The sequence below is a fragment of the Equus quagga genome, chromosome 18 (genome assembly GCF_021613505.1).
Source record: "Equus quagga isolate Etosha38 chromosome 18, UCLA_HA_Equagga_1.0, whole genome shotgun sequence".
Classification (NCBI taxonomy): domain Eukaryota; kingdom Metazoa; phylum Chordata; class Mammalia; order Perissodactyla; family Equidae; genus Equus; species Equus quagga.
Window position 1 is genome coordinate 42,107,436 of NC_060284.1, and position 72,089 is coordinate 42,179,524.

Below are 72,089 nucleotides of genomic sequence, written 5' to 3' on the forward strand. Positions count from 1 at the left end.
ATATTAACATAATAAATCCTGGAATAAATTCCTGGATAAAACCTCATGATGACGTTAAATGTATATTGGGAATGCATTAGAAATCAATATAATTCACCACATTAACCAAGTAAAGGAGAAAAACACGATCATCTAAACAGATGCAGAAAAAGCATTTGCTAAAGTTTCTTTCACTCATTCCTAAAAAAAACCCAAACACCTCTTAATGAAATAGTAATGGAAGGAAACTTTCTTAACCTGCTTTGGTGGTTAATTTTATATGTCAACTTGACTAGGCCACAGACCTAGATATTTGGTCAAACACTATTCTAGATGTTTCTGTGAAGGTATTTTTTGGATGGCACTAACATTTAAATCCATAGATTTTGAGTAAAGCAGATTGCCCTACATAATGTGGGTAGTCTTCATCCAATTAGTTGAAGGTCTTAAGAAGACGAGGGACCTCCACCAAAGAAAAGGGAATTCTGTCCACACACTGCTTTCACACTTAAACTGCAAACTTCCCTGGGTCTTCAGCCTTCCAGCTGACTCTGCAGACTTTCCAGCCTCCACAATCCCATGAGCCAATTTCCTAAAATCTCTCTCTCTACATATATATGTATGTGTATATATGTATATGTATATGTATATATATAGATAAATATGTATATCTATCTATACACATCTGGAGAACCTTGACTAATACACCTACGAAAGAGTATTTGCAAAAAAACAAAAAACAAAAAACACACAGCAAACATCATTCTTCATGGGGAAATGTTGAAAAACTTCCCTTTGATGTTGAGAAAAAAATAACTATTATTACACTAGAGCAAGAGAATAAGGCAAATGAAATAAATGAGATAAAAGGATGAGAAAGAAACAAAATTACCATTATTTACATATGATATGTGACTGTATATGTAGGAAGTCCAAAGCATCTACAGATGAACTATTAGATGTAGTAAGTAAATTTAGCAAGGTTGTTGGATATACAGTCAATATACAAAAATCAATTGCATTTTGATATACCAACAACAATCGGGTAGAAAATGAAATTGTAAGATATAAAATATTTTAAAAATCAAGTAAATAAAAAAATCTAATAATAGAAGTATAAGAACTACATAGAGAAAACCACAACTTTATTGAAAGAAGTTAATGTAGACTTAAGTATATGGATACCCCATTTCATGGATTGAAAAGATTGATAAAAATGTCAATTCCCTCCAAATTGACTTATAGTTTTAATGTTATAACACTCAAAAACACAATAGGGTGACATCAGCATCATGGCAGCCTGAGACACTCCTTTTGTCTCTCCCCTTCAATCTACAATTAGTAAAACATCCATAATGCAAGTAAGTGCCTCTGTCCAACACACCAGGATGCTGGAGAGATCCAGACATCTGTCTATCTGAAGGGGGTTGCATTAAAACATAGAAGAGGCAGGACCAGAGGAAGAGCAGAGGCAGTGCCCACGATCTCAGTCCCCCAGCCACAATAGCTGAGCCTGCAGCCCCAAGGAACCCAGGAGTGCAGCAGCAGTGGCACACACGACTTTGGCCTCCTAGTTGCAGCAGTGCCCACAGCCACAGGGAAGCGGGCAGAGGCAGTGGTGGGGCCTGTGACCCCGGTCCATCCAGATGCAGCAGCGCCCAGGACTCCAGCTAGCCCTGCTCACAAACCTGACAAACAGACACTGCACAGGTGACCATGACCCTGGCTGTCTCCCAACTTCTCCTGCCCTCTGCTGTGACAGGAGCACCCCCAACCCAGGCAACCCTGGATGAGGCAAACGCACCTGCTATCCCCATGCTTCCAGTGGTGATGCCAGCAACTGCAGTGACACCAGCAGCAGCAAAGGCACCAGCAATCCTAAAGGCACAAGCAGCAGTGAGGAGGGCACCAAGTGACACCTCTGGCAGGTGTGGTGGAGGGTGGAAAGTGAGGATTCGCAAACACAGCCAGAGGCAGCTCAGGTAAGAGAAAACAAAAAGATTGTTCTATGGCGACACCTACTGAAAAACAAAAGAAAGACCTCTAATTACCAACCTGTTGAATTGTTAGAATGAAAGTAAACAAAGCTTTACTTAAATAAGAAATGTGTTCACTACTTCAAATGCACCAAGAGAGGAACAACTCAGAAAGCACCATGAAAAACCAAGGTAACATGGTATCACAAAAGAAAACGACAATTCTCCAGAAACCAAACTTAACGTTATGGAAGATTGTAATCTAACTGATAGAGAATTCAAAATAGCTATCGCGAAGAAACTCAACGAAAAATTCAGAAAGGCAGTTCAGTGAGCTCAGGAGTAAAGTTAATGAACAGAAGGAAAACTTTACCAAAGAGGTTTAAATTATAAAAAAGAACCAAATGGAAATTCCGGAGCTGAAGAACTCAATAAATGAGATGAAAAATACAATAGAAAGCATTGGAAATAGAGCAGACCATATGGAAGAGAGAACTAGTGATCTCAGAGTTAGAAATCAAGAAATGAATCAGGTGGAAGAGTAGAGAGAACTAAGGTTTTAAAAAAGTGAAAAAGCCCTACAAGAACTATCTAACTCCATTAGAAAAAGTAACATAAGGGTAATGGGTATCCCAGAAGGAAAAGAGAAGGAGAAGGGAGCAGAGAGTTTATTTAAAGAAATAATAGCTAAGAACTTCACATACCTGGGAAAGGAACTGCATATATAAGTCTACAAAGCTAATAGAACACTTAATTATCTCAGTGCAAAAAGACCTTCTCCAAGACACTTATATTAAAACTATCGAAAGTCAATGATATGGGGCCAGCCCCATGGCTGATCAGTTAAGTTCACACGCTCCACTTCAGCGACCCAGGATTTAGCCGGTTTGGATCCTGGTTGTGGACATGGCACCACTCATCAAGCCATGCTGAGGTGGTGTCCTACATGCCACAACTAGAAGAACCCACAGCTAAAATGTACAATATGTACTGGGGGCTTTGGGGAGAAAGAAAAAAAAAAGAAGATTGGCAACAGATGTTAGCTCAGGTGCCAATCTTTAAAAAAAAAGTCAATGATAAAGAAAGAATTTTAAGGGCAGCCAGGGAAAGAAAGACAATAACCTACAAAGGAACTCCCATACGCTATCAGCCAATTTCTCAGCAGAAACTCTACAGGCCAAAAGAGAGTAGAATGACGTACTCAAAATATTGAAAGATTAAAACTGCCAGCCAAGAATACTCTATCTAGCAAAGTCATCCTTCAGATATGAAGGTGAAACAAAGGCTTTCCTAGACAAAGACAATTTGAAGGAGTTCATTACCACTAGACCTGCTTTACAAGAAATGTGGAAAGGAGTTCATCTACCTGAATCAAAAAGATGGAAGTACACAAAATTTTGAATAAGGTGATAAATAATAGATAGAATCAGAAAATTGCAGCTCTATATCAGAATAAGTTGTTAAACAATTAACTATAGCATAAAGATTAAAGGGAAGGGGCTGGCTTGGGGGTGCAGTGGTTAAGTTCATGTGTTCTGCTTTGGCGGCCCGGGATTCACTGGTTTGGATCCCACGTGGTGACCCATGCACCACTTGGCAGGCCATGCTGTGGTAGGCGTCCCACATATAAAGTAGAGGAAGATAGGCACAGATGTTAGTTCAGAGTTTTCCTCAGGAAAAGAGGAGGACTGGGAGCAGATGTTAGCTCAGGGCTAAACTTCCTCAAAAAAAAAAAATTAAAGGAGAAAAATCATTAAAAATAACTATACTTCAATTTGGTAATGAACTCACAACATAAAAAGAGATAATTTGTGACAAGAATAATATAAAAAGGTAAGAGTAAAAGAATGAAACTTGTATAGGCAAATGAAGATAGATATTATCAGCAGAAAAAGAACTATTCTATGAGATGTTTTATACAAACCTCATGATAACCACAAAACAAAAATCTAGAACAGAGACATAAAACATAAAAAAAGGAAACTGAGGAAAACATCATAGAAAACCACCAAATTAAAATGGCAGACAGAAACACAAGGAAAAAGAAACAATGAAAACATAGAGCAACCAGAAAACAAAAGATAAAATGGCAGTACTAAGTTCTCATATAAATAATAATCACCTGAGGGGCCGGCCCTGTGGCCAAGTGGCTAGGTTCACATGGGCTTTGGAGGCCTAGGGTCTTGCCAGTTAGGATCCTGGGTGCAGACATGGCACTGCTCATCAGGTCATGTTGAGGCAGCATCCCATATAGCACAACCAGAGGCACTCACAACTAGAATATGCAACTATGTACCAGGGGGCTTTGGGGAGAAGAAGAAGAAGAAAAGAAAGATTGGAAACAGATGTTAGTGCAGGTGCCATTCTTTAAGAAATAATAATAATAATCACATTAAATGTAAATGGATTGAATTCACCAATCAAAAGACACAGAATGGCTGGATGGATTAAAAAACAAGACTCAAATATATGCTCCCCTCAGGAGACTCATCTCAGCTCTAAGGGCAAACATAGGCTCAAAGTGAAGAGATGGAAGATGATACTCCAAGCAAATGACAGTCAAAATAAAGTGGGCATAGGTATCGTCATATAAGACAAAACAGACTTGAAGTCAAAAAAGAAACAAGAGACAAAGATGGACATTATATAATGATAAAGGGGACAATTCATCAAGAAGACATACATTTACTAAGATATATGCACTTAACATAGGAGCACCAAAATACATAAAGTAATTATTAATAGACCTAAAGGGATAAACTGACCACAACACAATAATAGTAGGGGACTTCAACATCCCACTTACATCAATGGATAGATTATCCAAACAGAAAGTCAACAAGGAAACATTGGCCTTAAATGAAATACCAGACCAGATATACTTAATAGATATATACAGAACATTCCATCCAAAAGCAGCAGAATACACATTCTTATCAAGTACACATGGAACATTCTCAAGGATAGATCATATACTGGGACACAAAACAAGTCTCAATAAATTTAAGAAGATTGAAGTCAAATCAAGTATCATTTCTGACCACAATGGTATAAAACTAGAAGTCAACTACAAGAAGAAAGCTGGCAAAATCACGAATATGTGGAGACTAAACAACATGCTACTGAACAACTATTGGGTCAATGAAGAAATCAAAGGGGAAATGAGAAAAAATACCTGAAGACAAATGAAAATGAAAATATGACATACAAAATCTACTGGATGTAGAAAAGTGGTCCTAAGAGGGAGGTTTATAGCAATACAGGCCTACCTTAAGAAACAAGAAAAATCTCAAATAAACAAGCTAACCTTACACATAAATGAACAGAAGAAGAACAAAGCCCAAAGTCAGTAGAAGGAAGGAAATAATAAAAAACAGAGCAGAAATAAAGGAAATAGAGATTAAAAAGATAATAGAAAAGATCAATGAAACTAAGAGATGGTTTTAGAAAAGATAAACAAAATTGACAAACTTTTAGTTAGACTTATTAAGAAAAAAAGAGAGACAGCTTAAGTAAATAAAATCAGAAACAAAAGAGGAGAAGTTACAAGGTACACCACAGAAATACAAAGGATTATAAGAGGCTACTATGAACAGCTATATGCCAAAAATTGGACAACCTAAAAGAAATAAATAAATTCTTAGAATCATACAACCTTCCAAAACTGAATCACAAAGAAATGGAAAATCTGAATAAATAAATCACTAGTAAGGGGATTGAAATAGTAATTAGAAACCTCCCCAAAACAAGTCTAGGACCAGACAGCTTCTCAGGTGAATTCTATCAAACATTCAAAGAAGACTTAATACCTATCCTTCTCAAGCTCCTCCAAAAAATTGAAGACACTGGAATGCTTCCTAACTCATTATATGAGGCCAACATTACCCTGATACAAAAACCAGACAAGGACAGCACAAAAAAAGAAACTTACAGGCCAATATCTCTGATGAACACAATGCAAAAATTCTCAACAAAATATTAGCAAACCAAATACAATAATACATTAAAAGGATCATATACCATGATAAAGTGGGATTCATTCCAGGGATGTAAGGATGGTTCATCATTCACAAATCAATCAACATGATACACCACATTAACAAAATCAAGGATAAAAATCATATGATCCTCTCAATAGATGCAGAAAAAGCATTTGACAATATTCAACATCCTTTTATGATGAAAACTCTCAATAAGATGGGTGTAGAAGAAAAGTACCTCAACATAATCAAGACCATATATGAAAAACCCACTGCTACTGTCATATTCAATGGTGAAAACCTGAAAGCTATCCCTCTAAGATCAGGAACAAGACAAGGATGCCCTTTCTTGCCATTGAATCTTATTCAATATAGTATTGGGAGTCCTAGCCATAGCAATTAGGCAGGAAAAAGAAATAAAAGGTATCCATATAGGAAAGGAAGAAGTAAAACTACCACTATTTGTGGATGCATAATTTTAGATACAGAAAGCCATAAAGACTTATCTAAAAGCCATTAGAAATAATAAACAAATACAGTAAAGTTGCAGGTTACAAAAATCAATATACAAAAATTAATTGTTTCTATATACTTAACAATGAAATAGTGGAATGAGAAATTAAGAAAACAAGCCCATTGACAATTGCAACAAAAAGAATAAAATACTAGAAATGAACTTAACCAAGGAGGTGAAAAACCTGTACACTGAAAACTATAAGACATTGAAAGAAATTTAAGAAGATACAAAGAAATGGAAAGATAGTCTGCACTCATGGATTAGAAGAATTAGCATTATAAAAATGTCCATATTACCTGAAACAACCTACAGATTCAGTGCAATCCCTATCAAAATCCCAATGACATTTCTCACAGAAATAGAACAAAAAATACTAAAACTTGTATGGAACCATAAAAGACCCCAAATAAAAGCAATCCTGAGAAAAAAAGAACAAACCAGGAGGAATCACACTTTCTGACTTTAAATTATACTACAAAGTTATAGTAATGAAAACAGCATGGCATTGGCAGAAAAACAGATACACAGATCAATGGAACAGAATTGAAAGCCCAGAAATAAAACCACACATCTATGGACAGTTAATATTCAACAAAGAAGCCAAGAACATACAATGGAGATAGGAAAGTCTCTTCAATAAATGGTGCTGGGAAAACTGCACAGTCACAGGCAAAAGAATGAAACTAGACCATTATCTTACACCAGACACAAAAATTAACTCAAAATGGATTAAAGACTTGAATGTAAGACCTGAAACCATAAAACTCCTAGAAGAAAACATAGGCAGTACACTCTTTGACTTAGGTCTTAGAAATATCTTTTTGGATATGCCTCCTCAGGCAAGGGAAACAAAAGCAAAAATAAACAAATGAGAATACATCAAACTAAAAAGCTTCTGCACAGCGAAGGAAATCACCAACAAAATGAAAAGATAATCTACCAAATGAGAGAAGATATTTGCAAAACATATATCTGATAAAGGGTTAACATTCAAAATATAAAGAAATCATACAACTCAACAACAAAAAACCAAACCACCCACTTAGAAAATGGGAAGAGGATCTCAATAGATATTTTTCCAAAGAAGAAATACAGATGGCCAACACACATATGAAAAGATGTTCAACATCACTAATCATTAGGGAAATGCAAATCAAAACCACAATGAGACATCACCTCATTGTCATTAGAATAGCTATTATCAAAAAGACAGGAAATAGTTGGAGAGAATGTACATTTGTACCTTGTACACTGTTATTGGAAATGTACATTGGTGCAGGCACTATAAAAAACAGTATACAGATTCCTCAAAAATTTGAGAATAGAACTACTGTATGATCCAGCTATTCCACTTCTGAGTATTTATTCAAAGAATACAAAAAAACTAATTGGAAAAGTTATATATATATCTTATGTTTATTGCAGCATTATTTACAATAGCCAAGATATGAGAACAACCTAAGAGCCCATCAATGGGTGAATGGATAAAGATGTGTGTGTATATATATATATATATATACAATGGAATACTACTCAGCTATTAAAAAAAAGATGAAATCTTGCCATTTTTGACAACACGGATGGAACTTGAGGGTACTATGCTAAGTGAAATAATCCAGAAGGAGAAAGACAAATGCTGTATGATTTCACTCATATGTGGAATACCAGAAAAAAATAAATGAACCAAAAACCAAAACCGAAACAAACAGATACATACAGAGAGTTGATTGGTAATTATCAGAGGAGAAGAGGGGAGGGTAAAATGGGTAAAAGGGCTCAACTGTATGGTGATGGATGGAAACTAGATTTTGCTGCTGAGCATTTGGTAGTGTATACAAAAGTGGAATTACAATGTTGTATACATGAAACTTATATAATATTATAAACCAATGGTAGCTTAACTTAAAAAAAAGCACAATATTGTGTGAGTATGTGTAAGTCAACAGATGACAATGATTCTAAAATTCACATGGAAATTCAAAGAATTGAAAATAGACACGATACTCTTGGAGAAGTATATGGTAGAAGATGATTTATGAAATATAAAAACATTATAAGGCTAAGGTAATCAAGACAACACAATATTGGCATAAGGATAAACAGTTAGACCAATGGAATAGAAGACAAAATACAGAAACACACTCATGCATATATGGAAACTTGATATATGACAGATGTGACACTATAGTGCACTGGAGAAATGATGGATTTCTTACAATATGGTGCTGTGACATTTGAGTATCAATATATAAATAAATAAATGTACCCCTACAAAGATCAATTCCAGGTGAAATAAACATGTACTATGAGCGGAAAAACCATAAAGTTTTTAGAAGATTATATAGGAAAATTTCTTCATGATCTTGGGGTAGATAAGGACTTCTCAAAAACATGACTCAATAAGCACAAAAGGAAAAGACTGATTAATTTGATAACATTCTACTTATCAGAAAATATCCCCAAATATTGAACAGACAAAGTGCAAAGGATAAAGCATCTGCATCACATATAATCAACAAAAAGCTCATATTCAGAATATATAAATAATTCCTACAAATGAATAAAAAATACAATCTATAGAAAACCTATAGAATCCATCTATAGAAAAAGGGAAAAAGACTTGACATTGCACTTCAGATAAGAGGAAATTCAAATGGCCAGTAAATATATGTTAAATTACTCATACTCATTAGGAATCAAGGAAATAGGATATCACCATATACATATCACTTTGGATAAATAAATAAACAAAAAAACAAACTGACTAGTTCCCATGTTGGACAGGATGTGGAATATTGGGAAATGTTACCCACTGCTGTTGAGCATATAAATTAATACAAACCCTCTGTACAACAGTGTAACATTTTCTATGATGCAGTAATTCCTCTATTAGATAAGTATCCTACAGAAGTGCATACTTACATGCACAAGGATACAAGCACAAAATATGTTTTATAGAAGTTTTGTCTATAACAGCCAAACACTGGGAAAAGCTATAATGTCTATCAACAACAGAATAGACAAATTGTGTCATATTGATACAATGAAATACCACATGGCAATGAAAATGAACGAACTTATGAATGAATCTTTCAAACATAATATTGAGTGAAAAAATAGCACACTGACAAATACATACTGTATGCTTCCATTAAGCACTTTTAGAGTTATATTTCACACCAAAAATACTGTTATTTTTAATATATCAAAACTATCAATTATCTAGAATTAAATCTCCAAAAGTTGTGCAACACCTTTTTTTAGAGAATATTTTAAAATTCAATTGAAAGACATTACAGAAGAACTAAATAAATGCAGAAATGTACCATGCTTAGAGATTGTATCTATCAACATTGTACACATCAGTTACCTCCAAATTTATCTGTCGATTCCATTCAACCTCAATACCTGCCCAGTAGATTTCATTAAGAAATTTGACAACATAATTCTAAAGCTTATATTAAAATGCAAATGATCAAGAATGTCAAGATACTTTTGATGAAGAAGAGCAAGATAGAGTACTTGCTGAGAGTTATATTAAAGCTGTTGTAATTAACACACAAGCATTCACTGAGACATAGATATACCAATGGAACCAGAAAATAAACCCACACATACATGAGACACTTGTTATATGATAAAATTGGTGTTACATATCGGTCAAGAACAGATTTTCAATTAAGAATGCTAGGGCAATTGGTTAACCATATGCAAAGAAATGAAATTGGCGTCCTTATTCACATTATATACAAAAACAAATATGAGATGAATTAAAGACCAATCTTTGAAAAACAAAATTCCGAAACTCTTAGAAGAAATTATTGGAGAACTTCTTTATAAATTCAGGGTAGTGTATCTGTCAGAGTTCAAAGTAGAACCACTAGAATGTGTGTGTGTGTGTGTGTGTGTGTGTAAAAGGATTTGTTCCAGGAGCCTGACTTCCTTGCCTCCTCATGAGGAGCTATTGTCTTCCCATCTGATCCTGGAACTTGAAGTCCACAAGGCAGGAAGGCAGGAAGGAAAGATGAATGTAGTATGAGGGAGAGCAAGAACAAGCTGGAACACACAGGCTGAAGGCCATGAGGACTGATTGAAATCTGTGTCAGTTCTTGTTGTCTCTGACTTGATGGTACATGTGTCCTTCAGAAGCCAGGGCTCTTTTTCACAGAGCTAACTAAATACAGTCACCTGGTCAAGGAGTAAGAGAAGCTGAAGAGAGATCCAGGGGAAGATGAAGTAATTTCGGACCTGGCCACTGACTCATGCCAACAAGATGAGCTAGTAGATCAGAGACAATCTGTGTGGGCTACAAAAATGCTGCTGCTTCACTTCTGCTCTCCTATTCTCCCACAAGAATCTCTCTTGCAGGCCACTCTAACTAGAAACACTATACACAAAAGGGAATTCTCGGAAATGTAGTTCAGCTAGTCAAGTTGACATAGCACAAGGCCACCAGAGGTAGGAATATTTTTCTTAAAGAAGATACAATGAGCAGTTTTAATAAGACATGTTTAAGTAATTTTACTCAAGAAGAAAAAATAGGAAGTATATTTTCTGGGCTCTTGAATATTTGAGACTATCTTTTTCTTGATATTATACATCATTCAAAACTTAGATATGTAGAAAATCATTGATTTACATTTTTCCCTCCTCAGAACCCTGTAAAAGTTGTGCTGTTTTTTTCCTTTAGTATTGCTGAAACAAAGATAGAAATGCATAGGGCTGGCCTGGTAGCCAAGTGGTTAAGTTCGCAAGCTCTGCTTTGGTGGCCCGGGGTTTTGCTAGTTCGGATTCTGGGTGCGGACATGGCACTGCTTGTCAGGCCACACATCCCACATACCACAACTACAAGGGCCCACAATTAAAAGTATACAACTATGTATTGGAGGGATTTTGGGAGAAAAAGCAGAAAAAAAAAAAAAAGATTGGCAACAGTTGTTAACTCAGGTGCCAATCTGTAAAAAAAGAAAAAGAAATTCTTGGAAGTTTTTGGCTACCTTTTAGGTAACTAATTTTCTTGTCTGAATAGTTTATAGTATTCATTATTTGTCCTTATAACCTAAACTTTTTGTCAAAATGTGATAGATATGGTTCTTATGACAGACATTATCAGTAGCCTACCCAGTACTCACTCTCTTCTTTACCAATGGAAGCTAAATTTTGTTTAAATAGTACTATTCTCAGCCAAAAAAAAAAAATCCCAGTCTTCATTGCAGTTAGAGGTGGCTATGTAACACAGTTTGGCCAGTGATCCAATAACAAATGGAGAAATGTTGTTTTCCTAATATATCTCTTTCTTACTGCTTCTTTCTTCAAACTGGAATGAAACATTGTAGGTGAGACAACCTCCCAAACTATTCATTCTCCATTCATGGTCATTGGCAGAACATCAGTAAACAAAACCTCTCCTCTAGCTTAAAGTTAGGTGCAGCTTAAACTCTATTGTATGTCAACATATAATTACAGAATTAAATAATAGACAGAATATTAATATGGGAAAAAATAATATCAGAAAATAGAATTCCACAAGGCTGGTGGGTGCAAAATTAAACAGGGTGGTAGAGAAGGCTTCACTGATAAGGAGACATTTGAGTAAAGACAAAAAATGTGAGGGACTAGGCCATGCAGTTAGCTAGCAGGGGAACAACGAATGGTAGTGGGGAAAACAAACATGAAGGCCTGAGCCAGGAATGTGCCTGCTACACTCAAGGAATAGAAAAAGCTGCTTTGGCTGAAGTGCAGTGGGGACAGGGGTGCTAGTAGCAGATGAAGTTAGAGAGTAAACAGGGGGACAATTAGTAGAGGGCTTTAGGCCATTGTGTAGAATTTGGCATCTACTTTGAGTGAGATAGTAAGCCACTAGAGGTTTTTGAACAGGGGAGAGAATGTTGTGCTTTACATTTTTAAAAGCTTTTCTTCTGTTTTACACTTTCTGTTTTGACCTAATTTTAGACTTACAGAAAAATCTCAAAAATAGTACAAAGAGTTCTCTTATATCCCTTATCCCACTTCCCCTAATGTTAACACAACATCAAGAACAGAAAACTAACACTGGTGCAATATTATTAACTAAGCTACAGATCTTATTCAAATTTCATGTATTCTTTTTTCACTTATGTCCTTTTTCCATTCCGGAATCCTATCCTAGGTCCCACACTGGCACATAGTTGTTTTGGGTTTTTTCCCTCTCCTTACTCTCTTCCACTCTACAACAGTTCTTCACTCTCTTCCTTATCTTTCACGACCCTGACACTTGGCAAGAATACTAATCAGTAATTTTGTAGAATGCCCTCCAGGTTGGGTTTCTCTGATATTTCTCATGCTTGGAAAGTGTATTAGTGGGCACAAGCTGCCATAACAAAATAGCACACACTGAGTGACTTAAAGAACAGAAATCTATTCCTCATAGTACTTGAGGCTAAAAGTCCAATTTCAAGCTTCCAACCAATTTAGTTTCTGGTAAGACTCTTTCCCTGGCTTGCAGATGCCTGCACTCTCACTATGTCTTCAGATGGCCTTTTTCAGTTCAAGTATGCTGCCTCAGTGCATTCACACTGTGGGAGTGAAACCGACCCTGATATCAGTTTCCCTACTTCAAACACAGCATATATGGGGTTAAAACCAAACACTCATTCCCTGCTTACTCCCTGGCTTCCTGGCTCCAGAATCCACTATCATCCATGGAGACAGACACAGCCAAGGATAAGCACCTGGATTCATTATCTCCTCCTTGCGAAGAGATACAGGCTGGTGGGAAAGCTGCTGACCAGCAAGATCATGGGCTCCCTCCTCTCTGCAAGTAGTCTCAAGGCCAAAGACAGGTGGGTGGGAAAGCTCCAACCAGCAAGGCCATATGCTCCTCCTGCCCTACCTAAAATCCCAAATAAAAACCCTTTCTTTTAGCTTTTTGGGGAGTTTGGGATTTGAGCATTAGCTGCCCTTTCTCCTTGCTCAGCACTGTGCAATAATAAACTCCTACTTTCGTCCACTACATCTGGTGTCAGAGATTGGCTTTCTGTGCAATGGGTGAGTGTACTCACTTCAGGTTCAGTATCAAGAGGGGGATGGGTGGGTAGTGAGAGAGGGGAGGTGCTCTGATGTCTCATCTCATAAGGACACTAACCCTATTGGGTTAAGATCCCATCCTTATGACCTCATTTAACCTTAATTACTTCCTTAGAGGTCCCATCTCCAAATACAGCCACACTGGGGGTTAGGGCTTCAACGTATGAATTTTTAGGAGGTAGCACTTTCAGCCTTTAACAGAAAGGTTTTGTAGTTTTGGAAAAACTACTATACACACAAAAGTCTTACGCATCATATCAAGGGATTCATGATATCAATATGTCATTACTGGTGATATTTACCTTGATCATTTGGATAGGTTGGTGTCTGTTAGTTTTTGCCATTATAAAGTTCCTAGTTTTCCCTTTATAGTTAATAAGCCTCTTTGGAGAGAGACTTTGAAACTGCAAATCTTGTTTATCCCAACTTTTGCCCACTCATTTTACCATCCACTGGTGAATCTTGTCTGCAACAGCTATTATTGGGACATTTGCAGTGATGATTCTCTATTTCCCCTTTCCATCTATATTCATCAATTAGAATTCAACTCTAAAGAAGAGCTGTCACTTCTCCTCCACTTATGTATTTGATTTTTATATTGTTATAGATTCACTGGGTATATTTTATTCTAGGGATTAAAGTAAAACACCATCATTATTTATTGTTGTTCAAATTATTCCAGTTTGGGCCATTAGGAGCTCCTTCAGATTGACTCTTCTGTTTTGATGTCTCCATCTTTTAGGGGAGCATTTCCTTACCTTATGACATTACAAGATGTTCTAGGCTCATCTTCTATTTTCTATGCCCCAGCCCACCCTGGAATCAACTGCTCCAAGGAGCCCTGGTTCCTTGTGCTGAAGAATGGTATTAGAAACCAAGTTCTAGTGCTAGGTGTGCTCATTGTTCTGGAGAGTCACTACTTCTAGGCCCTCTCAGGGGGAAATACATGCATGTATACTCACCCACACATACACCCATATGTATATTTCTTAACATATCTATCTGTATATTAAAAACCATGAGTTTATACTGTTGCTTCTTATTCTAATCCAATGCCACAGGGTTTGTGTTAGCCTTCTTCCTTTCCTTATAATATCTTCCTCCAAAAGCGAGAAACCTGGCTCTCACCATCTATAATTGATGTACTTTTTGGTTCAACTGTAAGTATATATGTAAAGGTCGTTTCAAGATTGCTAATTCATACCCCTGTGAGAAACATTTTTACTAACTAGATTACAGCACTTAAGTCTTCAGATTTTCAGTGCTCAGTGAAGATACTGCTTTCTAAGTTACTTAGGTTAGTTATTTTCTTTCCCATTCCCTTAAGTGTGGTCATGTTATTCTTTTGTCATACATTTACTTTCATTTGTTAGCATTTGCATTCCAATTTGGGTTTCCCCCATTTCCTGGTTGATTTTAATCATTTGTTTATTTTGGGTTATATGAAGGGTATGCAAGACATTACTGTGATCCTAAGAGCCAGTTATACAAAAAGATATAATCAGAGAAATGTTACTCCACTTCATCCCTGTGAACTCATTCCCATTCCCCTCTTCTTTTTATCCTTTTCCCTTAAGTAGTCAGTCTCATTAGTTTTTGGTATATCCTTCATTTTTTTTTTCTACAAATGAACAGATGTCTATGTATTTTCTTGTATCTCTTCTTCCTTATATGAAGAATAGCATGCTACAGATATTCTTTTGTACTTTGTTTTTCATTTCATAGAATGTGATGTAAACAGCTCCATGTAAGTTCATAGAGCTCTTCCTCATTCTTTTCTTACAGCTACATCTTATTCCACTGTGTGGACATACCATGGTTTTTTCAACAACTCTCCTATGAATGGGCATGTAGGTTGTTTCCAATACTTTGCAATTAAAAACAATAATTAATAAAACTTCTCCATACATAATTTCACATTGTTGGAGTCATGTCTTCAAGGATAGATTCTTAGAAATAGAATTGCTGGCCCCATTGGTTGAAAGGCAAATACATCTGTAATTTTGTTGGCCATTGCTAAATTTCCCTCCAGAAGAACTGTACTAATTTGCATTCCCATCAGCAATGTGTGAACATGCCTGTTTCCTCACAGTGTTGCCAACAGAATGTGTTGTCATATTCTTAAATCTTTTCTAGTCTGACATTATAAGAAATGCTATCTGAGTAGTTTTAATTTGCATTTATCTACTTTTGAGTGAATTAGAGCATTTTTTCATGATTGAAGGTCACTTTTATATCTTTAATGGTGAATTGTTCACACATTTTCTCATTTTTCTATTGGGTTTTTGGTCTTCCTCTTTACTTATACTTTTAACAAAATCACTCAGTTATTGTACTAAGTACAGGTTGTAGGAGGACATTAGTGGAAGCAGGGAGACAGTTGGTTATTTCAATAATCGACATGAGAGATAATACAAGCTAGTCACAATACAGGTAGTGAGCAATGGTTGGATTCCAGGTATAATTTGAACATAAACCAAAAAAATTTCCTAACAGACTCATTGTAGGGTATGAAAAAAAGAGAAACCAAGGCGGACTCCAAGTGTTTCCTCTTGAATAAGTGGAAGCCTGAATTTGTCATTAACTGAAAGAGAAGATCTTAGTTGAGGCAAATTTTGTGTGGATGATAATCAGAAGCTGGGTTCGGCCTGTGTTGATTTTGAGATGCCCATTAGGCTTCTAAGTGGAAATGTCAAGAAGGCAGTTAGACATACGTTGAAATTCAGAGGGGAGTTCCTGAATATGGATGGTATTTTGATCCATAAGAACTAGATGAGATCATCACACAAGCAGAGATGCAAAATAAAAGACCTACAAGGACTGAGCTGTAACTCCAACATTCAGAGATCACGGAGAAGGTGGGGAGTCAGCCAAAGAGACTGAGAAAGAGAAGTCAATAAGGTAGTAGGAAAGAGAATATGGTGTCTTGGAAACAGAGCAAAGAACAGATTTTAATGACAGACTGATAAAAAGTGTCAAATGCTACGACAGGTAAAGTAAGATAAAGACTAAGAATTGACCATTAGATTTAGCAGTATGATGGTTGTTGGAGACCTGGAAAGCAACAGCCTTAACGGAGTGGTAAAGATAAAACCCTAATTTGAGTGAATTTCAGAACGAGTAGGCAGGAGTTTGAGATCATTAGAATAAATTTTGGAATCTTTGCCGTAGAAGATTCAAGCCACATTCCAGAATCAAGGAATACAATATCAGAAGAAATGTGGATGTGCGATGATTTCATGAGCAGCAAAGCCTATTTTAATAAAGTAGAAAAATCAAAAGGAGCAAGTAGGCTGAAACAGAGGTAAGAAAATGAAATGAAATGGAAGATGAAGGTAATGTATCTATTAGGATGACCTTAGTTGAATTTATTTTATTTAACAAACATTTATATATTGTTATGTGTCAGGCACTATTCAAGGATTTATAAACAGAATTCAATATTCTCTTCTTCCAATCCTCAAAATTCATTTGAGATGGTCTTTACCTTTAAATGCACTCAGATACGAGCCCACAATTTTATCTTCTTCTCTGTTTATACTATCTCCCTAAGTCATGTTATCCAGACCTATAACTTCAAATAATATCTCTTAACTGATAGCCTTTAAGTATCTTCTAGCCCCAACATTTACTATTTTAGCTTGATGGGAATATTAAGTTTTAGTTTTTAGTATTTCAGCTACTGTCTTTTCTATTTTTCTACAATGTACATGTACTGCTTCTTCAATAAGAAAATGTTTAAATTTTTTTCAAAGGAGATAATGATTCATGAAATTATGTTCCCACTGATAGATAAATTAAGAAGACTGACAATTGATCACTGGATCTAGCAACATGGAAGTCACTGGTGTCCTTGAAACAATCCATTTTGGTGGAGTACGGAGAGCAAAACCTGACTGGAATAGTTTGGCAGTTTCTCAAAATGTTAAAGAAAAAGTTAGGACATGACCCACCAATTACGCTCCTGGGTATATATACCCAAGCTAACTGAAAACATATGTCCACACAAAAAGTGGCACCCAAACATTCATAGCAACATAGCAACATGACATCCTAGCACCCTAAAGTATAAATAACCCAAATGTCCATGAACAGATGAATGGATAAACAAAGTGTGGTATATCCATACAGTGGATTATTATACAGCAATTAAAAAAGAATTAAGTACTAATACACACTACAGCATGAATCAACCTGGAAAACATTAAGGGAAAGAAATGAGTTATAAAAGAATATATACTGAATGATTCATCCTATGCTCAAGAATGTCTACAAGAGGCAAATCCATAAAGACAGAAAGGGTATCAGTGATTTGTCTCCACCTGGGAGATGGAGGGTCTGGGGAGTGACTGCTAACGGGTATGAGGCTTTTTGGGGTTGATGAAAATGTTCTAAAATTAGATCATGTTGATGGTTGCACAACTCTGTGAATATAATAAAACCACCGAATTATATATTTTCAAAGGGTGAATTTTATATGTGAATTACCTCAATAAAGCTGCTACAAAAAAAATAAGGCAGGAAAATCTAGTTGGTCAGTTTCGATTTGTTCTACTCTCTCTGACATGCTGATTTTCTGACTAACTGTCTTCTATTTTGTTGCCAATGTACAGGTTTTACTTGATCTTACTTCCAGGAATTTAATACTTTTCTTTATAGTTTTCCTCCTTCTCCTGAATCCCTGCCCCCACACCATTCCCACACTCTCCAAATTAAAGATAACCAGATAGAAAAATATCTGTCTCTATTAAGAAAAACTACACTTTACAATTTTAAAAAGCATTAAATATGGCCATTGTTCAGATCTACTTTTCACACAATGTAAGTCACATATGTACATATTCAAAAAGAAAAAGATGCATTTGCCTAGGAATAATAACACATCACTTTAAGCAAACAATACATTATGTAGCCTGAACTCTAAAACCCATTTTGGATTATATGAAACTACTTTGTAAAAGTTACAAAACAAGTGTCCCTCACTCTTGAGAAAAGTTTGAATTTTTAAGTAATGCTGCTATAATACATTTTTCTTTGAAATTAAAATTTACAAGTAGAAGGTATCATCATTTTTATGGGTAAACTCTGAGTACACACACAAGTTCATTGGCAAAGATAAATTTAGAGCTGATTTCCTTTCTTGGATTGTAAAATTTCAATAGTACATAATAATTATCTATTGTTGAAATAACACCTGAGCAATTTAGCTAAAGCTACAAACAATAACAAAAACTCAGCACAAATATTCAAACTTGGGAAATTCTAGTTAAAATAACAGAAAAATAGAACATTTTTCCTTCCAAATAAAGGTATCTACACAAAGATTCAGATACCCCATGTAGATTATTCACAAGAGTCATATGTGAATCAACCCTTTCTGTATTCCTTAAATAAAATTTTATAATCAATTGAGGAAAAAACAAATTTCATATTCAAAGACACCTTCAAAATGTATCTATAACCAACAATGCAAAAGTATATGAAAAAAAACCAGCTATTTCATTGAAATCTTTAAGTAGAGGAACGTTTTATTATTTTTGGTGCATCTTCTTACGCATTTCTTCAAGAGCTGCTTCTTTCTCTCTCAGCACCTGCTTAAGTCTTCTTATTTTTTCATCTCGAATGGTTTCCTCTAACTCTGGTGGTGTCATGGGGAAAATATCTTCAGTATAATTTTTATTAAAGGAAGGACTTTGTTCAAAAGCTGCATTTGAACTCAATGTGCCTTTTTCCTGTTTCTCACCAGTACAGTGTTCTACCTCAGTTCTCTTTTCTTCTCTGGTTTTGTTGCAGCTTGTGAGAATGTTATGACGTGATACATCTGAAGTTGGTAAAACACTGCTAACGCCTTGGGAACTGGTGAGATTAATTCCTCCATTTACAGCTGTGTTATAAGCACTCTCAGTTTTTCTCTTCTTTGTGTGATCCATCTTCTTAATGATTTTTGCTTTTCTTTTCTTATCAAAACTCTGTTGCAATGTTGAGTAAGATTCCAAAAGAGAAAATATTATTGCCATATATATAGTGTGCTCTCAAATTTAATAAAGTTTGCAAATACAAATATTTAGCAATTAAATTCAACTCAACACAATAGACTGAGAACAACTACAGCAAGAAATTAATGTTTACCACTCTATGGTACCAAAATGAATAGCAATAGCTTCATGATATTCACTGAGAATAAAATGCTTAATTCACATTTTCCTGCTCAACTCAGGAAGCTGTATTGGTCTACTACCAAAATATAAGAGCCATTTGTGAAGAGCCTGAGAAATAGAATTTATTTATTTATTCATTTATTTTCCTTTGCATGGTAGGCACATATGGAAGATTTTCATTGGGAAAGGTTGACTGGTCTCTGATCTGAAGTTCAGGACATTAAACAATATAATCATGATATATTCATAAGTAGAATGACAGTAGGCAAAGTTATAGGGATGTTTCTTTTCGTCATTATTGACCATGTATATTTCTCAAAATATTTGTATTAAGAGTAATACTGCAATGAACACTGGCCTGCTTATATTTTCCTTACACTTGCATTATTTATTTTAGATAGAGTTTTCAAAGTAGGATAACTAGTTGAAAAGCTATGACCATTTTCTTCTAATTTTATGATGAAACAAACAGGTGAATAAAAACACTTAAGACAACATCTTTAACTGGGGGATGCATTTTTACCTATTCATATATGGTTCTTTTTAAAACTGTTTTGGTATAATACATATATATGCAAATTTGGTAGTAACTACCATTCATATTAACGCACAAGACTAAAAACCAAATCAACAAAATTAATACATTCATGTATTTTTGGAGTACCTACAAAGGACATATTAAAATCTATTACCTGTTTCCTCTCTTCCTCCTTCACTATAAACTCTGTCGTTTTGTAAGTATCACTTTTCACCAAACTGCTAAAGGAATCAAAACCTTCTCCAGAGCCCAAATGGTCAGGAATCCGAGTAAGGCACACTCTCAGATCTTTAGTGAGACCAAATATCTTTTTAAGTTCAGCATCATTCTTCAGATATGATGCTTTATTGCTTCTCCCTTGAGAATTTTTCTTGTCATTTCTTTCTTGAGTAATTTTTTCTACTTTTGATGCCATCTCATACTGGATCTGGAAGTAAGAAAAGAAAACACACAAACAATACTGCCAATTACTTAAGCTATTTATCAAACTAGCAACTAAGTGATTACCTCATCTTACTTAAAACATCATGCTTTAAAGTCCTAAATGGTTGGTTCGCATCGCCCTTGCCTTACCACCCGCACTTGAAAAACTGAACTTAACTAAGTACAAACTTAAAATGTTCCCTTACAGTTTGTCATTTATTTTACTTCCTTGCACTAGAAAGGTAACAGGTAGTCAATTGTCAAACAACTGAAATGAGAATACAGACTAATGACAAGTTAAAAATAATCTATATGGCATTATTTGGAAATTGTAGTCTTCGGAAAAGTCTTCCGCCTTTAATCAATCTTAAACTTAATCAGAATTTACCTCCTTCCCTCTTTGGAGTTCAATAATTCTGTACTGAAGGGGAGAAATGCTGACACTATTAAATAGACCTCTAAGTAAGGAAAAGGTGGGTACAAATATTTAGTGAGCACAGATACATATCTTAAGTAGAAGAGAAAGGTAACTATGTGGCTATGTTGGGTAATTGGATGAGGAATCAGAAAGAAGGGCTAAAAAAGGAAAAGGAAACTTATCTACTTCAAAAAAAGAACCCAAATATGTTGGTAAATCCTAATTCCATAAATGACTGAAAGGTACTGATTAGCTCTGTCTTACCCCTTCCACTATCTACTAAAAAAGTTGTCAGATATCTCCCTACCACCACACAAAAAAAACACAAAAATCCCCAGCCTCCCCTATATGCTTAATATTGATCTTTCCATATACTAAAAGTAGGCTACTAAATATATATGTATGTATACATATGTATATGTACAAATGTATGTACATATGTGTATACACACACACGCACAGTTTTACTGTTTTACTAAGCTTTGGATTCACATTATCCTTCTAAAACTCTTCTAAATCTTGATGCTCTGTGAGTTTTTGTTTGTTTGATTTTATTTTAAAGACTTGGCATGCCAAATGATTCAAGAGAAAGATACTGCTTGGAGTCTCTCAATTATATTCCTGCTCAAACATTTTCTTCAGATGAAAACTCTAGACATTCTTGTGTGTAGGGTAGGTGTGTAATGGAGTGGAAGATGGGAGAGGAGGGTAGAAAGAGGTATTACAAATAACTAACTTTGAAAATTAAAAAAAAAAATCTATATAGATAGATAAAAAGAACACCCTGACATGGGAAAATTACCTTTGGTTCTTGGTCTCTGAAAACACACTGTTGTGAAGTAACAGTTGTTGCATCAACAGAGGAACTTATTTTCTCTATGCTCTGGATGATATTTCCTTCTCTGGGGGCATTCTGTCCTGTACTAAATCCATCTGGAAAATCTGGCTTTGTGAATAAAGTCTTACTCTGCTTTAAGTAGTTAATGGATTGGTTCATATTATGTGGGTTTGGGGTAGAAAGAGATGGTTTCTCCACTTTCTTATTCTTCTCTGCCCTTAGATTGGCCATGGAAGCAAGCTGGTTATTTGAAAATGATTTTGTCTCCATCTGGGAAGATTTACTTTTAGCCAAAACAATATTTACAACCTCTCTGGATATTTCTGTGACTGGACTTGAACTCACTATCTGTGATGTATCTTTTCTTGGTGGAATATCGGGAGAAACAGAATTCTGCTGGTCAATTTGTGATGGCAAAACATCTGTCCCCTTTTTAGCCAATAGATAGACTTTCCCATTAAACATAACCAAAGCATTATCTTTAATAGGCATACTTTTGGATTGTGTCCCACTAGGACTGATGGTACTCAATGGTGGCATATTTATAGTATTATCTCCCAAATTTTTCCTATCTACAAAAGTTTTTAAAATCTTTGAAGCCACATTATTTGAAGACTTAACAGGAACAAGAGATGGAGTGCAAGGCTGTAGATTTTCTTGAAAAATCCATTTCACTGGAGCAGCTTGAGAATGCTGACCACCTTTTAACTGTGTCTCTTTAGCAGCATTCATTGGAATTTGTGTAGTATTTAAGATCACTGGCTTTGCTATTTCTGTAACAGGTTTTGGGTAAATGTTTTGAAAGTTCTTGGTCACTACATTTTTCACTGTATTTACAGGAGATACATAAATAACGGTTGGTATTTGGGAGGCCTCAACTGTTCCTGAGGTACTTGTGGTTGCAGTTGCAAGTATCTTTTGCTGAACTGAAGGAGGCAATGATGACGCTGGTACAGATTTCACTTCAGCATGGGCTGGAATCTGTAAATGGTGCCCAGAAGGCAAAACTGGAGACTTCACAGTCATTGGAAGACTCTGGGTATTTACTAAAATATAAGATGAATCATTTTGTGTTGAGGAGGGAGAAACAGCAAATGTTTGCATGGTGAGTCCGTCAATTTTCACACCATGACTCTGAACTTTAGAAACTGATGAGGTAAAATTTTCAGTTCCCACAGAAGTAACTCTAACTTTTTCTGCTGTATCTACTGTTCTTGTAAGAAAATAGTTTGAAGAACTGGCTGGCTGAAAAATGGGCAATTGAACTGATGTACTTGTGGAAGAGCTGGAAATCTGAGTCTGAAAAGCAACTTGAAATGGGTTTCCTGTATTCCCTTTCAAAGCATCAGACATGACTGAAGATTGAACTAGTGGCAAAAGATTTCCAGAGGAATTAGGAATTGGAAGTAATTGCAGAAGATTTTTTCCATCCGAGCCAATCGTCTGAACTACTTGGTACATGCAGCCTGAAACACTTAAAAGAACATTGAGTAAATAAATACAACATACTATATGGTATATACACTTTATTTAAAAACAAATATTTGCAAACATTAAAGATATATAAAATATAATAAAAGTATATAATTTGTCACTTTGAGTTTCAAAGTGAAATATTGCAAAACAAAGATTTTGAAGAAAGTGAAGATAATCAAAGATATGGTCAGCTTTGATTTAGATCTTCTCACATGATTAGGCAATGAGCATGAGATATTAACACATATTCCTAAAACTAAAAGTAGACTTTTCCAAGGTTTTACCTTGTACAAAATTATGCCTACTAGAATACGCCGCTCCTTTTACACTATTAGCATCCTCCCTTCTCCCTTTCCTTGAATTCTTTCCTCTTGACTTCCTCCTTTACTAGTACTGACCAGGATTCTCGTTTTACCTCCATTTATGCTTATTCTATTTCCCTCACTCTTTTCTCCCTTCTACCGGATCTGTTCTGTGCTCTTCCCACTGACAATGACTCACAAGTTCTACTATCAGCCATTTCTCCTTTGCTTAAGGCATCTCTTCTGGTGATACCTTGGTGTGCCACATTTTTGGAGACTAAATTGAGTTACTCATGTAGGAACCATTTTCTTCTTTGATTTATTGATTGTTTTAGCACATTTGAAGTTTGGTGCTAAATGGCCCTTGATATGGCAATTATTCATATTAGTTCCAATTGCTTGCCAATCCATATATATATATAATAGCAATGCCATTTTACCTGAATGGCTTTCAATGAATGCAGAACACATTGGAAGTGAATATTTTTTTTTTTATCTAGCCAATTTGGATCCTGATTCTTATGAGTTGTTTCTTAGTACAGATGGTCTGATTTTAAAAAAATATAATATATACAAACCTCTATTTGTATAATCAATTATTTGTAGATTTCTTGAATGTAGACACCTCGAGTTATTTAGACCTAAAACCATCTTTCATTTCCTGGAAAATATCAAGCCCTCATGGGACTCAGGACCATCACACGTGCTACCTCTCTACCTAGGTACTCATTTCCTACTCACATAACTCAAGTCTCAGCATAAATGATACTTCCCAAGAGATACATTCTCTGACCACCTTAACTACCCTTACCCTCCTTCACTATTAGTCTGTAATATTGCATCTGTTAATTGCCTTGGCAGTACATATCACAAGTTATCATCATACGTTAATCTGTTTGTTCACTAGTCTATAGACTGTCTCTCACGCTAAACTCTAGCAATATGAATATAGAGTCCATGTCCTATAGACCCAGTATGGCCTTATATGAGATCTTACTTTACTTTTATCTTAAAAATGAAGAAAAAAATTTAAGAGCAAAAAACAATAATAATTAGAATTCTCAACAGTTTAAAGGTGTGTTACAGCCTACAGGTGCTTTTAAAACCCCAGGTATTAATAAAAATCAAAGCCAAAAATTCAATTTTTGCTCTCAGGGCTTAAAGAGAAAAACCCACCATCATCACCTCTCTACCCCCTAAGAAGCACATATAAACTGGATCAGAACTTATTCAACTTTAATTTTATTAAACAAAAATTTACTGAGTGTCTGTTACGGTTCAGGCACCAGGCTCAGTTATGGGGAAAGGGCCAATAAACTACAGCCTGTGGGCCAAATCTGGCCCCCTCCTTGTTTTTGTGCAGCCCACAAGCTAAGACTGGTTTTATTATTTTTAAATGATTTTTTAAAAATCACAATAATAATATTTTGTGATACGTGAAAATTATATGAGGTTTAAATTCCGCTGTCCATAAAGTTTTATTAGTACACAGTCGCACTCATTTTTTATGTATTGTATATGTGTGTTTTCGTGCTACAAAAGCAGAGTTGAGTAGTTATGGCAGAGATCATATAGCCTGGAAAGCCTAAAATATTTACTATCAGGCCCTTTACAGAAAATGTTTGCTCACCTCCAAGCCAGTTCAACACACAATCCCTAAAAGAACTTAAACCACTGGATACATGGACATATTAATGTGCAATTATCATTAAGTGACATAAATGATGTATTTGTATGAATACAACAATGCTTACTCTTTTTCTTAAAACATTCTCTTTCCAAGGGTTCCTAGATGGGACATTCTCCTACCTCTGTAGTAACTCCTCAGTCTTACTTGAATCAACCTTCAAATATTGGAATTCACCAAAGCTTAAACTGAATTTTCTTTCTACTAGCTTTCCCTAGAGGATTTTTTGTACATGCATGACTTCAATTAAGTTACCATTTATAAATCAACAATTCGAATATTTATATCTTAGCTCTTTTGAGATTCAGGCTTATATATCCAACTTCCCTCATGACATTTCCATTCAGAAAGGCCTTTTCCACTGTTTTTTCCTTTGGTAAATGGCATCCCATCTATCTTGGATGCCTAAGTCAGAACAATTCCTGCTTTCTTACAATCTATATTCAATCTATCACAAAATCCTATTGATGTAATCTCCTAAATTTCCCTTGATCTGTTCATTTCTTTCCAAATCAACTGTCTCCTCTCTAGTCCAAGCAAATATCATCTCTGGCTTGGACTTTTAGAGTAGCTTCATAACGAGTCTTCTTTTCTTCAGTCATATCCTCTCCCCTTCAAATCATGCAGCATACTAAAGCAGGCCCTTCCCTGCTTGAAACATTTCAATGGCTCCCCATTTTCTTCGAGCAGGAGAAATAAAACCAAGAGATTCTGATGCAATGGAAGGCAAAGGAAGAGAGAGTTTCAAGGAAATTGGGCAATTCCAGCAAAAGTTTCTGAGAAGCGAAGTAGGATACAGATTAAAAATGTACACTGGAATGAATGGCATGAGGGTCAATGATGGCTTTAAAAGAGCAGTTTGGTGGGGAAAGATGTTGCTGAGGAGTGAATATGAAAAAAGGATAAGAAGATAGCAAGTACAGACAACTCTTTTATGAACCTTGACTATAAAGGGGAAGAGGAACACTGACAAGTAGCTGGAGGCTAAATGAGGTCAAAGAAGAGATCTTGCTTTTTTCCTTTTTTTTTTAAGGTTAGATGAACCACAGCGTAGGTAAATACTCATGTGAGTCATTAAGAGGAAGAGATTGGTAGTAAAGGAGAAATAGGGATAATTAAGTGTAAGGGTTGATAAGGAGATAGGAAATGGGATCCAGAAGACAGGAGGAGGGATTGAACCTTAAAGAGAGCTGGAGAAATATCTCCTTTCATTGGAGCTGGCAGGGGTTAGGTGCGTTTGCAGGTAAGTTTATAGGTCTGGTGTTAGAGGGTTGAGGTAATTCTGATCTAATGGCTTTTATTTTCTCTATGAAAAAGGATGTGACATCACCTGCTAAGAGCAAAAATAGGGGGAAATTTAAGGATAATCAAAAAGAACTGAAACAGTCTTTGTGAGAGAATAAGCTGACCTCAGAAAATATTACAATCATCAAGCAGTGTTGATGGCCCAAAAGATAGGGAGTGATTATGAATTTATAGTGATATCAATCTGCACTCTTGTGAGATATTCTTTATTTCACCAGTTATAGGCAAAGAGAAAGCAAATCACGGAGTTCATCCAGAGTTGGGGTGGCTTCAGAAGAAGGGTACAACATAAATCAAAAAGGAGCAAAAGAGGTTAAGATATTGATAAAAATTATTAAAATGATGAAACAGAATCTAAACTAGATGGGAAGGAAATGAGAATATAAAAAGCTAAAGTATAAGGAGAAAATAAAGGGTTATTGGACTGGAGGGCCAGATAAAGAACAGTTGGAGTGGGAGTGCTTAAACAAGTTAAGTTAGAAATATAGGAACTAGTGATTAGAAAGCAGGATGCCTAAACCAAGAATTCTGTAGAGGCAGCTACTTCATCTGATAACAACAATTACAGAAGTAGACGGCTGGTGACAGACTGGAGAATAAGAGCACTGGAGAAAAAGATCTTTGGACTGAAAGACCAGCTGACAAAGAGGTTATCCATATAGGTGTTAAAGTCCTGTAGAATTAGAGAGAAGATGGTGATCCAGGCGCCAAGTTCAGTGAGAGGAACTTGGTAGATAGCATTAATGAACCACAATTAAGACCATCTATCAACTTCCTGTCAGCGATATGCCAGAAAGTTGTCTCAAAGCCCACTCTCTCCTGCAGTCTGTTTTCTTTCCCATTATTCTACCCCATCTCATTCTCAAAGATTATCAAATACGTACCCACAGTTAAATGTCTTTACTCTATCCTCATTCCCTAGGTGCTCTCTGCTGAAACTGAAAATGCTAGCTAATTATCCATCTCGAACTTTTTCCTATCATGATTTCCACCATGCACAATTTGTTTCTTTTGTCTATCTTAACGTCCCCTTTCTTATTCATTTTCTGCATTTTAAACATCCAACTATAACTATTCCCCAAAGCACGGTTCTCCGTCCTGTTTCTCCATCAAGACTTCTTCCTTAAAGACTGAAGCAATTTTCATGGCTTCAACTATTTCCTTCAACTATCTCCTTTGCAGTAATGACTCTCAAAGTCATATCCTTTACTTCTATCTCCTAATATTGACCTCAGTTCCACAATTGTGATGTCTTACCAAACATTTTCATTTTAATACCATCACTTTAAAGTTAAAATTACTCTCTACTGAAAACTAGTTTATCCTACGATCCAGTCATGTGTCAGGACTATTATTTTCCAAGTCACCTAGGTTTTAAACCACCTAGTCACCTCTGACTTATTTTTACCATCCTTCTTATTCACCTTTGACTCACTCACAGCACCTTGTATAGATGCTTACAAAGGGTAAACATTCAATAAATGTAAACAATGAATCACCGAGTATATACGGTTTTTTTCTTTTTACAGCTCTTACTCATTTTCTCTTTCTTCTATTGTCTAGATCAGACCTTCGTCACTTTGTGTCTAGTCCTCATTATCTCATCCTTATATTTTTGCTCGGATTTTTAAACTACTTCTTCTGACTGTAGCCATTATTATTATTATCTCTGGCAGATAAAATCATTGTTTTCATCCTATCACCTACTTACTCAAAGTTTCAATAATTCATCATTGCCAGTTCAGCTTGACATGAAAATTATCTACAATCAGCCCCAACCAATCTCTACTACAGTACCACCTATAACTTTTCAGCATAAAATCTTCAGTCTTACCAGTGAACTCTTCGCTATTCTAGAATATCCCATGTACATTATTTACTCTAAGTATTCTTCAAGTTTTTTTTTCTTCTCCAACAATTTAAAACATAGTTATAAATTGAGGATCAATTCCATCTTCTCCATGAAATATCTGCTAGTCATTCAAGGTCACATCAATTTCTTCCAACTTGAAATCTCTAAAGCACTCCCACTGGTGCCACCAATGCTAGGAGCTATATAATGCCTTCTATATTGGCCTTGATCTATTAGCTAATTTTAAAAAGTGAGCATGGTTTTGCTCAATGAGATCGAAACTCCTTACGGTCAGAGACTACATCATTTATTTTATAATTGTTCTTCCAATACCAAGCACAGTAGGCCATCAAAAAATTACAGAAAAAATAATGCAGCTCTTTTGAATCTCCACTTCAAGTGAACTGTCTCAATACCTTTTATTGTTTAGTCTCATTTGGTTTATTTATGTACTTCATTTGTCAGTAACATCTGGCTAACAGATGAGAAACTTCAACAGACCAGAACATATGCTTTCATAATTATTTGTGTAGGGACAAGCATGCTTTAATTGGCAAAATATTTAAACAAATCACATAGGCTTCTGATATTTCATTCACATACTTCATTATACAACCTGTACATTTCTTTCTGTTTTTTTGTTTTTTGTGGGGTTTTTTGGTAAGGAAGATTGTCGCTGAGCTAATATCTCTGTCAATCTTCCTCTATTTTGTATGTGGGACACCACCACAGCATGGCTTGATGAGTGGTGTGTAGGTCCGTGCCTGGGATCTGAACCCATGAACCCTGGGCCACCAAAGTGGAGCATGTGAACTTAATCACTATGTCACTGGGCCAGCCCCGACCTCTACATTTCTGCTTTACAAAAAAATTTATGAATATCACACAAATTATTTTCAAATCTAATCATTGATTCTTCTCTTCTCCATTTCCCCTCCAAAAAGAGAAGGAAAATACAACTTCTTCTATGTCAGTATATCAGTAGAAAGTCACATAATCTACCAGAGATCATAAGTTCCTTAAGGATAGGTTATCCTATCCATATCTTTATCCTCTACACATAATAGGGCAACTGGTACACTGTAGACAATACTGTTGACTGAACTGAATCTTATAAGCTATAATAAAAAAAACCAAAACCATGATTTCCTAGTAACAAATGGAATCAGTTCTAAAAATTAAACTGAAAAGCAGAACACTAAGGAGAGAGGTGATAAATTAGGGTGAGATTCATATTTCTTCAACAAATATATATTGTTTTCAGATCTAGATGTTACCTTCCATTTAAGAGATTAACTAAAACCTGATAAACATTCTGTTTTCTTAAAGATCATACTCTGCCAGCTAATGTTAGAACTAAAACTAGAACCAGATTCTGTATCCTGTGCTCTGGTTTGGTCACTTAAAAAGAATCCTCATTAACATGCTAATTACTTTAAACTAGCTGGTGTTTGAAATGAAACACTACATTGGAAAAATAATACAGTTTAAGACTTTAAAAGAGAAAAGAGAACTATATTAGAAAAATTATCAGCTTCTAATCCTGGTCTTCTAATTATTAGTTGATTGACTAAGGTAAATTTACTTATCCCCTTTGAATTTCTGTTTCCTCATTTGTTAAATGGGGATAATATGGCTTCCTCTGAGTAGTAAATGAAATAACTGGTTGGGATTATGATAAGCTCCCAATATATACTAATTATCATCTTTCATTAAAATATACAATTGGTGTCCAAGAATAAGTAAATGAATCAGGTACTCTTGTAAGAACTTCAATAAAAAGGTATGAAAACTTCAATAAAAGGTATATTAAACACACTTTTAATTTTGTATAACTTCTGACATTTTTGACTATTCTAATATTGATATAAAGCATTCACAGGAATAGAATGAAAAATTTTGCAGGCTAATGAACATTTTGTAGATATTTTTGCAAAATATATTTTTTCAACTTCCAGAAGACCTTTTTCCATCTTACTATCTATTATTTAACATTATGTACATACATAATATGCATAAGTACATAATGTAATAATATATACTATAATATATACCATATAACATTATATTCATAACAGATACATTATTATAAATAGTTGTCATTAGCTCTAATCCTAATAAACAGCCTAGCAAGGTAGGTACTGCCATTCCTATTTTATAGTCGAGACAAAGGAGGTTTAGTAATATTAAATAACTTATTCAGAATTACATGCTCTCTTAGGCAATGCCGTCCACTTTCTTGTATTTACTTTAGCATTACTCCAACATAACAAGGTCCAAAAAATTAAATTGCATAAACTGAGAGATTAATGAGAAACAGATTTCATTTAGCCTGTATGGTATGTATGCCTGTCTCTCTTTTTCTCTTACACACACAGACAAATCACAAAAATAAAGATAACAACACTTACACTATACAAAACTAAAGGCACACTGAAGTGACAACAAAACATAATTTTTCTAACCAAACCAAGCCCCCTGCAAAAACACTCATATAAGAACAAACGGTTAAGAGTGGATAGAAGCCAACTGCCAATCACATGACATCCTACTTCCTACTATTGTGGGCTGTATTGTCACAGGTTTTTATTATAACAGCTCTAAGCTGATGACTCACAAGTCTCTATTTTCAGCTCTGACCCTTCCTGAGTTTCAAATCTCTCTCTGATTGCTTTCTTGGTGTGTTCTTCATCTCAATTAATTTACCAATATCTATGCAGAAAACTGGCATCATAATTGCTCCCCTTTTCTTTGGGCCAATTCACTGACAAGGTCTGCCTATTTTTCCTTTCCTTAATTCTCTGAATCCAAACTTTACTCAATATTAGCTAGTTTAGGTCCTTAGAATCTCTGAAGGGACAACTGAAATAGAATCCTTATATACCTGATCCCTCACCCCCAAATCCACACTATCATCACCTACTTAAAATGTGCACCTGACCATGACAGTCCTTTTCTTAAAATCCTCTCGTCTGCAATAGATGAAGTCAAACTTCTTCAGCAGGGCAAACCAAACTCTTAAGAGCTATCTATTTATCCTGCTTGTTTGTAGCAGAGATCAAACAATAAGTACCAATTGCTGGTAAAAAGCCATACTGGTGTTTTACGTACCAATTCCCTCTGCCTAGCCATAGCCTGCATTAATCTTTAATTGGATAGGTAATACTTACATTTCCCAATTCAGCTGCTCTAGAAACCTTTCCTATAATTCCCATTCTCTATGCTCTCACAGCACCCTGTGCATAATACCATTAAAAAAATGTGCTACACCATCTCCTCCCTAGACTCTAAGGTTTTTCATGGGCATGACCCATATTCTATTCTTTAGTCAGTCTCTCCATTTAGCACAGTCTATCACATGGTTTAGGCAACAGTGAATATTTCTTAACCAAATGATTGAACTATACTGATAATAACTGGTGAACTAGGATATGAACCTAGGTCTCTGTAACTCCAAAGCTTATCTTCTTTCTACTGCAATATACTGACTCCTGCTTTGCTCTTCACTAACAAAGCCCAAATCTAAATAAACTTAATGCCTACTATCACAAGTATTTTCCAGATTTTTCCTTTGTACTATAAGATTAAATTTGGGTTTTGCATTTTATACCCTGATGAATTAGACACTGAACAATAAACATTCTGTATCGCATTACTGAAAAATTTTACAAAAGCAGTAACTCACGAAAAATTCAAGTATCTACAGAAAACAAGAAAATCATATAGTCATTTTAGGTTTATGAAGAAATAAATGATTTAGTACCACCAAAACTATGTCAGAATAATAAATAAGACAACTAAGCTTCCAATAAACTAAAGAGCTGATATCAATCAAATGAATTACAAAATTAGATGTGGATGTCATGCAGATTGTTACTTAGAAAACAAAATAGAATCAAATATGCAATCGATAACCCAAATCATTCAAATAGCTTCACAAAGGCATCTGGTAAATGTCCCAGATATATGATGTAAGGCCTCAGTGATCTGAATAAATACATACATTTGAAGATGATGAAAACAATGCATAAACCAATGAATTAATGAACTCCAAACGACTTATTAGCGTAACCAAAACAATTTAATTTGTAATGTTTTAAAAAATGCCAAATATAGATGTCTGAAAGGATTAGAAACTGGATAAAAGAGTTAAAGCACACAGTAAATAAAAATGTAAAGTTCTTACTCTATCTTATTTCTGATGTTGAAAAAGAATGCAATCCTAAAACAAATTGTGTTAGGTCAGAGTAAGTCAAATGTCATCAAACATTCAGGTACTAAAACAACATAGCAGAAATGAACAATTATTAAAAAGTATTTCTACTTTTGCATATCTATACTGGGCACCATCTTTGCTTCTCATCCCAAAGTCCATCACAAATAAACCAAGAAACCACACAGATAGACAGCAGCCGGCTCGTTTTATGATTTGAAACACAACGGTTCTTTCTTGGCAGTTCTTCAACATTGCTTTAGCTCACCGCGTTGAGTGACCATTTCTTTTTAGAACATTGTGCATGCTTTTAAAAAAGTCGGTTACAATTAGGTTTTGTATCTACTTGTAATAAAAATAAACCTACTTCCTGAGCTAAAGTTGGTATACAAGTAAAGTTGTATCGTTATAATAATAGTTAACACTTAAATAGTGTTTTTCTATTTTTCCTACACTAAGTATTTGATGTATATTCCTTCTTTTAATCCTTAAAATACATCTAGATGCTCTTATTTACAGGACTGGAAACCGAGGCACTTGGCCTCAAAACAGTTACTGGCAAAGCTAGGATTAAAACTAGGCAACCTGATTTTCTTCAAACATAAATCCTCTTCCATGACTTTTACGTCTTAATTTCCATGCTTTTCTTCTTCACATTTTCCTTGTGCGGGGACCCAGTGACTGTTTTCTCACCACTTACTAGCCATCCACTAACCATGGAGAACACAACTCAAAATATTCTACCGCGGCTAACAGTTTTGTTCCCATTTCATCTTGACTAATATAAGCCTAGGAAAAAACGACTGAGTTACTGATAAGCTATTTTCTAAATTAACAAATAAGTACGCATTTCTAAGAAATGTTGGTCTTTCACCACTTCAAAGATCGTTCCTCTACAGCCAATTAGAGACGGGATTCTCATTACACTCGCTTCAAATAAGCTGTCCCAGAGGATTGATTTTTACATGAGAATTCCTCTATCTTTACTTTTCTTTCTCTTCATAAGGACTATCATTTGAAACTTTAAAAAATTCGATTCCCTTATCCTAGAATAATTTTTCAGCTTCTTAATTCATATACTCCTATTAATTGCACAAAAATAGATCCATCCTTTCTCACTAACTCTGGAATTAGAGCTATCTTCACTGAAGGTCCAGCGCCACCTGGGCTGCACTTCCTAATCCGCGCTGACTGCTGCGTGTTTTTCTGCGAGTGCGCGAGAATCTTCCAGAAGCCTTTGGTCACACAGGAGCGTCGGCCATGTTGCTTTTCCTCTCCCGTGGAGATCTACTCTGTCCGCCTAGGAAACTTGAGACGCTGGAGTCCCGCGGAGCCAGCGCAGAGGCTCTGAGGCGGTTTTACGTTTCCAAGAGGGACGCGCTCTAAGGGCTCTAAGTGCCAAAGGGACGAGCACTTCCCCCGGAGCGGCTCCGCCCGCAGGCTCAAACTCATCTGAATTGCAGAACGTCAGGAAACGACGGCCGACTCCACTTCCTGCTAAGAGACGGGCGAGGGGCGGGTGTGTCGAAGGAGAGTCGAAACCGGTACTTACCAATGCGAGGCGCTGCCTGACTTTTCCTCTGCGGGTTTCAGGAAGACCCTCTGTAGGTTATTGGACATTTTAGAGGGGTGGGAGGGGCCACCACATCCAGGAAAGTGGGCAGTGTGGGGCCGAGATCCTCCAAGGGGCGAGACCACAGCGAGAGGATGTTGGGCTGCAGCTGCCCCGGAGCAACTCTTGAGGGGTTCGATCCTGAAAGGAGGGCGACGGCGAGCTCTCGAGAGGGCGTATCCCCAGGCTTCGGAGGGAGGTGGCGCAGCCACCAGAAACCGGAAGAACCGAAGCGGCTGACGACGCCCGCTCAGCCGTAGGCTGAGAGAATCGGTCCAACGCTCCGCCCCTCAGAGCCTACGACATCGCTCCAGAGCCGCCAGAGTCGGCGCGAGAGGCGTGGCCTTCATGGCGCCGCCCCCAGCAGTGCCGGGTCAGCGGTGAACACCGCGCCACACAGGCTCGGCCGACCCCGCCCACCGAAGCCGCCGGCGGCTTCCGGGATCGTCACATCCGGTTGCCAAGGTGACTGGTTCGCTAAAGCCCCGCCCTTATGGTACAGTCCAATCGCAAGGGATGTTTGCTGTCTTTTCTTCCGGATCAAGTAACGAATCGCAAAAGAAAATTTTCCGGATACCTACGCAAAATAAAATGTTTCCGGGGTCAATCGAAAATTTTCTGCCTTTGTGTTCGCCGCTGGTGTACGTTTTCCTCTCCCTGCGGTCTTTTGGAGTCGTCATGAAGTCGTGGTTCGAGAAAATTTTAGACGTCTGCCTGTTGACAGCGCCGTATTATTACTTCCTGAGGATTTTATCGTTGTTTTCCTCTTTATTGAAACTTTGTCTCTAACCTAACCCCTGTCTCCACCCTACTCTCATGCCTTGGTCGAAAGTATCATTGTCATGTAGTTAGTTCATTCATTCTCTATAAGTTTCAGTCCCCACGTAAATTTTTTTTTTTTTTTTGGCATCTTTATTTGGATCTCCAGAGAAAAGCTTTTCAGAAGTCTCTTTGTCCTGCTGTTAAGTCACTTATCCGAGAAACAGGTTCAGTCTCTGGTTAAGGGGTAGACATTCTAGTTCAGCTGGGGCTAGGAGGAACCTGTGGAATGAGTGGTTTAGAAGACCCAGTTTTGTCAGGTATAGACAGTACCTGTGTAAACTGGCTCACAGTGTTCGAATTTAGGAGACTTATGTAAGGGAACCTATTTAAAGGTTTACGTTGGTCTTTTCAAAATGCGGGTTACTCATTCCCTCAATTCCTCAATGAGCTAGTACTGGTTAAAGAACTTAATGTCCTAATACATTAACGAATAGAGATACTTTTTAACTACTGTTCACTCTTTGTTGAAGGTTAATTTCAATGATATAGAATCCTGTATGTGTAACTGGCATTTATCTTTCAGTCAGATATCTGCCATACTAAAGAGGGGGTGGAGTGGTGAGCCCTTAATGCTGTCTTGGTTTTGGCATCCTCCTATCTGAAAGCAAAATTGCTTGAACAAGTTGCCCACTGTTGGGTGTTCCATTTTCTCACCATTCGTTTCTTACCTTCTGCAGTCTAGCTTCTCATATCCATCAGCACTTGCTATAAATTAAAGTTGTCACAGGTTGATTTCCCTGGGAAGCAAGACTCTTGCAATGGATTTTGGTATGAGGAAGTTTATTAGGGATCAGTATGTATCTGTGGAAGGGAAGGAAAGGAAGCAAAATTGGGCAGACGGAGAAGTTAGGTTTTAATGCCCAGTCTCAGCACATCCTATCCCACATCTCTAAAACTGATAAGAACGTTCAAAGTTTTCCCCAGTGGGGATCCAAGCTTTGCCAAGGAAGGGTGTATGACCTTAGGCACAGGGTATCTCTTTAGCTAAGGCAACTATTCAAGGAGGCTGATAGCTAATGCATGACTGCTGGCAGCAGTCCCAACAACTGGTGGAATAAGACCTTCATTCCTCAAGGGAGATCGGCATCACAGCATCCACTGTCCACATTAAATCACTCATTCAGCTGTTGCAATTGATGCTGTTTATCTCACATTCATTCAGTTCCTTACTCAGCAGCACTAGTACTAGTCCTTTGCTCTTGATGCCATTGGCGATATACTTTTTTGGTTTTCCTACTACCTTTTTGTCTACTCCTTCTCAGTCTCTTTTGAAAGTTTATTCCTCTCTTCTCAGCAATTAAATAAAAAGTTTCTTAAATCTTGGTCATTGATCCTCTTATTTTCTCAAACTGTCCTGTCTCTTTAATTGATTTCAGCCATGCCCATGGCTTCAATTACCACCTCTACCCATCATACAAATCAAACATTTATGTAATACTATGTGCCAAGTCCTATTCTAAGTGCTTTACAAATATTAACTCATTTACTCTTAACGACCAGTAAAAGTTATTACATATGATGAAGAAACTGATGCACAGAGAATAACATAACAGCATGGATAAGGAGATGACAGTGATACCAAAAAGAAATTAGAGCATATTAAAATATAGATCTTGTTAGCTAAAAGAGTGACAAATTTAAGAAACAACTGACAGAAATGAGTAGATTAGTAAGTCAATAAATGTAGAGGGTGATTTTACACACACATCTCTGAGAAATTAATAGTTGAAGTAGACAAAAAATAGGCATATACATCAAATTTCTAAACAATATAATAAACGAGATCAAGCTATTAGATATATAGATAACTCTCCACTCATTAAGTACTTAAGATTACTTTTGAGCATGCATAGAATATGTATCAAAGTAAACCATATGAGAGACTATAAGGAAAACACTGATGACTCCAAAGAACTGATACTAAACAGACTGTGTTTTCTAAGTATAAATTGATTAAATGAGCTATTCAGATAATAAATAATACCTTTAAGACATTTAGAAACTAAATAACCTATTACTAAATTACTCTTGGATTAAAGAGGAAATAATAGAAACTAAGAGACTTAAATACATTTGTTATAAAGTAAGAATGTTAAAAAGAAATGAGTTAAGCATTCAATTTGAGAAGTATTGAAAAAAGCAACAGAAAATCAAAAGAAACAAGAATAAGAATAAATAAGTGAAGCATGCAACAACAAAAATGATGCAGTAAATGAAAAAAGGCATAAACTGGTTCTTTGATAAGATCAATAATAAAGATAGACCTCTAGCAAGATTGATTAAGAAGAAAAGAGAGAAGATACAAGTGAGCAAAATACAGACTGAAAAGGGGGAAAATAACTATTAATACAGCAGAGATTTTTCTTTGCAAGTATTATGAGCAATTATGATTCAGCACTTGCTGGATTCTGCTACAGTGATGAACTACCATGAGCTGCTGGTTCTTTAAATTATAAAAGGGAAACACAAATTTTGAAAACTGAGGCAGCCAAAGACTGTCTTAAAATGATGAATATGTGTGGCAATGGAAGAAGGTAGCTGCAGTTTGGAGAGGAGCAGCTAGAGGACATAGTGAAAGAAGAGGTTGGAGAAATGGAGTTTTAAGTTATTCCTGTTGTCTCTTTCCCACGTTGCCTTGGTACAATCAATGTGCGGCCACTCAGAAGAAATTTAAAGAAATAGTCCAGATCCCTGGTGAAAGTGCTCATGATGGTAATATCAGGCCAGCAAAAGAGCACTGCTAAAGTGAGGAGTTGAAGAAAATAGGTTAGGTTTATGAGGCTTAGACTCATTTCTCCATCTCTCTCTTTCTCAAAATCTTAAGGCTTATAGATTACAGTCTAGGGGCACGGCCTCCTCCAAAATTCCACCTTCTTGAAGTCCAATGAAACCCTGACTGTAGGAATTGGTTTTTGAGGGGGTGGCAAGTGGAAATGATCAACTGGTTTGGGGATACCTACAGTTCTGTGTCCCAGAGCTCAACCTACACTACCCCTCCTTAATTTTAATGGAAAATTACATAGATAAGGGTCAGGCCTTTGGCCCTTGCCAAAAACACATTACCAGTAATGCAGGTAATGTATTATAGGTAAAGCATCCAAAACCAAGGAGAATATGACATCACAAACCAGAGTAATTTAAAACTTACAGAGTACAACCATCTCAGAAGAAAACAAATGGAATGACTGAAACACAATACAATCTGAAGAAGAGCTACTAAAACCAAAATTTTAAATATGCATTATCAATCAAGTTAAGATTATAAGGAAAATTCAAGTAATAGGAAACCCTATCAAGGAAAATTACAAAAAAGAACAAAACGAACATATTAGGTCTGAAATACATGAGTTAAAATAAAAAACAGGCTAGATGAGATAAATAGTACAATGCATACAGCTAAACAAAAACTGAAGGAACTGAGAGAACAGATTGAAGAAAATGTTGGAAGACAGTAATAAAGGAAATATAAAAGAAAGCAAATATAAAAAGAAAAATTAATATTTGTGTAAGATAGAAGTAGAAGTGCCAATATCTGGATAATAGGAGTTACCGAAGGCGAAAAATAAAAACAAATTTTTTTTAAATAAAATCTATTTTTTCCAGGATTAAAGAAAGTAGAAAGATGTCAGACAAAAAGAGCCATAAAGCAATGAGTAGGGGAGCTAAGAAAAAAAATGCCTAAAAGTAGTGAAAATTAAGAATATCTAAAAGAAAGTTTTCAAAGCTTCCAGAGAGAAAGAATCTAGTAGTTATATAGTGCTGCATAACAAATTACCACAAGTATAGTAGCTAAAAAAAAAAAAGCCACACTTTTCTTATCTCACAGTTTTTGTGGGTCAAAGTCCAGGCACAGCTTAGCTGAGTCACCTGCTTTAAGGTCTCTTACAAGGCTGTAATTAAGATGTTGGCCAGGGCTGGGGTCTTGTCTGAATGCCCAACTGAGCAAGGATTCAAATTCAAGCTCTTGGGTTGTTGGCAGAATTCAGTTCTTTGCAGCTGCTGGACTGAGGGCCTCACTTTCTTGCTGGTTACTTTGCCAGAAGTTGCTCTCAGTTCCTTGCTGTGTGGGCTGTCAAAGATAAACACAGCTGGACATTAGTTAAAGTGGCAAAACCAGATTTTCTTCAGTAACTACTGACAGTAAGAGAAAGAGCTGAGGTCCACCCTCATTTGTGAAGAAGTGATTGAGTGTTTTAAAGGGAGAATGAGGGAGAGGTGAGTGGGAGCTCAGGTAGAGTTAGAGAAGTGAAAAATTCAAAGTGGTCAGTATAAATGCTGTTAGGCCAGTTGTGTCTGCTAGCTAGCAATTATCAAAGTTAGGATTCTATTCTCCCATCGAGACTGGAAGACAAGTGCTCTATCCTCCCTGATGATTACATTTCAAAGCAATGACTTTCATGTCCTTGAGAAAGACACATCTTAGCTGTAAGAGATACATATACATCTCCAAGGAACAGAGGAATGATTCATAATTGTAAGCCCCTTTGAGTAAATGCTCTAAGAAAGGGAGGTCAGGGGCCTATCATTAGGTATTGGTTAAAATAAACAGTGAATTCTGGCAGTATTGAGCTTTCTTAGGCAGGCATTTCAATGGGGGCCTAAGGTCATCCTTGGGCCACAGCCTTATGCTGCTAGAACTCGTGCTAGAGTTTGATGGTTTCTTACTGCAGAGGTTTGGATGGAGTCTTTGTGTGCTGACAGTTCTGCAGTTCTCAGGGCCTCCCCAATTTGGCAGCTTGCTTTATCAAAGTCAACAAGGAAGAGAGTCTACTACCAAAATGGAGGTCATAATCTTATGTAGCCTAAACACAGAAGTGATATCCCATCACCTTTGATGACTTCTGTTGGTTAGAAGAAAGTCACTAAGCCAGCCTACACTCAAAAGGAGATGATTACACTAAAGCATGAATACTAGGAGATGGGGACCATTGGAGGCCATCTTAGAGTCTGCCTCCCACAATGAGCAAGCATTAAAAAAATGATATTGGTATCAAATATTTCAACAGAACAGAACAGAAAAAATATAATGGAATTTTGAACTTTTAAAGGATGATTGAAAAAAGGTAAAATTATGACTCTCATGCAAAATTAAATGAATATATATTAATGGTTTCATTTAACTCATTAATTAATGAGGGAACCACTAGGATGTTAAAATGGCTTCAAAACAGAATCCCAAGAACAGGTATCTATTTAAGCAATGGAAAATACTTAAGTGAATTTAATAATAGATGTAAAATTGGTCAATATCAACAGGGAAATAAAACAAAACGTAATATTTGAAATCATCTCTTCCATAGAAGTTTAAGGAGGGGTGTGGAATCAGTTGCATCTTGACCATACAAAATTCACTTGCATTTCTATGAAGAAGAACCGTTTGCATCATCACCATCAGCCCTCTACAAGTTAACTTCTATTACTAAAGAGTTGAAAAATTGACCCAAGATAATGGAAGTGCAGACCCTATAGAATCTGATAACCCTCGTCTTCTGGATAATGTCCAGCATTCCAGTGAAAGAACACTGGTCATCTTTTTTTCCATTTCAAAATTTTTGCAAAATTTCCCAAAATAACCAAGAAACTTATATCCAGGAAAATTGTCACTTAATATGACATACAAAGCCTCATAAAGATTTTCCCTCTGACATACATTAAAAATATTTTTGATTAAATACAAAACTAATGAGAAAAGAAATTCCAGGAAATACTGAAAAAAATAAGAGTTGTGCAGTTTGTTCTCTATAATGCTTGTTTTGAAAACACGATTTGTTCCCATGCAGTATATATATTACAGAAGAATTTGAGCACAATGTGAATTTTATATTTCCTTAAGCACAACTTTGAACCTAAGAAACACTAGGTGAATGCAAAAGACTGTACTGAAAAGCTTAAGACATAAAACACACTCTCCCACACACCTCAAGGACAATGAGCTACACAGATCCACATCTGGTGTTACAACTTTCTATCTTATTTCAGATAGCCCTCCTTCCACCACTTAACAATAATTCACAAGTTGTAGCCCTTCAGATGGCCATCTTGGCTTCTTAACCCCATACGTTCTCTTTAATATTCCTTGGTTTCCTGCCAGGCTATTTGTACTCTTTTCTTTATATTCTCCATTATTTTTCTCTCTTTATTCCCATTTCTTTCACTTTTTAAAAAATCTCTCTTTTATTCTTTTCCTCATACATGCAGCATGGTGGGGGTGGGAGCTGTGCCGGCTGTCAGGAGAAGGGACATAACTTCCACAAATAAATTTAAGGTATTTTACAAGGTAAAGAGCCATGTTTATTATAGTATTTATGTATGTATTAACCGTTTAATGTGTTAAAACCTGTCCTTTCATTTTTTTATTTGGTTCCTATCTTTTTATTTAATGCATCAGAGTTTTTTGGTGTTGTGCTCCTAATCTCATTTTCCTGTGGGCATAATGGGTTTTTATTGTATAATTTTGCATAGGGTGATGATTTTTAGGAAAGTGTATGTCATGTTATATCAGAACTGACTGCGAAGATAATCAACAACCTTTGTAAAGTCAGTTCTGGACAAGTTAGAGTAGGATAGGATTTACCGTCCTACTTGAAGCAACAACAATAACAGCAACCAGACAAAAATGCATGAAATAACACTTTTCAAGACATTGGAATCAGGCAATGAAGTACGGTGTCTTAGTCAGCTCTGGTTGCTATAACAAAATACCATAAAATGGGTGTCTTATAAACAATGTAAATTTATTTCTCACATTTCTCAAAGTTGGAAGTCCAAGATCAGGGTGACAGTATGATCAGAGTCTGGTGAGGACCCTCTTCTGGGTTGCAGGCTATTGACTTCTCATTGTTTCATTACATGGCAGAGAGGAACAAGCTCTCTCTTGACTCGTGTAAGGGCACTAATCTCACTCATGAGGACTCCACCCTTATGGTTTCTTCTAACCCTAATTAGCTCCCAAAGGCCCCACCTCCTAATATCACTATATGGGGGGAGGGGTGTTTCAACATATGAATTTTAGGGGACACAAGCATTCAGTTTGTAACTGACAGTGATTCTTGAAAATGGGAAATAAATGAAGTAAGCCTTACAGTTGCCTCAGATTATTGCTTTGAGAGAGTTTCCAGATCACACAGCTCAGGGAGAGAGAACTGAGGCAAAGAATGGTAAACTAGCTGAGTTGAGAAGATGGAGCTGAAAGTTCAGGAAACAAGGCAGCTAGAGTTGATAGAATAGACTATTAGAGAGAGGAAAGAACTGCATAGAAGGAGATCCCCCAGAGATCTGCAAACAGTCCCTCATAAGTATTCAGCAGAGTACTGATAAGTACATACTTGTAAGGAAACAATCTGAAGCTGGAGAAAGAATGATCCAAAAGGAACAAAGGGAATAGTACCTGATGCTCACACAGGGCTGGAAACAGTGCCTGTTCCCACATCTGAACTGGAAAAACTCATATTTCCTAGGCGTTGTATAGAGTAATACTACACTCCAGATCTACCTAATAAATCACAAAAGCAAGACCTGCAAGTATCAAACTGTTTCCAAGTAAAATAACTGTATTCCAGAGCATAATTCAAGAAAATGAATAGCAATACAAAAATATCCAGTACCCAACAAAGTAAAAGTCACAATGTTAGAATTCAATCCAAGATTACAAGGCATATGAAGAGGCAATAATGTATGATCCATAATGAAAGTACTCAATCAAGCAAAACTGACTCAGATATTAGAATTGCAAAGAAGAATATTAATACAAATATTATCACTATGTACCATATGTTCAAAGTTAAGACATGGAAGATATAAAAAAAGATCCAAATAAAATTTTCCAGAAAGGAAAGCTACAGTGCTGAAATGGGAAAATACACTGGCTTGCATTAGTGGACGGTTAGATGTTGCAGAAGAAACGATAAGTGAATTTTAAAGTTTAGTTCATAGGTGTAGTTTTCTTTGTATTTAATTTATTTAGGATTTATAGAGCTTCTTGAATCTGTATTTTGATTTAATTAACTTTGGAAAATTCTTCACGAATATTTCTGTAAATATTTCTTCTTAATTTCCCTCTTTCTCTCTTTCACTTCCTCTGCACCTTTCTGTACTCCAATTACACTTATGTTAGAGCTTTTATCAAGTGTCCCATATGTCTCTTATGCTCTATTTAACATTTCCTATCCTTTTGTCTCTGTGTGCTTATTCTGGATATTTTCTTTTTTCCTATTTTCCAGTTCACTAATCCTCTGTACAATAATATCTAATAAAGTATTTTACCAATCTATCAAACTCTTACTTTTAATTATAGTAGTTGTCTGTTTTAGAACTTCCATTTTACTCTTTTTATATCTATATCTCTAGTAAATTTTTAAATTTAAATCTTTTATCCATTTTTAAATTTATGCCTATGTGTCTATTAATCATACTTTAAAATATTTGTTTAACTGTAAATCTGAATCATTTCCAGGTCTGTTTTATTGTATATTTTCATTCTTTGTTTCTGTTACTTGTTCTTATTTTATAGAGTGTCCCATAATTTTTTACCAGATGCTGGAGGTTGTGCGTAAAAAAAATTTAAAGAATTAAGTTTTCTTCTGGCAAGCACATGGAGTACCAATGAACCATTTTGTAGAAGGTGAGTTTGAGACTTTGTTAGGACTAGGCCATTTCAGTTTTATTATTACTTCTAGGGCATGGTCCATATTCTTAGGATGTGGCCATTTTGGTGTCTCAACTGAAAGCCTGAATGTTTACCCAAACCCCCTCAGCTGGCAAGCTTTGAACTCTAACCTCATCTATCTCATCAGTAAAACATGGTTGCTAAAACTTGTGCTCAGTTTGTCAACCTCCCAGATGCTGTTATCTGCTGGACCTACTAAATTTCCTGTTCCTTGTATGTGCAGCTAAGGATGTAGCCAATGATTTGAGGTGAATTTATAGCTGGACTCCTTTCTCTATGGTTTCTTTCTCTCTGGGAATTTGCCTAAGTCCTAGCCACTTGGGATCTCTGAACTTTAATCTCTGCCTCCTCATTCCTAATGACTATACTTTATACTTTGAATACAGTCCCACATCTTGGAAAAAGCCCTCAAGAAATAGGTCAGGATAAATATGAATCTCTCCTTATATGCTTTTCTTCTCACAAGAATCATAGTCCCTCAACTCCTGACTCCATCGGTTGCTCTCCAATGCCTTTAAACTTTTGCTTTATATAAGCTGTTTATTACACACATGTGCACGCACACACACACACACACACACATGTACGTTTTATATGAAACAGGGTTAGTAAAACATAAGATACTCCATCCTGGTCAGAACTAGAAGTTTTCTCAAGAAAGCACATTGATTCTTTAATTTAAATATTCATAATTTTCCTTCCTAGGATATCTAGTTACTTTTCAATTCTGTTTAATTGTCTTTGATTTTTTGATACATGTTTATGTTTTGTAACTTTAATTTTATTCTGTAAACAGAATATACATATTTCTTGTATAGCTTGACTCTGATTATTTCAGTAGCTAAAATCTTTGGGGAACTTATTCTGCTATCCATTGTTTCTGATTATGATTTCTGAATGTGAGATCATGTTTCTTGGAACTTTGTGTTACATTTTCGGTCCTTTTAAGTTGCAGTTCCTCTTAGAGATTTGCATTTGCTTTTTAAAAGAATTACATACAACAAACTATAGAAATCTTAAGTATACAACTCATCAAATTTTTACTTGTGCATACATACATGTAGTCAGCCCTGGTGGCCCAGTGGTTAAGATTCAGTGCTCTCACCATCAAGGCCCATGGCCTGGGTTTGTTTCCCAGTCAAGGAACTACACCACCCATCTATTGTTTGTCATACTGTGGTGGCTATGTTTTGTGGGATGCTGAAAGCTATGGCATTCGTATTTTAAATATTGGCAGGGTCACCCATGGTGGACAGATTTCACCAGAGCTTCCAGACTAGACAGACTAGGATGAAGAACTTGGACACCCACTTCTGAAAAAATGGCCATGAAAACCCTATGAATAGCAGTGGAGCACTGCAAAAAGACCCAGCAGGGTTCCACTCTGCTGTACACAGAATAGCTAGGAGTCAGAATCAACTCCGCAGCACTAACAACAAATGCATACATGTAGAACATTTCCTGTCCTCCAGCAGGCTCTGTATTGTCTCTTACTACTCAACATCCCATCACTAAAGATAAGCAACGTTCAAACTTTTATTGCGGTAGATTAGTTTTTCTGGTTCTTGCCTTTTATATAAATGAAATTTTACAGACTATGTAAAGGCTTCTTTTGCTCAGCATTATTGATACCGACCCTGATATCAGTTTCCCTACATTAAACCCAGCATATACAGGGTTAAAACCAAAGCACTCATTCCCTGCTTACTCTCTGGCTTCCTGCCTCCAGAATCCACTATCCTCCATGGAGACAGACACAGCCAAGGACAAGCACCTGGATTCATTATCTCGTCCCCGCAGAGAGATACAGGCTGGTGGGAAAGCTGCTGACCAGCAAGGTCACGGGCTCCCTCCTCTCTGCAAGTGTCTCAAGGCCAAACACAGGCTGGTGAGAAAGCTCCGACCAACAAGGCCATATGCTCCCCCTCCCCTACCTAAAACCCCAAATAAAAACCCTTCCTTTTAGCATTTTGGGGAGTTTGGGATTTCAGCATTAGCTGCCCTCTCTCCTTTCTCAGTGCTGTGCAATAATAAAATTCCTACTTTCTTCTACCACATCCGGTGTAAGAGATTGGCTTGCTGTGCAACGGGTGAACAAACTCACTTCAGGTTTGATATCATTATGTCTGTGAGATTTGTTCATGCTGTTGTATGTAACAGCAGTTCATTTTTTGCTGTATAATATTCTATTATATAACACCATAATTTATTTTTTTATCCTAATAACGGTGAATGTTTGTGTTCTTTCTAGTTATTCACATTTTCTTTCAACAGTCTGTGAGGAAGCTGCCCATTTCAGAGTACTTTAAATTCTTTGCTTGAATTTTTTAAGATCACATAGCTAGTGTAATTTTAAGGTTCCTTTCACCAGTGACAAAGGTAAAACAGGTAATCTGTCTTGCTAAACCTTCACAGATCTCTGAATTGTTCACACTTACACTGAACATTTAATTCTTTAAGATTCTAGCTTTATGGGTTGGGGAGGGAGATCTCCTTTTAGATTCTCAGCTTGTGTAGTTCTTAGATTTCATCTACTTTTCCCTTCTTGTATGACCTTGTTATTGGCAGAACTGTGTCCCCTAAAACTTATGGGTTGAAGCCCTAATATCCAGTACCTCATAACGTGACTGTATTTTGAGATAGAGCCTTTAAAGAGGTGATTAATTTAAAATGAGGCTGTTAAGGTGGGCCCTAGTCCAATCTGATTGGTGTCTGATAAGTAGAGGAAATTTGGACACAAGAAGAGAACCGTCAGGCATGTGTATGCACAGAATAAAGACCATATAAATAACAGTGAGAAGCAGCCATCTGCAAGCCATGGAGAGAGGCATTAGAAGGTATCAAACCTGCTGAAACCTTGATCTTGGACTTCCGGCTTCCAGAATTGAGAAAATAAATTTCTGTTGTTTAAGTCACCCAGTCTGTGGTATTTTTCTCATTGCAGCCCTAGGAAGTTAATACAGCTTGCAAATGGAAACTGAAGGCCACCAGTTCAACAGCTATTCTCAGCGAGGAGGATGCTTCAGTGTTAATTCTTGCCTCTTAGGATTCCTACTTTCACTTATGTTTTGGCCTCTGGTGATTAATTTTTTTCATTTTTTCACTTTATCTTAAAATATAATTTAAAATATTAAACATCTTTCATGGTTTTGTAGAAGAGTGATTTTCAGTGTGTCTCATGTTCATTAGTTTTTAAAATTATATAATTTACCAATATAGTTGATTAACTTTCTTATTATTTTAATAGTTCTATTGATTCACTGTAATTTTATGTAAACAATCATATCACTTGTGAGTAGTGAAAATTTTGTCTATTCCATTCCAAAATTTCTATCTTTTATTTCTTTTTATCATTTTAGTGCTTCTAGGATTCTGTTGAATTCTAGCTGTAAGAGCAGAATGCTTGCCTTGTTCTTAGCCTTAAGAGAAATACTTTGAAAGATTTTAAAATTCTATATGATGTTGAATAGGTAAGTTTTAACAAGTTAACATTTTCTCTTCTTTCTCCTAGATTTTTTTAAAGATTGGCACCTGAGCTAACAACTGTTGCCAATTTCATTTTACTTTTTCTCCCCAAATCCCCCCAACACATAGTTGTCTATTTTTTAGCTGTGGGTCCTCCTAGTTGTGGCATGTGGCATACTGCCTCAACATGGCCTGATAAGCGATGCCATTTCCGTGTCCAGGATCTGAACCAGTGAAACCCTGGGCCACTGGAGTGGAGCATGCGAACTTAACCTCTCAGCAATGGGGCTGACCCCTCTCTTAATTTTTTAATGGCTTTTCATCATACTTGGTAACCTTACCAATTCTGCTTCTATATCAACTGATGGATTATGTAAATCTTTCCACTTTAGCCAGCTAATATGATGAAATTTCATTAATGTATTTATGATGGTTAACCAACTTTGCACTACTGATATAAATGATACTTGATCATACCATATTTTTAATGCCTTTTTTGAGATATAGGTCCTGTATGCTACATTTTACCCATTTAAAATGTACATTTTGATGATTTTTAGTATATTCATAGATATGTGCAACTATCGCTACAGTCAATTTTAGAACATTTTAATGACTTCGAAAAGAAATCCTATACCCTTTAGCTATTAACCCTCTACCACTCTAGCCATCCGTCTTAGCCCTAGGCAACCACAAATTTACTTTCTGTCTCTATGGATTTCTCTGCTCTGGACATTTCATATAATACGTGGTCTCTTCTGACTGGCTTCTTTCACTTAGCATAATGTTTTCCAGGTCCATCCAGTTGTAGCATGTAACAGTACTTCATTCCTTTTTATGGTCAAATAATAATCCATTGAATGGATGTACCACATTTTCTTTATCCATTCATCAGTTGTTAGACACTTGGGTTGTTTCCAACTTTTGGTATAATTAAGAATAATGCTATTAGGAATAATGCTATAAACATCCATGTGCAAGTTTCTCTGTGGACATGTATATCTTCCTTGGAGAAATGCCTATTGAGATCTTTTGCCCATTTTTAAATTGGGTTATTTGTCTTTTTATTATTGAGCTAGAAAAGTTCTTTGTACATTCTGGATACACGTCCTTTATCAGATATATGATTTGAAAATATTTTCTCCCATTACGTGGGTAGTCTTTTCACTTTCTTGATGGTATACTTTAATGCATGTATTGAGCTGAGTTGTGTTCCTTAAAATTCATATGACGAAGTCTCAACCCTCAGTACTTCAGAATATAACCAAGATAAGTTCTTTAAAGAGGTGATCAAGTTAAAAAGAGGCTGTTAGAATGGGGCTATAATCCAACATGACTAGTGTCCCTATAAAAAGAGGAAGAGACACCAGGGAAAAGTGTGCACAGAGTCAGCAAGACGGTGCCATCTACAAGCCAAGGAGAGAGACCTCATGGGAAGCTAATCCTACAGGCCCCTTGATCTTGGAGTTTTAGCCTCCAGAACTGTGAGAAAATAAATTTATGTTGTTTAAACAACCCATTCTGGTATTTTGTTATGGCAACACTAGAAAATTAATACAATGCCCCAAAGCTTTTAATTTTGGAGTCCAATTTATCTATTTTTCTTTTGTTGCTTGTGGTTTTGGTGTCATATTTAAGAATCTTTGGTCAAATCCAAGGTCATGAAGGTTTACCCATATGTATTCCTCTGAGTTTTATAGTTTTTACTCTTGTATTTAGGTCTTTAATCCATTTTGAGTTAATTCTTGCAAGTGGAGTGAGGTAAGTGTTCAGCTTAATTTTTTCCCATGTGGTTATCCAGTTGTCCCAGTACCATTTATCAAAAATACTATTCTTTCCCCAGTGAATAGACTTGCATCCTTGTGAAAAATCGGTTGACTATAGATGTATGGGTTTACTCCCATACATCTCTCTGTTTAATTTATATGTATGTATATCCTTGTTCCATTACCACACTGTCTTGACCGCCAGTGCTTTGTTGTCAGTTTTGAAATCAGCAGGTGTGAGTCTTCCTACCTTATTCTTCTTTTTCAGGATTGTTTTTGGCTGTTCTGGGTCTCTTGGAATTCCTTATGAATTTTAGAATTAGCTTATTAATTTGTACAAAGAAGTCAGCTGGGATTCTGATAGGGATTACATTAAACCTGCAGATCCATTTGAGGAATATTTTCATCTTAATAATATTGTCTTTCGATCTGTGAATATGGGAATGTTTTTCCATTTGCTTAGATCATCTCTTATTTCTTTCAACAATGTTTTGTAGTTTTCAGACTGTAAGTTTTCACTCGTTTTGTTAAATTTATTCTTGTATTTATTCATTTTGATGCTTTTGTGAATGAAAATATCTTCTTAATTTTATGTTTGGATTTGTCATTACAAGCATATAGAAATCCTATTGATTTTTGTATATTGATCTTGTATACTACAACTTGCTGAATTCATTCATTAGCTTTAATAGTTTTTTAGTGAATTACTTAGAATTTTCTATACACGAGATTATGTTTTCTGTGAATAAAGACCGTTTTACTTCACCTTTCCTATCTGGAAGATTTGTATTTCTTTTTCTTCCCCAATTTCCTGGCTAGTACCTCCAATACAATATTGAATAGAAAGGGCAAGAGTGGACATCCTTGTCTTCCATCTGATCTTAGGGGGAAATCATCTAGACTCACCATTAACTATGATGTTAGCTGTGGGTTTTGCTTGTTTGTTTTGTAAATGTTGGGGTTTTGTCAGGTTGTGGGAATCCCCTTCTATTTCTGGTTAGTTGAGTGTGGGGTTTTTTGCCATGAAAGTATATTGTAGCTTTTCCAATACTTTTTCTGCATCTATTGAGATGATCATATTATCTTTGTTTTTCATTCTATTGATATGATGCATTACATTAATTTATTTTAAGATATTAAATCAACTTTGCATTAGCGTAATAAATCTCACTTGATCATGGTGTATAATTCTTTTTATATATTCTTGATTTAGTTTGCTGATTTTTTGGTTGTGGATTTTTGCTTCCATACTCTTAAGAGATATTAGCCTCCAGGTTTTTTTGCTTGTGATGTTTGTGTCTGGTTTTGATATTACGGTAATTGATTCTGGCCTCATAATTAATACTTCCTATGTCATAAAGTAAAGTAGGAAGTGTTTACTCCTTTTCTATTTTTTGAATAATTCTATTAATTCTTCTTTATATGTTTGGTAGAATTCAGTGGTGAAGACATTTGGGCCTGGGCTTTTCTTTGTGGGTAGTTTTATTATTAGTATTAATTCTATCTCTCATTTGTTATAGGCTTATTCAAATTGTCTGTTTCTTCTTGTGCTAGTTTTTGTAGCTGTGTCTTTTAGGAAATGTGTCCATTTCATCTGTTATTTTGAGGTACTATTATTCATATTATTCCTTTATAATTCTCTTTAAAATTGGTAAAATTGGTAGTAATGTCCATCTTTCATTTCCAAGACTAATAATTATCTTGGTCAATCTAGCTAAAGATTTGTTAATTTTGTTAATCTTTTCAAAGAACCAGCTTTTTGTTTCATTGATTTTTTTCTATTGTTTTTCTATTCACTACTTCACTAATTCTCCTCTAATCTTTATTTCCTTCTTTCTGCTGGATTTAGATTTAGTTTGTGCTTCTTTTTCCAATGGTTTAGGTTGGAAAGTTAGGTACTGATTTGAGATATTTCTTCCTCCTTAGACATTTATAGCTATGAATTTGCCTCTAAGCACCACTTTATCTGCCACTCATAAATTTTGATATCACGAGTTTTCATTTTCATTTGTCTCAAAGTATTTTCTGATTTCCCTTTTCATTTGACCCATTCATTACATAAGATGTGTTGTTTAGTTTCCACATATTTGTGAGTTTCCCCAATTTTTCCCTGTTACTGGTATCAAATTGTATTCCATTGTGGTTGGAGAATATACTTGCATTATTTCTATTCTTTTAAATTTATTGGTGTTTAGTTTATGGCCCAGTACATGGTCTATCCTTGAGAATGTTCCATGTGGCCTTGAAAAAAATGTATATTCTTTTGTTGTTGGGTAGAGTGGTCTATAAATTTCTAAGTCTAGTTGATTTATAGTATCTCTTCAAGTCTTCTATTTCCTTGTTGATCTTCTGTCTAATTGTTTTATTCATTATTGAAGTCTCTGACTGTTATTGTGGAGTTGCCTTTCTCCCTTTATTTCTGTCAATTTTTGCTGCAAGTATATTGGCACTCTTTTATTAGCTGCAGATGTGTTTATAATCATTATATCTTTCTGATGGATTGACCCTTTTTCATTATAAAATGTTTCTATCTCCAGTAAAGTTTTTGTTTTAAGGTTTATTTGTCTGGTATTATTATAGGCACTCCAGCTTCGTATGGTTCCTGTTTTCATGATATATCTTTTTCCATCTTTTTTTACTTTCAATCTATTTGTATCTTTGAATCCAATGTGTGTACTCCTATAGACAGCATATCACTGGATCACTTTTTATCCAGTATGATAATCTCTGCTTTTTGATTAGCTTGTTTAATCCATTCACATTTAATGCTATGATTAATGTTGGATTTATTCCTGCCATTTTACTTTTTGTGTTATATGTGTCTCATGTTCTTTTGGTTCCTCTAGTCCTCCTTCACTGCTTTCTTATATTAAATGAATATTTTCTAATGTAGCATTTTCATTTCTTTAATGAGTTTTCACTGTGTTTATTTGAGTTTTTTAGTGATTGTTCCAGAGTTTACCACAAACATCTTGACATCAGAATCAACTTTAGATTTATACTAGTTTAATTCCAATGATATATAGAGATATTACTCTTATATAGTTCTATTCCATGTTCTCCCTTTTTTGGTATTTTTGTTATATATAGTACATCTATTAATGCCACACACCCAACAACATATTGTTATTATTATTACTTTACCATCTGTAGTCATTTTCTTAGGCCAATATAGCTTTGTTTCCATCCAACTCCTTAGTGCTATTATTGGCAAATGTATTACATGTATATTACTTTTGTATATCTTCTGGACCCCAAAATACATTATTTACATATTATTTTGTGCAATTGCTTTTTAAATCAGTTAAGAGAAGAAAGGGCAAAAATATATCTTATACTGCCTTTTATAGTTATCTAATTATATTTACCAGCTCTCTTTGTTTTTTCATGTGAATTTGAATTACTAGGTATCTTGCTTTTAACCTGAAGAACTTTCTTTAATATTTCTTGTGAGGTAGATCTGCTAGCAGCAAATTATCTGGGAAAATCTTTATTCTGCTTTCATTTTTGAAACATTATTTTGCTGGATATAGGATTTCTTTTTTCTTTGAGGACTTAGAATATGTTATCCCAGTGTTTTCTGTCCTCCATTGTTTCTGGAAACTCTTGGAGATGTTGGGATGCAGTGAATGCATTTTGCATGCAAAACTGACATGTGGGCCAGCCCCAGTGGCCTAGTGGCCAAGTTCAGTGTACTTTACTTCAGTGGCCTGGGTTCAGTTACCAGGTGTGGACCTACACCACTCATCTGTCAGTGGCTATGCTGTAGTGGCAGCTCAAATACAAAAAAAAAAAAAAAAAAGGAGAAGAGGAAGATTGGTGGCAGGTATTATCTCAGGGCAAAGCTTCTCAGCAAAAAACAAAAAAAAAGGAGATGAATTTTAGGGGACAAGATGGTGGACTGTTATAGACTGAATTGTGTCCCTTCAAAATGTGTACACTGAAATCCTAACCCCCGATGTCACTGTATTTGGCGATGGGATCTTTACGAAGGTTATTAAGGTGAAACGAGGTCATAAGGATGAGATCTTCATCCAATAGTACTGGTGTCCTTGTAAGAAGAGAAAGAGACGCCAGATCTCTCTCTCTCTATCCAGTGTGCATAGAGGAAAGGCCATGAAAGGACAGAGTGAGAATGTGGTCATCTACAAGTCAGTAAGAGAGGTTTCACCTGAAACCAATCTTGATGGCACCTTAATTGTGAACTTCTACCCTGCAGAATTGTGAGAAAATAAATTTCTGTTGTTAAGCCACTCAATCTGAGGTATTTTTTTTATGGCAGCCCTAGCAGCTTAATCCACGAGTATATGAAAATATAACTGATTTTTTAAAATATTAACTTCATATCCTACAACCTTGCTCAGGTCATATATTGTTTCTAGTAGCATTTTTGTGTTTTCCTTAGAATGGTCTATGGAAATAATTATATTGCTTTTGAATAAAGACAGTTTTGAATCTTCCTTTTCAATCTGTTGTGCACTTTTCTTCTTACCATTTTGAGTTGTCTAGAACCTGCAGTAAAATGTTAAATAAAACTGAGGAGAGCAGACATTTTGCCTTATTCTCTATCTTGAATAAAAATGCATAATATTTCACTATTACATATGATGTTAGCTGTAGGTTTTTGGTAGATACCCTTTATCATATTTAGGGACTTCTATTTTATTTATAGTGTCTGAGAGTTGTTTTTTAAAAATAGTAAGTGTATGTTGGAATTTTGTCCAATGCTTTTACTTTGTGGAAATACTTATGCAGTTTTCTTTCTTATTGTGTAATAATTAATTTTTGAATTTTGAACTAACTTTGCATTCCTGGGATAAACCACTCGACTATCAAGAGTTATTCTTCTTTATATATTGTTGGAATAAATTAACTAGTAGTTAACTATACTTCTATGTTCATGAGTGGCTGACTATAAATTGTCTATAAGTTTTTCTTGTAATTTTCTTGTCAGGTTTGTTATCAGGGTTATGCTAATCTCATAAACCAAATTACAATGAATTCCCTTGTCGTCTATTTTCTGAATATTTTATATAATATTAGTATTGTTTCTCCCTTAAATATTTGTTATAATTCACCAGTGAAGCCCTCTGAACTGAAGATGTATTTGTGGGAAAGTTTTAAGTTATAAATTCAATTACTTTAATAGAATATGTCTGTTTACACTTTCTATTTCTTCTCATGTTAGTTTTGATAAGTCGAGTTTTTCAAGGTAGTTGGCCACTTTGAGACAGTTTTCAAACATATTGGCATAAGGTTTGCTCATAATATTTTCTTGTCATCTCTTTCATATCTGTAAGTTCTGTAGTGATGCTCTTTTTGTTTTTCATGCTACCGCAATTTTTTTACTAGTCTGGCTACAGTTGTTAATCAATTTTTTAACCTTTTCAAAGAACCAATTTTTGGCTTTGTTAATTTTTGTTGTCTGTTTTCCACTTCACTGATGTTGGCTCATCTCTTTACAATTTCTTTTCTTCTAATAATTTGGGTTTAATATGTTCTTCTTTTCCTAGTTTGTTACACTGGGGGCTTAGATCATTGCTTTTGAATCTTTTTTCTTCTAATACAGTGTTTAAGGCTATATATTTTCCTCTTAGGACTTCTTTAGTTGTATCCTACAAATTTTAATATTGTTTTAATTGTAATGAAATTTTAATTCATTATCATTCACTTAAAAATACATTCTAATTTCCCTTGTGATTTTTCATTTGACCCAAGAATTGTGTGGCTTCATTTCCAAATGTTTGGGGATCTTCTAGATATCAAATTGTTATTTATTTCTATTTTAATTCTGTTAAAGTGTATTCTCTTTATGAATGAATTCATTGAAATGTATTGAGACTTGTTTCATGGCCCAGAAATGGCCCATCTTAGTCATTGTTCCTTGAAACAATTTTTTTTTTTTTTGCCTCATTCTCTCCTCTCCTTCTGGGACTCACAAAAAGGCACAATAAGCCAGTGGCCCAAATTTTTAAAAAGTAGTAAGATGGAAGATACAAGCCTGAACATAGGTCATTAATGCATTAAATGTAAGTGGACTCAACCTTCCTGTTAAAAGATAAAAAAAAATTTTGAATGGGAAAAAAGTAAATATGTCCTACTTCAAAGAGATTCACCTCAAATATAGGATCTAGAAAGCAAAATGGAAAAATGGAAAAACATATGTCATGAAAAAACTAAGCAAATGCAAAATGTTATAGCTATACTAATAATAGAAAAAATAGACATTCAAGGCAGGAAGAATTACTAGAGATAATGAGGTCATTTCATAAATAAACAAAATTTAATCATCTAGGATTCTATATCTATATGAAATTTATAACATAAGTTTGAATTATGTAATGCATAGGCTGACAACTATAAGGAGAAATAGACAAATCTACAATCATGGTGGCAATATTAACCCAACTCTCTTAGTAACTGTATTCATTTCCTGTGGCTTCTGTAAGAAATTACCATAAACTTGGTGGCTTAAAACAACAGAAAATTACTTTCTCACAGTCTTGGGGCTAAAAGTCCTAAATTAAGGTGTTGGCAGAGCCATACTCCTTCCAAAGGCTGTAGGGAAGGATCTTGAGAATCTTCCCTTGCCTCTTTCAGCTTTCAGTGGCTTCAGAAATTCTTTAGCTTGTGGTTGCATAACTTCAGTCTTTGCCTCTGTCTTCACATGGCCTTCTCCTCTGTGCCTGTGTTTTCTCTTCTGTCTCTTATAAGAATACTAGCGTTGGATTTAGAGTTTACCCAGATAATTGAGGATGATCTTATCCTTTGAGATCCCAACTTAATTACATCTGCAAAGACTCTTTTTCTAAATAAGATCATATTCACAGGTTTTGAGGCCACGTTTTTTTTGGAGGCCACCATTCAAACCACTAGAATAACTAATAGAGCAGACAGAAAAAAACTAGTAACAATATAGAAGATTTTGATATTAACCAACTTGAAGTAACCAACATTGCACACAACAGTGCACACAATAACTGTAGAAGATATTTTAAAAGTATAAATGGAACACGTACCAAAAATGACCATATATGGGATCATAATGCAAGTCTCATTAAATTACAAAGATTGAACTTATTCAGCAAGTTCACTAAGCAAAGTGGAATTAAACTAGAAATCAATAACAAATAATAGCTAGAGAATCACCTAATGTTTGGAAATGAAGGAACACATTCCTAAATAATTCAGTGAATATTATAACCTATTTTGAACAGAATCTTAATGAAAATACAATATATCAAGATGTGGTGGATGAGCTAACGCTGTTCTTAGAAGAAAGTATATGACCTTAAAATATGTGTATCCAAGTGATTGATAAATATTTGAAAAAGTTTTCTATGATATCGTCCATCAGGGAATACTATGGGATGATAGGATATCACTACACACCAACAAGAATGGCTATAACTTAAAAGATTGACAATACCAATTGCTAGTGAGAATGTAGATCATGAGGAAGTCTCATGTATTTCTTGTGAGAATGTAAATCAGTAAAATTATTTTAGAAAACAATTTGGCAATGTCCTCTTTGCTGCTCCTATGAGCCAGCAACCCCACATAGATTCCTAACAGAAATTTATATATATGTGCACCAAAAGATAAGGATTTTTATAGTAGCAACATTCGTAATAGCTGAAAACTGGAAACAATCGAACGTTCAACAGCAGTAGATGGATCAATAAATTGTGATGCATTCGTAAAGGGAGTACTATATGGAAATAAAAATGAATGGGCTTCTGCAGCTGATAATGTAGGGAAATATAACAAATATAATGTTGGAAAAAGAAGCCAAATATGGAAGAGTATTTACCATACAATTCTATTTATATGAAATTTAAGCTAAGCAAGAGTATTGTATGTATGTTGATAGAAGTTAAGATTGTGATTCCCTTTGGAGGCTAGTGCCTTAGGGGCTGGGATAAGGGAGGCATGTGGGATGCTGGTAAGATTCTATTTCTTAATCTGGGTGATGATCACATGGATATGCTCACTTTGTGAAAAATTATTGAACTATACACTTGTGTTTTGTGCACTTTTTTGTATACATATTATATTTCGATAATAAGTTAACATAAAAGAAAGGAGAAAATCAGATCTAGTAGAGCAGGGTCCCCAGATCTGTCAGCATGCAGGGTAAACATGGAGCTTACAGAATATAAAGCCTGAGTGGAAGGAAGTGGTAGGATTAGTTGATTGGTGATTCAGCCAGGTTGAAGGATGGTTCATCCTTCAGAGTACTAGAAGGAGTGAACCAGGAAGAGTGGATGTAGTGTTCAGAAAGATGAATGCATAAAATTTAATTATGGAATGGTGACAGCTATTGGTCATGACAAGGATGATGGAATGAACATGAGAAGGTAAAGGATAAGACTATCTGAGAAGAAATTAAATAACTGAGAGTCCAGTTTGTTGAAAAGGTTAACTGCAACTTGTATTTTTAAACTTTTATGTTTTTAATAATTTTATTAAGTTATAATTGACATACAATAAACTGCACATAAGTATCGTGTACAATTTGATGTTTTTGCGTATGTGTACATCCATGAAATCATCAATACAGTGAAGATATTAAACATACGCATCATCCTCAATAGTTTCCAGTGCCTTTTTGTAATCCTTCATCCTTCTTCTCTTTGGCTCCTTCACATATACACAACCACAGATCCCCTTTCCTGCCATTGCAGGTTAATTTGCATCTTCTCTAATTTTGTGTAAATAAAAACACACAGTATATACTATATATTTTTTTGGTTTCCTTTACTCATCATCATAATTTTAGCTTCCTCTATGTTATAATGTGTATGGCTGATTAGTATCCTATTTTACAGAGTTTGTCTTTTACAAAAGTTTATCTATTCATTCACCTGTTGATAGACATTTGGGTTGTTTACAGGTTTTATGGGTTGAATTGTATCCTCAGAAAATTCCTATATTGAAGTCGTCACACCCAGTACCTCAGAATATGACCTTATTTGGAAATAGGGTTGTTGCAGATGTAATTAGTTAAGATGAGATTATACTGCAGTAGGGTGGAGCCCCTAATTCAATATTACTGAGGTCCTTATAAAAAGGGGAAATCTGGACACAGACATCACACAGGAAGAACACCATGTGAAGATGGAAACAGATCACGATAATGCAGCAGAAGCCGAGTAATGCCAAAGATTGCCAGCAAACCACCAGAAGCTAGGAGAAAATCACGGAACTGATTCTCCCTCACAGACCTCAGAAGAAAGCAGCTCTGACAATACCTTGTAGTCAGACGTCTAGCCTCCAGAACTGTGAGGCAACACCTTTCTGTGGTTTAAGTCATCCAGTTTGTAGTACTTTGTTATGGCAACCCTGATAAATTTATACAACAAGTTTTAGCTATTACAACTAAGGCTGCTAGTCATATATAGATATTTATATAGATATATGCTTTCATTTCTCTTGGATAAACACCTAGGAGTGGAATGCAGGTGGGTATACGTTTAACTTTTCAAAAAATTGGAAGTGTTTGTTTTACATTTCCAAAGGAATGCATGAGAGTTCCAGTTCTTCTGTATCCTTGCCAACACTTGGAAGAGATAAATTAAAAAGACTGACCATATTAATTAATCTACGGTATTATCACGTTGTGGTTTTAATTTGCATCTTCTTAATGACTAACGATGTTGAACGTCTTTCCGTGTGCTTATTTGTCATCCTTATAACCTCTTTGATAAAGTTTCTGTGCAAATTTTTTGCCCAATTTTTGGCTGGGATATTTGTTTTCTTATTATTGAGTTTTGAGGGGTTTTTGTATATTATGATAAAGTTCCTTTGTCAGATTATGATTTGCCAATATTTTCTCCCAGTCTCTTCATTTTCTTAATAGTATCTCTCAAAGAGCAGAAGTTTTTCTTTTTAATATTTATGAAGTCCAATTTATCACTTTGTTCTTTTATGGATCATGCTTTTAGTATCACATCTAAGAAATCTTTCTCTAACTCAAGCTCACAAAGGTTTATCCTACGTTTTCTTTTAGAAGTTTTAGAATTGTAGGTTTAAATTAGGTCTATGATCCACTTTAAGTTTTGTATATGGTATGAGGCTTGAATTGAAGCGTTTTTTTTTTTTTTTTTTTACATTTTGAAATGAGTTCTTCCAGCACTATTTGTTGAAAATTGTGTACTTTCCCCACTGTATTGCCTTTACATCTTGTCATAAAGTCAGTTGTCCATACTGGTATGGCACTATTTCTAGACTCTATTCTGTTCCACTTATCTATTTGTCTAGCTTTTTGCCAGTATCTCACTGTTTAACTACTCCAGCTTCATAGTTAGCTTCAAATCAGGTAATGTTGCTACTACCTTGTTCTTCTTTTTCAGAGTTGTTTTGGATATTCTAGGTTCTTTGTATTTCATATCAATTTTAGAATCAGTTTGTTAATTTCTACCAAAAAAGTTTGTTTTTACTGAGATTATGTTGAATCTATAAATCAGTTTGGGAAGAATTGACATCTTAATATCAATTCTTTTAATTCACAAAAACAATATATCTCTTCAGGTATTTAGGTCTTTAATTTCTCTCAGCAACCTTTTGTAGTTTTCATTGTACAGTGTACAATCTTACATTTTTGGTTTGATTTGTCCCTACATATTTCATATGTTTGTTGCTATTTTAAATGGTATTGTTTTTAATTCCAATTTCCAATTAGTCATCACTAGTATAAATACAATAGATTTTTGTATACTGATCCTGTCTCCTGCAGTCTTACTAAAATGATGACTTAGTTTTAGCAGCATTTTTTCAGTATTGAGATCTAATTGTTTATAACATTGTGTAATTTCAAGTGTACATTATTTTTTGTCGATTTCTGAATAGACTTCTTTGTGCTCACCACCAGTAGTCTAATTTTTGTCTGTTACCCTACATATGTGCCCCTTTACCCCTTTCACTGACTTCCAGGCCCCTTCCTCTCTGGTAACCACTAATCTGTTCTCTTTATCCATGTATCTGTTTATCTTCTACATATGAATGAAATAATGCAGTATTTGTCTTTGTCTAGCTTATTTCGCTTAATATCATACCCTCAAGGATCATCCATGTTGTTGCAAATGGGATGATTTTGTCTTTTTTGTGGCTGAGTAGTATTCCACTGTGTGTGTGTGTATGTGTGTGTGTGTGTGTGTACCACATCTTTATCCATTCATCCATAGAAGGGTGCTTGGGTTGCTTCCACATCTTGGCTATTGTGAATAATGCTGCAATGAACATAGGGGTGCATAAGTCTCTTTGGATAATTGATTTCAAGTTCTTTGGATAAATACCCAGTAGTGGGATAGCTGGATCATATGGTATTTCTATTTTTAATTTTTCTGAGAAATCTCCATACTGTTTTCTATAGTGGCTGCATCAGTTTGCATGCCCACCAGCAATGCATGAGGGTTCCCTTTTCTCCACATCTTCTTTAACATTTGTTGTTTTTTGTCTTGGTAAATTATAGCCATCTTGACTGGTTTAAGGTGATATCTCATTATAGTTTTCCATTTCCCTAATAATTAGAGATGTTGAACATAATTTCATGTGTCTGTTGGCCATTTGTGTATCTTCTTTGGAAAAAAGTCCATTCATATCATCTGCCCATTTTCCAATCAGGTTGTTTGTTTTTTGTTGAGTTGTATGAGTTCTTTACACATTTTTGAGATTAACCCCTTGTTGGATATATGATTTGCAAATATTTTCTCCCACTTGGTGGGCCGTCTCTTCATTTTGTTCATGGTTTCCTTTGCCTTGAAGAACCTTTTTAGTCTGATGGAGTCCCATTTGTTAATTTTTTCTTCTGTTTCCCTTGCCCAAGTAGACATGGTATTCGACAAGATGCTTAGCAGTATCTTTTATTCTATCAAATTTTCTACACAGACGATTATGTCATCTGTTCATAAAGACAGTTTACTTTTTCCATTTCAATCTGGCTGCCTTTAATTTTGTTTTCTTGTCTATTTTCACTGGATAAAACCTCCAATATAATGTTGAATAGAAGTGATGAGAGCAGACACCCTTGTCTTGTCCTCAACTTTAAGGGGAAAGAATTCAGGCCTTTGTTGTTAGGTATAATGTTAGACTTAGGCTGTTCATAGATTGCCCTTTATCCAGTTGAGGAAATTTTCTTCTTTTTCTAACTTGCGGAGAGGTTTTTCAGGAATGGATGCAAGATTTTATTAATGCTATTTCTGCATCTGTGCAGATGGCCATATGATTTCTCTTTTTAATTGTTGTAGTATAGTGAATTACAATGATTGATTTTTTAATGTTAAACCAATCCTCTATCTCTAGGATAAATCTTTTTTGCTCATAATATTTTATCCTTTTAATGTATTTTTGGATTTGTTTTGCAAAAAATTTTTTTAAGATTTTTTTCACATCAATTATGGTCTGTTTTCTTTCCTTGTGATGTCTCTGTCTAACTTTGTTATCAGAGCAATGCTGGTCTGATAGTAGGAGTTGGGAAATAGTTCCTTCTCTTCAATTTTCTGAAGGAAAATTGTGTAGAATTGCTTATTACTTTCTTTCTTCAGTTTTTGCTATAATTCACCAGTGAAGCTATCTGAGTATGAAATTTTCTTCATGGGAAGGCTTTAAATACAAATATAATTTCAGGTAGGTAGACAGATGATAGATAATTAGATATATAGACAGACAGACAGACAATTTCTTCAGACTATCTATTTCTTATTGAACAAGATTTGGTGTTTTATGTCTTTCCAGAAATTTGCCCATTTCATGTAAGTGATTGATTTTATTTTCATAAGGTTGTTCATAATATTTTCTTCTTTTCCTTATATATGTAGGATCTGTAGTGATGTCACCTCTCTCATTCCTGATATTGGTAATTTGTGTCTTCTCTCTTTTCTTTTTTTTACCAGTCTGGCTATATGTTTATCAACTTCACTGATCTTCTCAAGAACCAGGTTTTGTTCCTTATCTGTACTGATTTTTTAAAATTTCTTTGATTTTAGGTCTGGTATTTATTATTTCCTTTTTTCTACTTACTGTGGGCTTAATTTGCTCTTATCCTTTTAGTCTCTTAAGGAAATCTTCCTCTGTGGAGATCACCCTTTGGTGAGTATTAACACAGGACACAAATATATTCACATTTTTTCACTCATTCAGAGAAGTCTATCAACATACCTCTTCCCCAGGCTTCCTTGTCACCAATTTTCCAATCATGTTCTTTCCAAGTCTCTGACCATCCAGCCAAACCATTGTCCACAGCCCATGAATTGGTATATTTCCAAACAAAGTAAATAGCCATGTGCCCTGTTACCCACGAAGCCATTGATGCAGGCTGGGTGAAAGGAGGTAGTGTAGAAGAACTAGGGACCATAGGCTTTTGGACCACTTCTTCATGCAAATTACTTGTGTCTTCAAGGCCTGCTTAAGTCCAGTCTCAAATATACCACTTCCATTTGATGATGGAATGCTGTTGTACATGCCCAACTCTATGACTTGGTAGATCATATAGCACCCAGTTCATAATGGGACACTCAGATTGCAGGTAACTTGGTGGCTCTACCAAGGCCCAGAAGCAGGCCAAAAGATGTTTCTGTTTCTAAAAACAGAACAGTTATCTGTAGAGAGTGGCAGGGCTTTGTTCTAAAATCCTAAGCTCCTACACCATAGTTCACCCGTAAAGGCCTGCCAAAGGCTCCAAATAGCATCCCTATTTCCACTGAGACTTCAAGCATAATTGAATCTGATGGATCATATGGTTCAATTGGCAGAGAAACTTGCATGGCAGCCTGGAACTGTTGCAGAGCCTTCTCTTATTCTGGACCACACACAAAAGTAGCAGCTTTTTGGGTCATTCAGTAAGTGGGCTGGAATAGCAGACCCAAATGAGGAATATGTTGTCTCCAAAATGCAAAGAGACCCACAAGGTGTTGTGTCTGATTTTGGTTGTAATGGGGGGGGCGCAGATGCAAGAATTCATCCTTCACTTTAGAAGGGATATCTTGACATGCTCCATACCACTGGTCTCCTAGAAATTTCACCAAGGAAGTTTCCTGAATTTTTGTTGAATTTATTTTCCACCCTCTGTCATGCAAATGTTCTACTAATATGTCTAGAGTAGTTGCTACTTCTTGCTTACTAGGTTCAGCCAGCGTAATGTCATCGGTGTGATGGACCAGTGTGATATCTTATGAAAGGAAACAGTAATCAAGATGCCTGCAAATTAAATTACAACAAAGGGCTGAAGAGTTGATGAGTCCCTGAGGTAGGACAGCGAATGTGTATTGCTGGCTTTGCCAACTGAAAGCTAGCTGCCTCTGGTGGTCTTTACTAACTGAGATGAAAAACAAGGCATTGTCCAGATCAATAACTGCACACCAGATACCAGGGGATATGTTAATTTGATCAAGCAATAAAACCACATCTGGTACAGCAGCTGCAATTGGACTTAACACCTGGTTGCTCATTTTGCTTGGAAGGAGAAATGACCAGACATGTGATTATATACCAGTTTGTGGACTATAGCCAAGAGTATATCCAGATGGTCAGAAACTGGAAGGAACATGATTGGAAAATTGGTGACAAGGGTGTCTGGGGAAGAGAAATGTGGATAGAACTCTCTGAGTGGATGAAACATGAAGATATTTGTGTCCCATGTGAATACTCATCAAAGGGTGACCTCAGCAGAGGAGGATTTTAATAATTGAGCAGACAATATGACTCCTTCTATGCTTACCAATCAACCTCTTTCCCTAGGCACCCTTGTCATCACCCAACGGGCTCATGAACAAAGTGTCCATGGTGGTAGAGATGGAGATTATGTGTGGTCTCAGTTACATGGACTTCCACTCACCAAGGCTGACCTGGCTACAGATACCACTGATTGCCCAGTCTGCTAGCAGCAGAGACCAACACTGAGTCCCCATCATGGCACCATTCCCTGGGGTGATCAGCCAGCTACCTAGTGGAAGGCTGATTACATTGGACCACGTCCATCATGGGAGGGGAAACATTTTGTTTTTACTAGAATAGACACTTACTCTGGACACAGATTTTCCTTCCCTGTACACAATGCATCTGCCAGAACTACCACACATGGACTTACAGAATGCCTTATTTACAGTCATGATATTCCACACATTGTTGCTTTTATCAAGGAAGTCGCTTAACAGCAAATGAAGTGTGGTAATGGGCCCATGCTCATGGAATTAACTGCCCTGACCATGTTCCCCACCATCCTGAAGCAGCTTACTTGACAGAATGATAGAAAGGCATTTTGAAGACTCAGTTACAGCACCAGCTGGGCAGCAATAGCTTGCAGGCTGGGAAAGGATCTCCAGGAAGCTTCATATGCTCTGAATCAGCGTTCAATATATGGTGCTCTTTTCTCCCATAGCCAGATTCACCAGTCCGTGAATCAAGGGGTGGAAATAGGAGTGTCGCTACTCACTATTACCCCTAGTAACCCATTAGCAAAATTTTTGCTTCCTTTCCCTGTGACCTTTTGCTGTGCCAGCCTAGAGACTTTAGTTCCCAAAGAGGAATTCTTCCATCAGGAGACAAAACAATGATTTCATTGAGTTGATATTAAAACTGCCACCTGGCTACTTTGGGCTCCTCATACCTCTCAATCAACAAGCAAAGAAGAGAGCTACAGCACTGGCTGGGGTGACTGATTCTGACTATCAAGAAGAAATTGGACTAATACTCCACAAGAGAGGTAAAGAAGAGCATGTCTGGATGACAGGAGATCCCTCAGGGTGTTTCTTAATATTACTATGCCTTGTGATTGGATGGAAACCAATGGAAGTCAATGGAAACTAGAACCACCCAATCCAGGCAGAACTACTAATGGTCCAGCTCCTTCATAAATGAAAGTTTGTGTCATCTCATCAGATAAAGATCAGCTGAGGAGGACTATACCTGTTATTAGTATGTCTTCCTTATTTTATTATGAATATGTTTGTGTGTGTGTATTATATATATACTTCTGTCAGCTACCATCCATGGGAGGTGGCCCCATGGCCTGGTGGTTAAGTTCAGCACTCTTCACTTTGGTGGCCCAGGTTCATGAATGCAGATCCTGGGTGTAGACCTACACCACTTGACAGCCATGCTGTGGCGGCAACCCACATATAAAGTGGAGGAGGACTGGCACAGATGTTAGCTCAGGGCTAATCTTCCTAAAGCAAAAAAAAAAGAAAAAGAAAAAAACTACCATCCGTGGACACACAGAATGCCTTATCCAGATAGATAAATAGCTAGCTAGCTAGCTAGATATAGATAGATAGATGATAGATTGGTAGACAGACATACAGACAGATAGATATCAAATAGATACCAATTAAATATATCAAATGTATATCAATACATGATATATATATATATCCCAAATATCTGTTTTCTTCCCTATCTTATCCATTTATCATATGATATAAGATGTATTAACTTTATATCATAGTATTTAGGTATTGTTAACTTTACATCATAGTATTTAAGCTTGAAATACCAAGGAAAAGAATAAAATTGACCCAAAGACTTCGCATTCTTTTCTGGGGAAAAGGTCATTGCATTTTTGGGTGTATGTAGGATAGTTGCATCATGTCAGGCAGAAGTATGACCTTGTTATTGTCTTTTTTTTGGAGATTAAGTATGGTTTAAGATGTGTTTGATGCCGAGTTGATAAGGGGTGCACTTGTAATGGTTAATTTTATGTGTTGACTTAGTTGGGCCATGATGCCCAAATATATGGTCAAACATTATTCTGGATGTTTCCATGAGGGTGGTTTTGGATGAGATTAACTTTTAAATTTGTGGACTTTGAATAAAATGATTACCCTCCATAATGTGGCAGGGCCTCATTCAATCAGTTAAAGGCCTGAATAGAATTTAAAAACTGACATCTCCGAGCAAGAGAGAATTCTCCAGCCTGATGGCCTTTGGACTTGAACTGCAGCATAGACTCTCCTCTGGGTCTCCAGTCTGCCAGCCTGCCTTGCAGATTTTGGGCTTGCCAGCCTCCATGTTGCATAAGCCAATTCTTTAAAATAAATCACTTTTGTATATATATACATAAACATACATATACACTGTATATATATGTGTGTGTATATATACAAATAAAATATATATATACACACACACAAAAGTAATTTATTTTATATATATATATGTATACATATATATATATACAGTCTCCCGTTGGTTCTTTTTCTCTGTAGAACTCAGGTAAATACAAGGAGCAAACTGAGGTCATTGATTTGAGAACTTTTATTTTTTTCTTTTCTAATATCAGCATTTAGTGCTATGACTTTCCCATTAGGTACAACTTTACAGGTTTCCCACTACATTATTTTAATTAATAGACTTTACTTTTTGAGTAATTTTAGGTTTATAGGAAAAGCTGAGTGAAAAGAACAAAGCATTCTCATATACTGCTTCAGCGCCCCGCCCCCCAATTTCACCTGCTATTAACATCTTGCATTATTGTGGTACATTTGTTACAATTGATGAACCAATGATACATTATTATTAACCAAAACTCATAGTTCACATTAGAGTTCACTCTTTGTGTCATACGTTCTATGGGTTTTGACAAATGTAAAATGATGAGTATCCACCGTTACAGAATCATACAGAATAATTATTCCACTACCCTAAAAATCCCCTATGTTCCACCTGTTCATCCCTCCTACCTTCTGTCCCTCCCTCCCTCAACCAAAGCCCCTGGCAACCACTGAACTTTTTACTGTCTCCGTAGTTTTGCTTTTCTCAGTGTGTCATATAGTTGAAATCATACAGCAGGTAACCTTTTCAGATTGGCTTCTTTCACTGAGCAATATATATTTAAGGTTCCTCCATATCTTTTCATGGCTAGTATCTCATTTATTTTTATCACTAAATAACATTCTATTATATGAATATACCACAATTTGTTTATCTAGTCACCTATTGAAGGACATGCTGGTCACTTCCAAGTTTTGGCAATTTTGAATAAAGTTGCTATAAACATTCATGTGCAGATTTTTGTGTGGACATAAGTTTTCAACTCATTTGGGTAAACACCCAGGAACACAATGCTAGATTGCATGGGAAGAGTATGTTTAGTTTTATAAGAAACCTCCAAACTCTTCCAAAGTGGCTGTACCATTTTGCATGTACCCACCAGCAATGAATAAGAGTTCCTGTTGCTCCACATCATCACCAGCTTTTAGTGGTGTTAGTGTTCTGGATTTGGGCCATTATAATAGATGTGTAGTGGTATCTCCCTGTTGTTTTAATTTGAAACTCCCTAATGACACATAATGCTGAGCATCTTTCCATATGCTTATTGGTCATCTGTATATCTTCTTTGGGAATGTGTCTTTTTAGATCTTTTTCCTATTTTTAAATTAGATCGTCTATTTTCTTACTGTTGAGTTTTATGAGTTCTTTGTATATTTTGGATACCTGTCCTTCATCTGAAATGTATTTTACAAAGATTTTCTCCCAGTCAGTAACTTGTCTTTTCATTCTCTTAACAGAGTGTTTTGCAGAGCAGACTTTTTAATTTTACTAAAGTCCAACATATTATTTTTTTCTTTTATGGATCATATTTCTGGTGCTGTATCTAAGAAATCATCATCAAACCCAAGGTCCCTTAGATTTTCTCCTATGTTATCTTCTAGAAGTGGCCCATTAATTTCAATAGGTTGTATTCTCATTTTTATTCAGTTAAAAACACCTTCTAATTTCTCTTCTGGTTTCTTCTTTGGGTTATTTAGACCAATGGGTTATTTACAATTGTAATATTTAGTTTCCAAATATTGGAGGTTTTCTTCTTATTGGTTTTTAATTTAATTCCATTGTATTCACGGGATATACCTTGTGTGAATTGAATTTTAGATTTGCCTTACAAATTTCATTTAAAAACCTTGCTATTGTGATCAAAATTTCACTGAATCTATAAATTAGTTTGTGAAGTATTGGCATTGTTATGGTGTTATGTCTTCCTACTCATGAACATGCTACATATCTTGATTTGTTTATATCCGCTTTGATATCTTGTAATAGAGTTTTATAATTCTCTTCTTAAAGATCTGGCATATCTTTGTTAGATATATTTCTAGGAACCTTACTTTTTTGACTTTTTTTTGTTGAGGTGAAATTCATATAACATAAAATCAACCATTTTAAAGTGTAGAATTCAGTGCCATTTAGTATATTCACAATGTTGTGCAAGCATCACCTCTATCTAGTTCCAAAACATTTTCATGACCCCAAAAGAAACCCATCCCCATTAACAGTCACTTTTCATCCCCTCCTCCCCCAGGCCCCCCTACCCCGAACTCCTGGCAACCACAAATCCGCTTTCTGCCTCTAGGGATCTACATAAATGCAATCATAATATGTTACCTTTTGTGTCTGGCTTCTTTTACTTAATGTAATGTCCTCTACGGTCATATCTGTTGCAGCATGTATCAGTACTTCATTTATTTTTATGGTTGAATAATAGTTCTATTGAATATTCTATTGATGTATATTGATATACTACATTTTGTTTATGCATTCCTCTGTTGATGGACATATGAGTTGTTTCCACATTTTGGTTATTGTGAATAGCGCTGCTATGAACATTCATGTACAAGTTTTTGTTTGAACATCTGTTTTAAATTTTCTGGAATTGCAGGGTCACATGGTAATTCTATGTTTAAATTTTCGAGGAAACTTGAACCTGTTTTCAAGAGCAGCTGCATCATTTTACATTTTTAATAGAAGTGTATGAGGGTTCCAGTTACTCCACATCCTTGCCAACACTTTGTTATACTCCCATTTTTTAAAATTATAGTTATCTTTGTTGTGTGAAGTTGTATCTCATTGTAGTTTTGATTTTCATTTTCCGAATGACCAATGATGTTGAGCATCTTGTCATGTGCTTATTGATCATTTGTATATCTTCTCTGGAGAAATGTTTATTCAAGTCCTTTGCCCATTTTTAATTGAGCTTTTTTGAATTGTTGAGTTCTAGGAGTTCTTTATATATTCTGGATATCAATCCCTCATCAGACATATAACTTGCAAATATTTTCGTCCATTCAGTAGGTTGACTTTGTGCTTTCTATTCTGTGTTCTTTTAGGTGCCAGTCAGCTGTGGCCACCAGAGGGGGCACAGGAGAGGCTCAGGAAAACAAAGTTTATTATACTCCCAAGCTCTAGAGAGACAGTCACTGCCTGCTGACAGGTCACGCTGGAGGAGTGTCAGACTCTGCAAGCAAGTGGGGAGCCAAGAGAGAGAATAAACCCATGGGAAATTGCCTATATAGGGTCTCAGGGTGGAGTACACAAGCAAAATGTGCCAGTGGATTTCATTGGTGCATTTGAATGTCACTAGGTCGCAGTCAGAGGAGGGCAAGAAGGGAAACTTGTGGCAGAGACCAACCCTATCACCCTGGATTATCTGTCACCTGGGCAGGGTGCTGCTCACAGACTGCTTGTGGGGATGTTGGGGCAGGGGGAAAATATGAAGTTTTAAAATTTATAATGCAATCGACCCTGTGGTGCCTCAATATCTTTTTTTTTAATTTTTATTTTTTTTGGATTTACATCATATTTCGAATTCTGTATACATTACATCATGTTCACCACCCGAACGCTAACTATAGTGCATCCCCTCACATATGACCCTAATCACCCCTTTTGCCCTGCCCCCTACCCCCTTACCCAATGGTAACCACCAGTCCAATCTCCAATGCTATGTGGGTTTTTTTTGTCGTTTTTATCTTCTACTTATGAGTGAGATCATATGGTATTCGACTTTCTCCCTCCGACTTATTTCACTCAGCATAATACCCTCAAGGTCTATCCATGTTGTCACAAATGGCCGGATTTCGTCATTTCTAATGGCTGAGTAGTAGTCCATCGTGTACAAATACCACATCTTCTTTATCCATTCGTCCCTTGATGGGCACCTAGGTTGTTTCCAAGTCTTGGCTATTGTGTATAATGCCGCAATGAACATAGGGGTGCAAGTATCTTTATGCCTTTGGGTTTTCAAGTTCTTTGGATACATACCCAGCAGTGGAATAGGTGGATCATATGGTAGATCTATCCTTAATTTTCTGAGGATACTCCAAACTGCTTTCCATAGTGGCTGCACCAGTTTGCACTGCCACCAGCAGTGAACAAGGGTTCCCTTCTCTCCACACCCTCTCCGACATTTGTTGTTTCCTGTATTGTTAATTATACCCATTCTGACCGGAGTGAGGCGATACCTCATTGTAGTTTTGATTTGCATTTCCCTGAGAGCTAATGATGTTGAGCATCTTTTCATATGCCTGTTGGCCATCTGTATATCTTCTTTGGAGAAATCTCTGTTCAGATCTTTTGTCCATTTTCTAATTGGATTGTTGGCTTTTTTGTTATTGAGCTGTATGAGTTCTTTGTATATTTTGGATATTAACCCCTTCGCTGATATGTGGTTTGCAAATATCTTCTCCCAATTGTTAGATTGTCTTTTCGTTTCGTTGATGGTTTCCTTTGCTGTGCAGAAATTTTTAGTTTGATGTAGTCCCATTTGTTCATTTTTTCTTTTGTTTCCCTTGCCCGGTCAGACACGGGACTTGAAAATATGCTGCTCAGACCAATGTCATAGAGCGTACTGCCTACGTTTTATTCTAGAAGTCTCATGGTTTCGGGTCTCACATTCAAGTCTTTAATCCATCTTGAGTTGATTTTTGTGCATGGTGTAAGGGAATGGTCTACTTTCATTCTTTTGCATGTGGCTGTCCAGTTTTCCCAACACCATTTGTTGAAGAGACTCTCCTTTCTCCATCGTATGCTCTTGGCTCCCTTGTCGAATATTAGCTGTCCATAAACGTGTGGGTTTACTTCTGGGCTCTCAATTTTGTTCCATTGATCTGTGTGTGTGTTTTTGTGCCAGTACCATGCTGTTTTGGTTACTATGGCTTTGTAGTATAATTTGAAATCAGGGAGTGTGATACCTCCAGCTTTGTTCTTTTTTCTCAGGAATCCTTTGGCTATTCGGGGTCTTTTGTTGTTCCATATAAATTTTAGGATTCCTTGTTCTGTTTCTGTAAAAAATGTTGTTGGAACTTTGATAGGGACTGCGTTGAATCTATAGATTGCTTTAGGGAGTATGGACATTTTAACAATGTTAATTCTTCCAATCCAAGAGCACGGAATATCTTTCCATTTCTTTGTGTCTTCTTCGATTTCTTTCAACAATGTTTTATAGTTTTCGGTGTACAGATCTTTCACCTCTTTCGTTAAGTTTATTCCTAGGTATTTTATTCTTTTTGTTGCAATTGTGAGTGGGATTGTATTCTTAATTTCTCTTTCTGCTACTTCGTTGTTAGTGTATAGAAACGCAACCGATTTTTGTACATTGATTTTGTATCTCGCAACTTGACTGTATTCCTTTATTATTTCTAAAAGATTTTTAGTGGACTCCTTGGGGTTTTCTAGATATAAAATCATGTCGTCTGCAAAGAGTGACAGTTTCACTTCTTCTTTTCCAATGTGGATGCCTTTTATTTCTTTTTCTTGCCTGATTGCTCTGGCTAGGACTTCCAAAACTATGTTAAATAAGAGTGGTGACAGTGGGCATCCTTGTCTGGTTCCTGTTCTTAGAGGGATAGCTTTCAGTTGTTGTCCATTGAGAATGATATTTGCTGTGGGTTTGTCATATATGGCCTTTATTATGTTGAGATATTTTCCTTCTATACCCATTTTATTTAGAGTTTTTATCATAAACGGATGCTGTATCTTGTCAAGTGCTTCCTCTGCAGCTATTGAGATGATCATGTGATTTTTATTCTTCATTTTGTTAATGTGGTGTATCACGTTGACACATTTGCGGATGTTGAACCATCCGTGCATCCCCGGAATGAAACCCACTTGATCATGAAGTATGATCTTTTTAATGAATTGTTGTATTCGATTTGCTAGCATTTTGTTGAGGATTTTTGCATTGATGTTCATCAGTGATATTGGCCTGTAATTTTCCTTTTTTGTGTTGTCCTTGTCTGGTTTTGGTATCAGGATAATGTTTGCT

At 35.9% G+C, this 72,089-nt stretch overlaps 1 protein-coding gene across 2 annotated transcripts; it reads right to left on the reverse strand.

Moving 5' to 3' along the window:
- Window positions 1-14,786: 14,786 nt before the first annotated feature.
- LRIF1 (ligand dependent nuclear receptor interacting factor 1) lies at window positions 14,787-36,423 on the reverse strand. Of its 2 annotated transcripts, none has more exons than XM_046645717.1 (4): window positions 34,280-36,423; window positions 21,857-23,358; window positions 20,368-20,640; window positions 14,787-19,486 (listed from the first exon to the last, which is right to left on the reverse strand). In XM_046645717.1, exons 2-4 carry the CDS (start codon window positions 23,351-23,353, stop codon window positions 19,049-19,051), a joined length of 2,208 nt encoding a protein of 735 aa, XP_046501673.1. In that variant the 5' UTR covers window positions 23,354-23,358; window positions 34,280-36,423; the 3' UTR covers window positions 14,787-19,048. The 2 variants fall into 2 exon arrangements, with proteins under 2 accessions (XP_046501673.1, XP_046501671.1); XM_046645715.1 differs by having other exon boundaries at window positions 14,788-19,486; window positions 21,857-23,366.
- Between the last annotated feature and the right edge of the window lie 35,666 nt (window positions 36,424-72,089).

Excerpts from the sequence above, each read along its gene's own strand:
- LRIF1 (XM_046645715.1), bottom strand. The coding sequence starts at position 34,347 with ATGTCCAATAACCTACAGAGGGTCTTCCTGAAACCCGCAGAGGAAAAG. Across the intron at positions 23,367-34,279 it reads TCAGGCAGCGCCTCGCATTG|TGTTTCAGGCTGCATGTACC; the intron begins GTAAGTACCGGT and ends TGTTCTTTTAAG. Across the intron at positions 20,641-21,856 it reads TCAGAGACCAAGAACCAAAG|ATCCAGTATGAGATGGCATC; the intron begins GTAATTTTCCCA and ends TCTTACTTCCAG.